Source organism: Onychomys torridus, chromosome 7, assembly GCF_903995425.1.
Source record: "Onychomys torridus chromosome 7, mOncTor1.1, whole genome shotgun sequence".
NCBI classification, from domain to species: domain Eukaryota; kingdom Metazoa; phylum Chordata; class Mammalia; order Rodentia; family Cricetidae; genus Onychomys; species Onychomys torridus.
The window spans coordinates 85,086,233-85,158,321 of NC_050449.1; the positions used below are offsets into that span (position 1 = coordinate 85,086,233).

The 72,089-nt window shown below is 39.1% G+C and overlaps 1 protein-coding gene across 2 annotated transcripts; it reads left to right on the plus strand.

Moving 5' to 3' along the window:
- Nucleotides 1-21,261: 21,261 nt before the first annotated feature.
- Nucleotides 21,262-58,036, plus strand: Plscr4 (phospholipid scramblase 4). Of its 2 annotated transcripts, none has more exons than XM_036193864.1 (9): nt 21,262-21,680; nt 35,581-35,608; nt 36,894-37,004; nt 42,450-42,673; nt 45,696-45,738; nt 47,015-47,241; nt 54,109-54,270; nt 55,467-55,625; nt 56,263-58,036. In XM_036193864.1, exons 2-9 carry the CDS (start codon nt 35,602-35,604, stop codon nt 56,308-56,310), a joined length of 981 nt encoding a protein of 326 aa, XP_036049757.1. In that variant the 5' UTR covers nt 21,262-21,680; nt 35,581-35,601; the 3' UTR covers nt 56,311-58,036. The 2 variants fall into 2 exon arrangements, with proteins under 2 accessions (XP_036049757.1, XP_036049758.1); XM_036193865.1 differs by having other exon boundaries at nt 21,671-21,723.
- Nucleotides 58,037-72,089: the final 14,053 nt, after the last annotated feature.

A 72,089-nucleotide genomic window follows, 5' to 3' on the forward strand; every position in this document is an offset into this window, starting at 1 on the left:
GGGTATTGATGTATCCCACTATCAGTGTGTGAGGGTCAATATCTGATTTAAGCTGCAGTAGCATTTCTTTTACAAATTTTGGTGCTCTTATATTTGGGGCATAGATGTTAAGGTTTGCAATATCCTCTTGGTGGATTTTTCCTTTGATGAGTATGTAGTGTCCTTCCTCATATCTTTCTATTTATTTTGTTTTGAAGTCTACTTTGTTAAATATTAAAATGGCTACACCATCTTACTTCTTAGGTCTATTTGCTTGGAATATCTTTTTCCAACCCTTTATCCTGAGGTAATATCTATCCTTGTTGTTGAGGTGTGTTTCTTGTATGAAGCAGAAGGATGAGTCCTATTTTTGTATCTATTCTGTTAATCTGTGTCTTTTTACTGGGAAATTGAAGCCAATGACATTGACATATATCAATTAATAATGACTGTTATTTCTTGTTATTTTGTTGCTGTTATTGGTTTTGGTGTTGGTTTTGGTGGTGGTGGTGGTGGTGGTGGTGTGTGTGTGTGTGCTTCCCTTTTTTAGTTTTTCTAATGTGAGATTATTATTTCCTGTGTTTTCACATATGTAGTTAATCTCCTTGGTTTGGATTTTTCCTTCCAATGCCTACTGTAGGGCTGCATTTGTAGACAGATGTTGTTTAAATTTGGCTTATTTTCTCTATCTATGGTGATTGAAAGTTTTACTTGTTATAGTAGTCTGGGCTGGCATCTGTGATGTCTTAGAGTCTGTAGCACATCTGTCTAGCCCCTTCTGGATTTTAGAGTGTCCACTGAGAAGTCTTACAATTCTTACAGGTCTGCCTTTATATATTACTTGGTCTTTTCCCCTGCCAGCTTTTAATGCTCTTTCTTTGTTCTGTATGTTTAGTGTTTTGATTATTATGTGTCAAGGGGACTTTGTTTTCTCATCCAATATAATTGGTTTCCCGTATGCTTCTTGTACCTTTCTAGGCATATCCTTCTTTAGGTTAGAAATTTTTTCCTCTAATAATTTTGTTTTGAAAAATATTTTCTGGGCGTTTGAGCTTGGTTTCTTCTCCTTCCTCCATTCCTTTTATCCTTAGGTTTGGTCTTTTCATGGTGTCCTAGATTTCTTGGATATTTTGGCTTAGGAGTTTTTTATATTTAACATTTTCTTTGACCAATGTATCCATATTTTTCTATTGTATCAACACTGGAGATTCTTTCTTTCATCTCTTATATTCTGTTGGTAAAGCATGACTCTGTTCAAATTCTTAATTTTTCCTTTTCAGAATTCCCTCAGTTTGTGTTTTCTTTATTGAGTCTATTTCCCTTTTCAGGTCTTGGACAGTTTTATTTCCTTCCACTCTTTGTTTATGTTTTTCTGCATTTCTTTAAGAGATGTATTCATTTCTTCTTTAAGGACCATTATTATCTTCATGCAGGTAGTTTTAAGATCTTTTTCTTGTGCTTCAGCTATATTGGAATACTCAGGGCCTGCTGTGATGGGTTAGCTGGGCTCTTGGAGTCATGTTTTCCTGGCTGTTATTGATTGTGTTTTTATGCTAGTTTTTAGGCATCTGGGATTGGATGATTTTAAGTCTAGGTGCTGATTTCTGGATTTGTCTTTGTTGGATGGGTGTTTTGTTCCTTAGCTTCTGTTTCTTCTTTGGATTTTCAGAGAGTGTTGGTGGCTGTGTGTTGCCTGGTATAAAATTTTCTTTTAACTTGATAGTTGTGGTCACTGGGGGTTCCATGTAAAATGTGTTCCTGTTATTGGGATTTGACACTTAAAAACGAGGATAGGATAGGGATCTAACGGGTTTCACTGGAGAGAGAAGAGCAGAGTGTTCAACCAGAATCTGCTCATTTCATCTCCTTGGAATGGGGTGGGCAGTGAAGAGAGGTCACACCAAGGCTGCCATGGGTGTTCTGCTGCAAAGCTGGGGAAGGGCTAGGGGATTGGACTGGGGAGAACAGAGGAAGAAGAGAAGATCTGCAGGCAGCCTACCTGGATTTCTGCAAGGTATAACCTATGGGTTAGCAGAGGGGACCTGCTGGAGCTGAGGTCTGGGATAAAGTGACTAGCACATGGAGGGAAGTTTGGAAGGGATGGTATGTGGGCTCCATGGGATATATGGGCGGGGGAAAGGAAGGCTGCAGCTGGTGTTCCATTGTAGAACTAAGGATAAGACTGAGGGGTTGGATTTGGAGGGAAGGAAAGTCTCAGTTTGATTTACCTGGTTCTCTGGCCTGCTCAGCTGGTGTGTTCCCAGTGAACGCCTGCTGGTGTTGGAGGCTGAGATAATGGGATGGGTTGGAGAAGGAAGGTTGGAGGAAAATATCTTTGTGATTTATTGAGTACCAGGTAAGAGAGGAAAGGGGGACTGCAGCAAGTTTCCTGATACAGAGCTGGGGGTGAGACTGGCAGATTTCTTACTTGACTTTTAACAGTGATTTTTTAACATGATATTGCTTAACAAACCGTAGTTTTATTTAGACAACCATAAAACTAAAACGCCAAAGTCCTGATATTATGACAAGCCTATACTTGAGCTCTTCATGGACCTCTCCTTAACTAGAATTACTTTTGCTTGAAACAAGCATCACTGATACAATAACAAATTATTTCCAGCACATTGTATTATGCTAAGTCCTTTGTATATCCAGTGTTCTTAACAGTCAAAACTCTCCATCAGTAAACACTACTGATTGACAATTTGCTTTTACAAAGGTAATATTCATAGGGTCAAGTGCATGTTAATAATGTCTGATCTTGTCTGACTGAACAACATGGTGTCTGTACCCTGTCCCCAAATGTTGGAAGAAATACAAAGCATTTTTTAAAGATGTAAATCTGTGTTACAAAACCCTCCTTTCTGGTTGACCTATTGGGCAATTCAAGACTTGCCCTAGTGAGCACCATTCAGCTTGAAACACAGAGTTGGGCAGAAACAGCTTTCTGTTCCCATCTCTGCCAGGATGACACAAGACAAGAATTATAAACATTAGCTCCAGGGCTCTCTCTCCCTTAAAAAGGCAGCTTTTATGTGTGGATATTAACTGAGTCTCTGTCTTTCATTCTGTCTTCTGATCACCAAAGGGTATTTTGCAACCATGGAATGTAGTATATACTAATTTGAATTACTCATAAATAATGGAAGAAAGATTAGGAGAACAAATGTACTCCATCTAACTTCTCAACTGTGAGGAAAAATGATTTTGCTATTTTATTATCACCATTTTGTCCCAGGCATCACTGCTATCATTTGAAGAGAAGCTCTTTCTATGATTAAAAAATCAGATATCATTTATTGAACTACAAAGGAAATGCCCTGACTCTATGAACGTGTTAAACTGTTGGAGGTTGAACAGGAACAATGCCTGTGTAGAGTGACCTTCATAGTAACCTTGTGGAGCTGTGTGGGAGGCAGCCCATTAAAGCTTCTGAATATTAGAAAGGTATATACTGAAAAGAACCTGGTTACTTTTCCCCTAGTAATTCGATTGCTTGTTTCTATCAGTAACTCACTGAGATTCAAAGTTGCTTCTAAATTCTTCTTCTGGGATTGGGGATTTAGCACTTGCCTAGCAAGCACAAGGCCCTGGGTTCGATTTTCAGCTCAAAAAAACCAAAAAAACAAAAACAAAAACAACTTCTACTATCTCATGGTACGTGACACACCAGTCTTCTTTCCTAAATTTTTATTTTTGTGGCTAGTATGTCTGCAGTGTAGCATTGTTAAAATAAAGCATTTGTAGATATCCTCTTCCTTCAGTACCCTTCTTTAGGACACTTTTCACTTTTCACAGTTTTGTTTACAGTGAGGCCATGGGAACTAAATGATGTTCCAAAAACACTCGCATCATTAGAGAGTGTATAACCAATTAGACTTTCTGTGCAAGGACAGCAGAGCTCTACTAATATAGTCGAAGTGTGCATCAATTTCTTTAGCAGTCATATGCCATTACAATGCCATTTGGAATATAGAGGCGAATAACTGGGTTTTGTTTATATACTGTTCATTTTCATCAATGAATGACTGTTACTTCTTAAATTATGGTTTCTGATGTTTTAATAGACATCATATGATGCAATAAAAGGGAAAGCCCACTGAAAATCAAGTTATTAGCTCACTTTTGCTATAACCATCTTGAATTAAGACAAGAGTCAATAAACTCAACTTTCTGACAGTTGTTACAGTTAAGTTTACTAATTTTTTCTTGAAAAAACTTAAGCATACCTTTGGCTTAATAAACTATTAGTAAGTCAAAACAAATATATCTGTGCAATCAGTAACTACTACTGATTGAAAACAGAAATGAAGCAGTTTTGTTAATCCCTTTAATCCCATGAATTCTTTGATGAAGGTTATGATTGCTCTTTTAATTTCTGCATCCTCGGTTCCATCTATGTAATTCTCATTGCAGAACATTGCTATAGAATGGGTAGGTTTTAGAGAAGACATACTCATCTTGGCATGTTCTTGGTAGTTTTTAGGTGGGACCAGGCCACGTGGATTTCTTTCATGGTTGTGTGTCTGATATATGATTCTCAGATACCTCTGTTGAGTTCCTTGTCTGAGCTTGGCTGATTTTAGATCATGGATGAGGAGTTGGTAGGTCAATCCTACAAATAGTGTAGATTTGGGGTAGGAGTAGCAGGAGTCATCGCATTTATTAATAAGCCAGAAAGTAGACAAATGAGTGGATGTGCATGAGCTAGTGTGTAGGCTGTGATACCATGCTTGACATGGGTATAGCAGAGCCCTAGGAAGAGGGTGAACGGGGTATGTAGCAAAGGTGGCTTAGAGATGGCATAGGCAGACAAGATTCCAGGGACTCATGATGCTGGACCTATTTGAGTCCCAAGTTGGGCTTGCAGGTTCAATATCGTACAGTCTGGCTAGTGTTTAGAGGATTCGCCTAAGTGATTCAGCACACAGTATATGTAACCAGGGCCAAGCATGGTATTTGAGAATAGTACAGGTAGGGCAGATCATTCTATCCTGTGCACAGGATGAGCAACTAGGTCCAAGCCCAGATGTTAGAAAACAAGCAGGAGGAATGGATCAGAATAGGTTAGTGCACAGGATGTGCTACCAGGGAAGGTCTGGAATAGGGAAGAGTGAAGATGAGCCAGAGTTCAAGGAATTCACTAGACTGGACTTGGCAAAGAACGAGGACCTGGGATAAAGCCTGGATCTTGATTGGATGTGGTGCCGACAGACTAAAGTTAGACAATTTCGCCGGACTGAACTGGTGCAGGGGATCCCAACATGAGAACGGTAGGGTCAAAGCAGAGCTATAGCAATCAAGTTACAAAAAGCCAGGAAGCTTTCACTATTCTAATGTCTTCCTGTGCTACATTTGGATCATACAGTCCAAAAAGAAATTAATAACAACTTTAGGAGTATTATTCTTTTGAATGGGATGGAGGAAGGAAAAAAAGATTAACAGAAAAAGGGAAGACTAAAGACATTTTTGTTCAACTATTAAAACACAGAAAATATCTGTTCATCAAAATACCACAGGAGACTATCTAGCATTGTAACACAGGTACAAAAATCTGAGAATGTTCAACTTGGTTATATGAAGGAGCAAAACAATTGTGTATCACTTTAAACACACTCACATATTTTAAAATCATTTTTGTATTACTTATAATACCAAGTACAATGTAATGCTGTGCAAATTGTTCTCCTACTATATGATTTAGGGAAGGATAGCAAAGGGATCATCTACACATATTCAAAAACACTTTTTTAAATTAATATTTCTCCTCTGTTTCTGTTCAGAAAGGGGTAGGCCTCCCATGGGTGTCAACAAAGCATGGCATATCAAGGTGTAATAAGACTAAACCTCCCCTTGCACTAAGGCTGAGCAAGGCAATTGGGGATGGGTGAAGGGAAAATGGGGGTAGGAACGGAGGAGAGGAGAAAGGGGATGAAAAAATAAGATGTCTGTTTATCTTTCTTTCATTAAAAATAGACTTTTTTCTTACAATATATCCTGATATGGATTCTTCTCCTGCTCCTCCCAGCTCTTCTCAACCTTCCCACTAATCCAGATCTATCCACTTCTGTCTCTCATTTGAAAACAAATCAGGCACCTAAGGAATAATAGTAAAATAAAGTAAGACAACATTAAAAAAAACAAAAACAAAAGCAGACACATTGGAATGAACAAACACAATGAAAAGACCTCAAGAAACAGAAATAGACACAGAGACTCTCTTGGTCTCTCACTGAGGAATTCCATAAAAGAAAAACAAAAAACCTGAAGCCATAATATGTATATAAAGGACCTATAGACTAAAATAAAATTAAAATTAAAAATTAAAAAGAAGAAAAGCCCTGACATGACATTATAAGAAAAGGAACCTCTAAAGATAACATTGAGTTTGTTTTCTGTTGGCCATCTACTGATGGCCATGTGGCCTACTCTTAAGAGTCATGTGTTTGTCTCTGGCTGTCATGATAGAACTCTCATCCAGTGTCTGATGGAAGCAAATGCAGAGATCCATGGCCAAGCCCCAGGTGGAGCTCTGGGAGTCCAGTCTGCAAGAGAGAGGAGGGACTGTATGAGCAAGGGATATGGAGACCATGATTGGGAAAAGCACAGGGACAAATAACCAAACTAGTGGAAATGCATGAACTGTGAACCAATTGCTGAGGGGCCCCAAGGGAACTGGAGCAGGCCCTCTGGATAAGTGAGACAGTTGATTACCTTGAACTGTTTGGGAGGCCCCCGGGCAGTGGAGCCTGGACCTGTCCTTGGTGAATGAGCTGTCTTTTTGGAGCCTGGGACCTATGCTGGGACACTTTGCTCAGCCTTGGTGTAGGGAGGAGGAGACTAGACCTGCCTCGGCTGAGTCTGGGCTGACTCCCCAGAGGAGACTTTGCCTTGGAAGAGGTGGGAATGGGGGGTGGATTGGGGGAGAGGACTGGAGGATGGGAGGAGGGAATATGGGGAAATCCATGGCTGATATGTGAAATTAAGTTAATTATAAAATAAAAATATTAAATAAAGGCTGGGTGGTGGTGGCGCATGCCTTTAATCCCAGCACTCGGGAGGCAGAGCCAGGCGGATCTCTGTGAGTTCGAGGCCAGCCTGGACTACCAAGTGAGTTCCCGGAAAACTCACAAAGCTACACAGAGAAACCCTGTCTTGAAAAACAATAAATAAATAAATATATAAACAAACAAACAAACAAATAAATAAATAAATGAGTCATGTGTTTCTCCATGAGACTTTCTTGGAGAAAACTAATTTTTCATTCACAAAGGTAGCTTCTGAGTTATGTGGTGATATATTATGTCCCCCAATATATTGTGTATACTAATAAATTTATATGGGATCAGAGGATAGAACAGCTGCTAGATAGATACAGAGGCCAGAAAATTGTGGCACACATGACTTTAATCCTGTCACTTGGGAGGCAGAGATCCATTTGGATCTCTGTGAGTTCAAAGCCACACTGGAAACAGCCAGGCATGGTGACTAATGCCTTGAATCCCAGGAAATGATGGCAGAAAGCAGAAAGGTATATAAGGTGTGAAAACCAGGAACTAGGGCTGCTTAAGCTTTTAGGCTTTTGAGTAACAGTTCAGCTGAGACTCATTCTGGATGAGGACTCAGAGGCTTCCAGTCTGAGGAAACAGGACCAGCTGAGGAATTGGCGAGGTGAGGTAGCTGTGGCTTGTTATGCATTTCTGATCTTCTAGCATTCACCTCAACACCTAGGTCCAGGTTTGTTTTTATGAATAAGACCTTTTAAGACTGGTGCTACAGAGTTAGGGATGGGGCAAGCATCTTCTGCTCCTTTCAGCTCTACGATCCCATCTGATACAGATCCATGCACGCCGTGTGCCTGCTGCTTTAGTGTCTGTGAGTTCACATATGTATCAGTGCTGTTGTGAGTTGTAACACAGTGTGAGAACCTTCAGCACTTCTTGGGATTTTTCTACAAGAGGCAGATGCCACCTATTCCTTTCCAGATGAAGTTCCACAGAGTCTCATGCAAGCAACATCTCTAGCATCTCCTCCCACGTTTTAGTAGGAGTCTTACAAGTCTTCTGTATTAGAAAGAATTTTCCAGGAATTTATCCCATTCTTCTCTTTTATTTTCCCATCAAAAATACAATATTCAAAGATTATTTGTTAGCTTTTCCTAGAAAATTCTTTGACACTTTTCTTTTTCACTCAAACCCTGGATGGATTTTATATGTGCTGTCTTCTGTGGTGACTTTTTAAATATATTTTTCTTTTAGCACTTGCTCCAGATTCTTGTGACCTCCTTGTATTCTTTCATCTACTACCAATGAAAAAATAAAGGCATCCTCACAGAAATGAAATTGGACCTGATGGGCATATTAATTTGCTGAGTCATAGACTAAACATTAACTATAATAAATTCAACTTCCTCCTTGACATCTAAAATTGTCACTATGTGTCCACCACGGGATGGGTTTGTCTGTGTTTCTTATGTTTCAGTGCATTCTGGGAACTTTATTTCCTCCCATGTCCCAATGCCTGTCCATTTGCATAACTCACCACAAATCCTGTTTCCACAGATCCTCAGACCGAAAGCCTCTGAGTCCTCACCCCTGAGGGTCTCAGTTGAAATGCTGCTTAGTTCCTGTCTCCTCACAACTTATATACCATTTTCCACCCAGATATGTCGCTTCCTGGGATTAAAGGCATGTGTGCTTTCCAAGCAAAGGCATGAGATCTCAAGTGCTGGGATTAAAGGCGTGGGCCACCACTGCCTGATTCTGTTCCCAGTGTGACCTTGAACTCACAGATCCAGACAGATCTCTGCCTCCCAAGTGATAGGATTAAGGGTGTGTACCACCACTATCTGGCCTCTGTGTCTAATCTAGTGGCTGATTCTGCCCTCTGATGCCCAGATAAGTTTTACTGGGGTGCACAATATATCACCACATTTAAAGTACACAATGTATCATCACAAAAGTCCCCCACTATATTCTCCACAGGATCCCTAGCACAGGACTTAGTTCAGAATACCAGAATGGAAACAAAGAGAGATGCCAAGGGTGTTGATTCCCTGAATGAGCCTGGAAGAAATAGAAGCTAGACTGAGAAGTGGGGAGGGGCAATGGCAACGTATTAGCAAGGTCGTGACTCTCACGAGAAGCATCTTGAACATAATGAGGCAATGGTATATGGCATGTGCACTAGTCAGAGAATGCACACAACATGGAGCAGGTGTGGAGAAATGGCAGGGACAATGCCAGATAAGTAGATGTAAGAAAATCAGGACTCTCCATTTTGGGATACATGTTGAATTCTTCTTGACAACAAGACTTTTCATAGATATTTGGCTTTAAAATGAACTTATTAAAGAAAATTTGGGAGAAAATATGAATATGTGTTAAAAACTAGGTTTTGTTTCTTTAATGACTTATTTATTTATAAAACATCAGTGACTTTTTTAAGTTCCTTATTTTAAAACTATAATTTATTATAAAAATTCACATTGCTGGATATATTTTAAGTGTTAGACTACTCTGATTAAGTCCCTGTATGAAACAAGACTCAGCTAAGTTAACTATTTGCCTGTATTTAATGATGAGCCAAACCCCTCCATATTACACTAATTTCATAGATTGGGAATCTGACATGGGTCAAAACAGAATTTGCAATTCTCTCCTAATCCATAAATATGAGTGATTTGCCAGTCTTGAAGAAATACTTCTTTTTCAGCAGTTTGCTTTGGGGAATGCTGACCTGTAACATTTCATAGTTCCTGAAATTTTTGTTGAATTGCATTAAACATTTTTGGAAACATTATTGCAAATGTATAAACAAATGCTGAACACATAGATAAGCTATTCCTAAATTAAGTGTAAATAAAAATATTTGATACATTTCATACATGTACAAACAAACCCCAAAGGAAATGAAGTTAATTTTTTTAAAAGTAAGAATAATAACCAAATATATTTAGATGGATAGATTGGAAAAATTATTCCATGTTTAATAAGTGAAAGAGTACCACAACCTATCTCCCAATTGTATGTAATAAGTAAACAGTATTTGTCACTCTATTAAGGCCATAAGTAAGAAGGAAATGTAACATAATTAAATTTTTGTTGAATTTGTTACCATAGTTGCAACTCAAGAAAAGCTTATGTAAATAGTGTAGATTTAATAAATACTCCATTTCAGATCTTTGACCCATTACAGTGTAGCTACACTACTTTATTCTCTCAAGCCACACTGTCCTTATTCCATGCCATGTCTTACCATTGCCTCATCCCTGATAGCCTATTCTATGAATTCATGCCTACCCTTTCTTCACAAGATCCCAGGGGGAAACCCAAGTATGATCCCACCCCAGGAAATAAGTGTATTTATTGGGCTTACTTACAGGACACAGGTGAGGGAGGTCACACTGGGATATCTTATCCAGAATGGATGATGGTTTCTCCATAAGAGCATAGATGGAGCCCTTTTCAGTTAACCTTCTCCAGCTATTTTCTCTATCATCTCCTGAGACCAGCCAACACTTTGTAATTAAAACATAGTTACATACAAATGGCTGGGAAGAGTAGCTGGAATCTCAGGAGAGAGTCCAGTGATCCTCTCCAACCTCTTCTTCTAGTGAAAGGATTTCAACAGTCGACAGTCTCCATGATGATGATGATCTTCCAGTCAGGCACAGCTGATCCACAGAAGATGGCAGCTCTTTTGCTCAGAGATCTGTGTTCTATAACATAGGTTGTATTTATGGAATACAGTTGTTTGACTCAAACTGTTTGGGGGGGGCACTCAGACAGGGGTGTTGGGATCTGTCCCTGGTGCATGGGCAGGCTTTTAGCAGCCCAGTGCTGGTGGTGTGACACCTTGTGCAGCCTTGGTGCAGTGGGGAGGGGCTGGGACCTGCCAAGGCCCAGTGTTCTGAGCTCTGCTGAGTCCCCATGGGAGACCTTGATTTGGGGGATGTAGGGATGTGGGGTGGCTTGAGAGGGAGGGCTGGGGGGTGGGAAGAGGGAGGACATGGGATCTGTGGGTGGTATGTAGAGGGAATAGAAAATTTCTTAACAAAGAAAAATGACAAAAAATAGGTTGTGTTTATAACAATGATTTATGCTTAAATTTTTCATGTTTATATAAGTACAACTACTGTGCTGTGTACTTATATGCATATTGAATAGACCTGTTTTAATGTTTTATTTATGTGAGTGAGAAAGTACAGCTGCATGTGTGGTATGTAGTTTCAGGAGTCAAGTCTCTCGTAACACAGGCTCATGGATTGTGGGGTACTGAACTGGTCACCAGACTTGCACTGAAAGCATTTTTTACCACTGAGCCATTTCATCATCCCCATGATCTATCTATCTGTCCACTTCTGCTACTTGCAAAAATTATCTTATATTGAATATGCTAAAAACATCAAGAAATTATGACTCCCAGCTCTGGAGACAAGGATGTACAAGATCATGGTGCCAGATGATTCTATCTCCATTATCTCCTTTCATCTCCTCCTAGTAACTCCTACTCTATCTTCCTCCCAACTTCATGTCCTCCAGTTTTTATTCTTAAAACCCATAAGTACAACTAATACTGCCATATGTTCATGGGTATGGGATCACTCACAAAGAAATGTACAACCTACTACAAGCCATGTCCCAAAAGAGAGTGATATTTAATCTCTCAGCAGCCACCCACTGTACATAACTACTCTATCAAGGGGGCACCTCTGGAGATCTTCTACCATTACTGTTGGAATTTGTTTGGCTTGAGGTTTGCTCAGGTCTCGTACAGGAAACCACAGTGGCTAGGAGTTCTATGTGCAGCAACCATGTCCTCTTCAGAAGTCAGCAATTCACAGCTCTCATCTTCCTCCATCATTTCTTACATTCTTTTTACCTATTTTTCTGAAACGTTCCATGAACAAAAGACAGAAGAGGAAGAGCTACATCCTGATATCTTAATCAAGGCCATAGCTGCAGCCACTTTTCCTCCAGTGGGCTTCGCTCCCTATAGATCCCACTGCCTTCCAATAGTGCCGTGGCTAGGAACCATTCATTAACAGGACCTCAAATGGAGGTGTTCGGAAGGACAAAGGTGAGCAGCACATTTTTGAGCAGGAAATAGAAAGCAGCGGATGAAAGGATTAGAAAGAGATTTCAAGTCATGTCCACTGCAAGGGAGACAGAATTTAGGATTTGAAAAAATGGCAAAGATAGGTAAGGTTGCTGTTACCTTCAGGCATTTTGTAGACATGACTTACCAAAGTATATACAAAGGGTTCCAGAAGTTAAGGATTAGCCTATAAGCACCTAAATAACTGACTCTTCAATGGAGTAAGACAGAAGTCAAAATCTTTTTATTTATTTATTTTTCATTAAGACATTTTTTGGTTATTTTACATACCAATCATAGATCCCCTTCTTCCCTCCTCCCACTCCTCCAGCCTAGAAGTCAGAATCTTTATTACCCACAATATCCTAAACACACACACACACACACACACACACACACACACACACACACACCACATTTGCAATGCATCCTAAGAAACAGGCACTTATGACTCAGTGTCAGTCCAAAGAAACAGAAGAAACAATATTGAAATACAGTAGAAAACAAATGGTAAAAAGATGTCCAAGAATTAAAAGAAAATGGTGGTTCTAGTTAATTATTGATCATGAATTTTCATCAAGAGATGTGAAAGTTCCAAGAAGGAATCGAAAGACTATACACTATGTTTTTTCCATTTAGCAATGTTTTGAGAGTTTCATATAGGAGTACTGTATTTACATTATTTCCATCCCTTCCCTTCCCCTCACTTCCTCCAACCCCACCCCTCACCTTCTCTCAAACTCATGACTTCATAACTTATTCTTCACTTATTGTGATGTGTGTGTGGTATACGAACATACATACTCACACAAACATATATGTCTATAAATACTGCTTGATAGGTCTATTTAGTCTTGCTTATATGTGTATGTATTTAAGGCTGACTACATGGGATTAGATAAATCATTGAGAACTAATCCCTGGGAAAGATTGATTCTCCTCTCAGGAGCCATTAATTGCCTGTAGCTCTTCATCTAGAGGTGGGGTTTTATGAGATTTCTTCTATCCATATTGACATGCTAATTCACAATGCTGTCTTTGTGAAGGTCTTGTTTGTGACCATAATGTTGAGATTTCATGGTTGTGATTTTCCTGTCATGCCTCATAAAAGATGCCCTGATACTCTGGCATATATATATTATTTCCTGCTAGTCTACCAGCCTTAGGTGTACAGAGTTTTATTGTAGATGTACCAACTGGGGATAGTCACTTCACAATCAATCAGTTGTTCTCTACTTTTTGATCAGCTGTAGCTTTCTGTGGTGGTCACCATCCGCTGCAAAATGAGCTTCTTTGACAAGGGGTGAGAGCCTCACTTATCTCTGTGTATAAGGACCAGCGTTTAGAATGCAGTCAGAAATTATAGTCATTTAAGAATGTGGGAGTTAGAGGTTATCTTCTGGGGAACATGATGACCTCATCAGCTAGGGGTAGTTAGCTAGGTGTACAGTATTAGGCATGAATTCCCTCATACTGAATGGATCTTACATGCAAATATACAGCTGTTGATTGCCTTCAAGTTATTCATTCCTAGACCTTACAGCTGAATGGGACTATTGATTTCACTATATCACCCCCACACATACCCTGTGACAGAACATAAGTAACTTTGCCTCTGAACATTATCAGAAATATATGTGAAGTTCATAAGAGTCTTTTACTCTTTGCAAATACTAAGATTGCTGTTTCCATCACTTCAGGAGGTTTCCTCATAAATAGAAATAGTAAACATAAGTCCAAATGAAGATAACACACCAACCCCCAAAAGTCATCCTCTGACTTCTACACACAATCCAAGGTAAGCACATGCCCTCCCCCTACATACACAATGAATGCAAAAAAGTAAAAAGCAAAAGTAGGATGGCAAATAAATAGTCTAATAGTGTACTTCAAGGTCCTAGGTAAACAAAAATAAGCCAAATCCCCAAATAGTAGATGGCAAGAAATAATAAAGATCAGGGCAGAAACTAACAAAATGGGTATGAAAAGACCAGCACATAGGATAAGTCAATGAAATGTTGGTTGTTTGGAGAAAAAAAAATGAGCTTGATTACCAAACCTCTCCCAAACTAGCAAAAAATAGAGGAAAGAGACAAATTAATAAAATTAGAGATGAAAGAGATCTGTTACAACAGATTTCAAAGAACTGTGAAGAATCATTAGAGTGTGGAATGACTCATCCCTAACAGCCTTGAGGGCCAGCCAGCCCAAACAAACCAGTAATAAGATATTTCCTGAGAGCCAACCCAGGTCTGCCTAAGGACCTTAGCAACAGCAGCTGAGACATGATCTGAGATGGCCTGGACCAATGAGAGGCAGTCATGTCACACCAGCAGATGCATATTCACCAGACTTTCCCCTGGGGTGGGGTGGAGGGTACATAAAGCATGCCTCTTCCTGAATAAACTGAGCTTGTTGCTTCAACATTCTCCAACAATCTGTGTCAGTTGACTCTGTGCCTACTCGCCCCCCCACCCCCACAAAGGGAACAGCACAGGACCCTGCCACATTAGAGAATATTTGAATATTTATAGTTTAAGAAATTGGAAAACCTAGAAGAAATGGAAAATTTTCAAGACACATGTGACTTTCCACAATTAAATCAGTTAAGACATAAACAACAAAAAAAGATTCATACAAGTAATAACTTTGAAACAGTAATAAAATTCCCCTAAAAAGAAGAGTCAATGATTGGGAAAATTTACTGCTCAACCTTTAAGGAAAAGACAATACTAATAGTTTTCTGTTTGTTCTATGAAATAGAAATGAAAGGAACACTATTAAATTCATTTTAAGAAACCAGCATTATACTTGCAACAAAGTTGGCTTGGAATACAAGAAAGAAAGAAACAACAACAAAACAAATTATGATCAATTGCCCTTATGAACATGGATGCAAATATTTTCAAAAGCATACATGCAAAACAAATTCAAGATCATATTAACAACATCATGTGCCATGACTAAGATGTCTTCATCCCATGGCAGGCTAGGTAAAACATACACAACCAATTCCTGTATTTAACACATAAAAAGACTTGACAAAAATGAGGTGATCTTCTCAACAGGTGCAGATAAGTTCTTTGACAAATTTCAGCATCCATTTGATATAGATATGATAGGATGAAAGGGTAGATTATTAAATCTACTTTTAAAGAGCAACTTACTTAAAATGTTTTACATTGCTATGGATTTTAGTTTATTGATACAAATTTAAAGTTAATTTTGTTGTAGTGTATGTGTATTTTTACTCTTGTTTAAGGTATTATGTTTATACAACTCATTTAAATTGTAATGGAACAATTAGTTTTCTATGGCAGTCAAACTTACAGTCATGTTAAGTTTTCTAGGTATACATAGATATATTTCAGATAGATAAGTAGTCTTCAAACTTCAAAGATCTACAGAAGGATATAATATTACTTATAATTTTCTTAGTTATGATAAAAGATAAGTTATATATAAAACTTTAGACACAAATATAAGATAGATATCTTCTTTAATATTGTAACTGTAATTCTTGCTTGACAATTGCTTTGTCACCTGTAATTTTACTATGTGAAAGTTAAAACCTTCCTTTTTGAAAAAAAAAAAAGAAAAGGGGAAGTGCTGTGGATATTGCTCTGTATAAATAAAATGCTGATTGGCCAGTAGCCAGGCAGGAAGTACAGAGAAGAGAATTCTGGAAAGTGGAAGTCTGAGGCAGAGAGATGCTGCCAGCCGTTGTGATGAAAAGCAACATGTTAAGATACTGGTAAGCCACAAGCCACGTGGCAACTTATAGACTAATAGATATGGGTTGATTTAAGATGTAAGAACTAGCTAGCTAGAAGCCTGAGCCACGACCATACAGTTTGTAAGCAATATAAGTCTCTGTATGTTTACTTGGTTGGGTCTGAGCAGCTGAGCGACTGGCAGGTGAGAGAGATTTGTCCTAACTGTGGGCCAGGCAGGGCTGGAGAAAACTCCAGCTACATCCATTCATGATAAAAGCCCCAGAAAAAACTAGAGAAATACGTCTCAACATAATAAAGGCTATAAATGGCAAACCAGAACCAACATTATACTCAATAAAGAAAAGCTAAAAGAAAGTTCTCTCTTTTATCACTCTTATTCAGTATAGTGCTCTAAGTCTTATTCACCAAGAAGACCAGAGGAAGAAATAAATGGGAAAAATAGGAAAGGAAGAAGTCAAAGTATCCCTTTTTTGGATGGAATGGTCATATACTTAAAAGACACGAACATTTCAGAACACTTCATGCTGGTTAGTTTTAACTGTCAAGACAACCTAGAATCAATTGGAAAGAAAACCTTAATAGGGAAATTCTCAGACCAAATAGGCCCATGGTTGTATCTATGTCTGTTGATTCTTAATCCATCTAAGAGGGCCTAACCAACTGTGGGCAGTACCATTCCCCAGGAAGGGGTTCTAAATAGTATAAGAGAAGAGAAGGCTAATTGAGAACAAGCAAGCAGAGATCCATGCTTTTTCTGTTCTTGGCTGTGAGTGTGATGCTTTAAGTTTCTGCCTGGACTTCCTACATCAATTGACTATATAACCCAGGATTGTAAGTCAAATAAACTCTTCCTTCCTTAAGTTGCTTTTTACTAGGTTATTTTCTCATAGCAACAGAAAATAAACTAGGACCATTTTAGAGTTGATAAACTCAGCAGAGAAGTAAATTACAAAATCAATAGACAAAAGTTGGTTCTTTTTCTGTGTAAACATAAGGGGGGATTTCTATCACAATAGTTTAAAAATATTTCTAAATACAAGAAAGAAGGAGTTAAGAAATAATTGGTAATAAAACTTTAAAGCACAAGAGTAAGAAGTTAAAAAATATACTAGAAGATGGAGTGATAGCCCATGGGGCATAGATGGGTAAAATTCATACTGTGAAAACAGCTATGTCACAGAAGTAAAAATACAGATTCAACATATTCCCCAACAAAATTTCAATGGCATTTTTCACAGAACAACAGCAACAACGAATTTAAAATTCATATTGGAAGCACAAAAAGACTCAAATGGACAAAGCAATTATGATGAAAGGTCAAGACTGGAATATCACACACAGTATCTAATCTCAGATTTTATAAGAACTATAATAATAAAAATAGCATGGCACTGCCCCCAAACAGACAAAGCATAGGAGAGACAATCTAGAAATAAGCCCAAAGAGCTATGTTCACTTAATTTTTTTTTCTTTTTACAAAATTTCCAAAAACTTACATTGGGAGAGACGGTAGGCTCTTTAGTAAATGTTGCTTGGATAACTAGATCCATATATCTCACCAATATAAATGTTAACTCAAAATTAATTAAAGACTTTAAAGTAAAACCTGACCTTAAAGTAGATAGACTTACATATAGGTAAGCTGTAACTTCAAGATACAGCTACAGGGCAAAGACTTTCTGAAAAGAAAATGTCACAGGAAATAATCCTCAGATTTGACAAATAGGACAAAGAGATGCTAAAAATTTTTGTGCAGCCAAGGAAACAGTCATCTGAGACAGCCTACAAAATGAGAAAAAAATATTTGCCAACAATATATCAGGCCAGGGGTTATTATTTAGAATATATAAGTAAGTGCCAAACCAAAAAATCTAATCAATAAATGGTCTAATGAATGGAAGAAATGTAAATGGCCAATGAATAGTTGAAGAAATGTTTGATAACTTTAGCCATTAGGAAAATGCAAATTAAAATTGCTTTAAAATTTCTACTTGTTGCTGGGTGGTTGTGGCACATGCCTTTAATTCCAGCACTTGGGAGGTAGAGGCAGGTGGATCTCTGTGAGTTTGAGGCCAGCCTGGTCTACAGAGTGAGTTCCAGGACAGCCAAAGCTACTCAGAAAAGCTCTGTCCCAGAAAAAAAAAATCCTGCTTGTCCCAGTCAGAATGCCTAACACCAAGAAAGCATTGGTGGTAAAGATGTGGGGAAGTGCCGGGTGGTGATGGCACACACCTTTAGTCCCAGCACTCTGGAGGCAGAGCCAGGCCTATCTCTGTGAGTTCAAAGCCAGCCTGGTCTACAGAGCAAGTTCTAGGACAGGCACCCAAACTACATAGAGAAACCCTGTTTCGGAAAAAAACCTAAATAAATAAGTAAGTAAGTAAGTAAGTAAGTAAATAAATAAATAATTAAATAAATAGATAGATAGACAGATAAATAAATAAATAAATAAATAAATAAAAAAAAAAAAAGATGTGGGGAAGTGAGAGCCCTATCTAAGACTAGTGGTTCTGTAAACTAGTGTAACCACTATGAAAATTATTATGGTGGCTCCCCCAAAAACTAAACTATCATATGACCCAACCTTACCACTCCTGGCTATATACCCGTAGGATTCTAACTGATAACTGTACAACCATGGTATTGCTTCACTTCCTAGTAGTTTAGATGTTCACCAAGAGGTGACTGGGTAAAGAAAAAGTGCAAACATTCCATTTTATTTTATTTAGCCATAAAAATAAATTGGGACATTTGTAGGAAAAAGGATAAAATGGGAGATAATTACATTTAGTGAAATAAACCAGTTTACTAAATACAAATATCACATGGAGTCCCCATTGTTGAAGACACCATTTGCTTTGGACACAGGAGCAGGAAGATCTGAGCTGGTTCTATGCCAAAAGCCTCCCTCCTGAGAATTGGCTTATGTAGTACCAAAAGTCGACATGGAAACTTCCAAGCAAGGAAGCAACCAACAGTCCTACCCATCTACGATTCCTATGAACCACAATAATGACCAGTGTGGGGAGATAACACCAGGGGTACAATAGAGGTACAAATACTTTGGTGATAACCAACAGCTCTCTGGTTGAATGTAACATCAGGGAAAACATGTCTGGTCCTGGCAACCTAGCCAACTACTTGTAGCTAGTAAGTCAGGAATCTTGGAAGTGAAGCTACAACTACCACTTTACTATAACAGGATAATTCCTATCTATATTCTAAATATTTATCCTTATATTCACAGATAAGTATAGGTCATACTATTTGTGAAATTTTAGATTTAGATATAGCTCTATCTCTTCTTCCCCCTCCTCCGCCCCCTCCTCCTTCTCCTCCTCCTCCTCCTCCTCCTCCTCCTCCTCCTTCTTCTTCTTCTTCTTCTTCTTCTTCTTCTTCTTCTCTCTCTCTCTCTCTCTCTCTCTCTCTCTCTCTCTCTCTCTCTCTCTCTCTCCCCTTCCTCTCTCTCAGTGGATCACGGGAGAAGGAAGGGGTCCATGTGATGGTTAATGCCATCAATTTATTAGAATTTAGAATTACATAGGAGAAAATCCTCTGGGAATATCAGTGAAGGATTTTTTGTGTTAGGTTAACTTCTGGGCATGCCTGTGGGAAATCATCTTAATAGGTTATTTGGACTCCAGTGGTACTATTTCCCTAGGTTGGGTTACATTAAAAAGGGTGAGCTATCTGACCATCACCATGAACTCTTGATTCTCTGCTTTCCAATTGTGTACATGGTATGACCCCCTGCTTCCAGCTCTTGCTGCCCTGACTCCATTGATGATGTACTTTATCTAGCCTTGAACTGTGAGCCAGAATGCATCCTTTCTCTCTTGAGTAGCTTTTGCCAGAGTACTTTATCGCAACAACAGGAAAAGAAACTAGTGAGAACAGAAGCTAATGGAAAGTAGGTAACATGAAACCAGAAAGGGGATTGGGATGGGGTGGGGTGAGGAAAAAGAGGACCTAACAAGAGGGTAGTGGAGAGAAGCATGAATAATAACAAAGTATGTTGACATATATGTAAGAAAATATCACAATGCAATTCATTACTTTGTGTGCTTATGCACAATTTTTAAAAGTCTACACAATATACAAAGTACAAAATTTTCAGATCTTACAAGAGCTATGGATTCACCTGTAATGGATGTGCCCTACAAAAAAAAAATCCATTTCCAGGTTTAAGAGTCCTGAAAACACACATATAAGCGAGCAAGCAAACAAAAGCAGTAAAGTAGGAGAAACCACATACATGGGAAAATTTACATGCTATCTTATTTTTTTTCTCCAAGTTTTGGCAAAAGACAAATGATTGACTGTTCACAAAAACCTCACAGTTTGCGCCCTGTATAAATTGTGTGCATGTTAACATCGCAACACAAACACAGGGCTAAGAAAATGCAAAGTGCCATTATGAAGACATTAATTTTACTGGACTACTCCAATAGTAATTGTCTTAGTCAGGGTTTCTATTGCTGTGAAGAGACACCATGATCACAGCAACTCTTCTAAAGGAAAACATTTCATTGGGACTGGCTTACAGTCCAGAGGTTCAGTCCATTATCACCATGGTGGGAAATGGGCAGTGTGCAGGCAGACATGGTGCTGGAGAGGTAGCCTAGAGTTCCACGTCTTGATATGCAGGCAGCAGGAAGTGGTCTGGGTGTCACACTTAGCAAAGCTTGAGCAAAGGAGACCTCCAAACCCACCTCCACAGTGACACTCCTATTTCAACAAACCCACACACCTCCTAAGAGTGCCACTCCCTATGAGACTGTTGTAAATCCAACAAACAAACAAAAATTCAAGAGACACAGGTAGAAAGCAGCAGAGAGTCAGACAGAAAGCAGGGTATCAGCCACCCTCTCCCCCCTTCGAAGGGTTCATGTTGGAGGATCATTCAATCTGAAAATGCAGAACCCCTTGATTTCTAGTGATTCTGCTTTTGCTCACAGGCTGTGAGGGGGTCTGTGGTTGCTCTCATGTATTCGTTTTGTCTCCCAAACAATGCTTCACAGACATGTTTTGATCTTGAATTTTAGTATCTCTCATGTGGCCACTGTAGATATTTACACTCACAAGCTCAAGTTCTTCATCCCTCCAACAATTTGTTAAAACAAAGCTAAACATTAAATTTTGCTAAGACTTTGATGCGAGCATCTCCGTTTTATTCTTTCAATACAATCCTATTTCTTCATTTGAGTTCTTGGCAATTATTACTGACAAGAACATTATTAATTGTTACATCTGTTCTGACAAATCATGCGCGAAGCTAAATGGAAAATTCCAGAACTTCACTCCCAAATGCCTGCCCCTTGTAAACTCCTCCCAAAGCACAACAAGGCCAAGTTCTCAGATCTGTTTATGTCTAGTTGTGGTTTTGTGAGAGGTCAAGGGACATTTGGGTTTGCCCACTTCTTTAATTTTCCTTCGCAGGGATGAAACACTTTAGTTTGATAGAGTACTTGTGCCCGACGGCCTTAATTAACCAATTGACAGATGTCCTCTTTTTAGAGTCAGAAACCAAGAGCTGGACTGTTCTTGCCTCCCGCAGCACTCCATTCCGGCTGTTTCTCTTCCTCCTAGATCAGAGCAGTGAGGCTGGGCAGCTAGGCCAGACCCAACGCGGAGGAGCCGATTCTGAGATTGGGGAGCGCTGCCCTAAGGGCTCTTTTGGCAACCACACTTGTTTTCCTCCAGCTTGGCTGGGGATCAGGACGATGGCGCCCCACCCTGCAGGAAGCCCTCCCCTGGAGGCTCGCCCTCTGCCTGCCCTGGATCGCCCCACCTCCTCTGCGCCTTCTTCCTTCCCGGGGCACCGTAGTGGAGAGCGGCCGGAGGCGCCTGCAGATGCGGGCGGTGAGCGGGGCCGTCGGGGAGAGGGGGTCCCGGGAAGTTTGCGGTATGCGGGAAGGCGCGGGGTCCTTGGCAGTGGTGGGGCGGGGCAGCGTCCCAGGCTGGAGTCAGCCGCAGGTGGTTGCGCAACTTTAGCATGGTGGTGTGGGCGGGGTTTCCCGCTTTGGGGTCCTCTCTGCACCCCGCGTCTGACAGGTCAATGGGGCACCTGGTGAAGGCTCCAAGGGAGAGTCACTCAGCCCTGGTGACAAGAAGGTGCAGACCCTAGTGGAGCTACTCTCTCCCAGCGTTTTCCTCTTGCACCAGTGGCAGCCAAGTACCCTCCTTGCAGCTCCAAGAGTCTCTCTCCTCAGGCCTCTGACAGGTTCAGATAACTTTGCAAAGTTTGATGGGCAGAGACTATGTTCTTTTCTATGGGATAGAGCCTGTTTCTCCTGTTATGCTACAGAGTGCAACGTTAGCTTTGCAGGACTTAGATTTTATATTTATGTGTGAATGTATATACTCTAGATCCGCAGTTTGCTTGTGGTTTTATTTGTATGAAGTATTTTATGTGGAGCCAGTAACAGACGTACAAATGAAGATATTATGCCGTAAGGTTGATTTCCAAGGTACTTCAGGGATCCAGATACTACTGCGGAAGTAAGCACGAAACATGGACCTTCCTGACCCTTGTCATAGGGAAATAAGGAATCGAAGGCATTATCACTAAATTAGTCACAGTGTGACATTGTATGGGCTAATGACTTCACCAGAACAGAGGACAGAAAACTGTCACATTGTGTACAATGTAAGTACAATCTTTAAATGCCCACGGGAAACAGCTGATTTAAGGGCAATAAGAAAGTTTAATAAACTTTCTAGTTCCATCACACTTTGTTAAAGTCACTTGAGGCTCAACTACAGGGAACCTGGAAAGTACAGTAAAAACGGACTTTAATTTAGTATAAAATAGCACAAAATTGAAAAAAAAAAAGTCTCTTAATTTTTAAAATTTTATTTTATGGTGCATCAGGGGATAGAAGATATATAGTCTAAAGCACTAGACATTGGGAAGGCCTAAATGTTCTAACATGGAAATATGGCAAAGTGCTAATTAAAACACAAACGTGAACGAAAGAGTGTGTAGCAGTGTCTAGGTACAGTTACAGCTTGTATGTATGCTGTAGCCTTTGAGGACTTGGAATACAGAATGAATTGTTACTTTTGATGCTCATGTCCTCTTATATATTTATGTATGCATGTTTATAAAGAAAATCTGATGTTAAAGTAAGAAAAACAATAAAGTTACAGAGGGTATCTGTGGTTTGTAATTCATGTATGTATTTCCTTTCTGGATAGAGTAGCTATTATTTCCTATAGAAAAATGTGTTGTCTTCCCTGAGGATTTCATCTTCTTTTCACTTTCTTTTCTTTTTCTTTTTCTTTTTCTTTTTTTTTTTTTTTTTTTAGCTGAGGACCGAACCCAGGGCCTTGTGCTTGCTAGGCAAGCGCTCTACCACTGAGCTAAATCACCAACCCGCCCACTTTCTTTTTTTAAAAACCCTTTTGAGATACTTCCTTGGGAAACCACATGTTCTCCTTCAAGAATATTGATGGTTATCATGTTTATTATAGGGACAAAGGCACACAATTTTTGTGTACTGAGTATCCTAATCATTAACGTTGTCTAAAGCAGAAAATAAAGGCAAGTTTATATTTCTTATATATTTCACCAGCATTGTGCTAAAACCCACCTTAATAGCACACATTCTTTTGGACGAAATACAAAAATATGCTGTTATTTAGGAAGGAAAACATATACCCTGAAAAACAAAAATCAAAGTATTGAATGAGAAAAATGAAAACTTTTGGAAGAGTCTTAACATAAAATAAAATTTTGATACGCTTGCTATACATGACAAAGAAATTAAAATTAATGAGCCACAAGTGAGCAAATGACAAACAAGACATTTCCTGTAGTGGAGATGAGAATGACTTCCAGATGCAGTTAAAGCTACTTACCCTCCTCCAGCACAAAGTATGTGGGAAATCAAGACAAATTTCCTTTTCCTGCAAGATAGACAATAGCAAACACTGTGAAAAACCACTATATTTTCCATTTTTTGTCCAGTGTGTGAATTGGTTTAAAGCCTTTGGATATCAATTTAACAATATTTAAAGTGCACAAATATTTTACCCAGTCAGTGGGCTATCAATTTAAGAGTGTTTAAAGTGCACAAATATTTTACCCACTGACTCTGCTTCTGGAATTTAAGACATTGATACACAGAGTTGTCTATATAAGTTTGTCTCACAGTTGTTTATGATAGCATAAATTGTGAGATAATTTAAGATTTCGCTGTTAAGCAACCAGTCAAATAAATTAAGCCATTAAATGAGAATAGTTCTACTAAAGGAGAATAGACATCTTAATAAGAGAAGATATGGAAGATACCCATCTCTACTAAAACGTAAACAACACACACAGTGATACATATTATGTACACAAGACTACACAGAAATATGTGCAGTTGGAATGCAAAATGTCCAATATAAAGATAAGAAATGGAGAGTAAATTCATTTTACATAACCACTTAACTGCTTGAGTAACTGTTTGCTTTAAGAAGTCTCCTTCATATGCATAGCTTTTCAAGGCTATTTAAAGTAAGCCACACGCCTTTCTGTGTATCTAGTCATAAGATAACACAGTCATGACTTGGCAGCATTCCTGATAGTGTACTTGGCTTGGTGACGATCCTTATATAAATAGTCCTAATATAATGTTCTATATAAATGTAGCAAGAATATTTTTGTACACTGTATAATGAAAGCATTTCCTTTTTGAAAGCTAAAAGGAAAAGAACGAGTCATCTTTTCAAACAGTTTTTACAGGTTTAATTTTAATAATTGTCTATGGATTTGCCACTCTGCTTCCATTTTAATACACTCTATATTTTGGAATGTATCCCCCCACCACCCATACAACCCACAAGATCCTTAACATTTGGTAAAGAGAAGGAAAGGGTTAACTGTACACTTTTCTTTGGGAGGATTCATGGTGTGATTAAAATATTTTAGGTTTTAAATGCCACACCAAAATTTGATTGTTTTTTTTTTCCAATTCCAATGTCTTCATTTGTTCAATGAGAACCAGCTTCTCCAGTTTTTGGTAGGATTGAGTTTATGCAGTGAGGTTTTATGAATATTGATTATGCATATAGTTCTGATGGATTGTCTGCATGATATTTTTTACTGTCACCTTTATTTTGACAATAAAAATCCCTGTCTACACTGCCTGCGTTGGGTACTTCCTCCATTCCAGCCCCCACACAAGCACCTCTTCCATTGCTGAACTGTGGAATATGGCTGACTGGGTCCTTCAGTGACTCCTAATCTACTCAATAGTCAGCCCCTTCGCCGCTAGTTCCCTTATCACAAAGAAACCCATAAAACGACCAACAAACACTTCATGTCACAGATGCCGAGAAGCGGGCTCAAGATCTCTGAAAAGAGTTCTAGGAGGGGTATGCTTTCAACGTTTATGTCTGGCAAACTCGAAGGACTATTTCATTATGGATTCACTGTGAATACACTGCCAGCTTTGTTTTCCATTTTTTAAAGTTCAGAATATAATATACCTATTATAGAAAATGTAAAGAATAAATAGAGGGTTTTTTTTTGACATACCTTCTCCTTTTTTTTTTTTTTTTGTATTTTGACAAACTCTTTTGTGATATTACAGATTGCACTTCATGGTTCTTATAAAACCATTTGCAAGGTGATTGGTTTACAGTGTTTCGCTGTGAGGTGCTTCAGCTTGCTATGCTAGCAAGCAGTTTACAGGTGCTGCTGCTTGCTTCCAGTCTGGATGCTTCTTCAGAAAATAAGAATGCCACTTAAAGCAAAACCATTATGAAATCTCTGGGATTGGAAATAGAGGAAAATTACTTAGGTTTAAAAAGAAATTTTAGAGAATATTACATCATTATTGTCTTGATAGTTGCTGTCTTCCCTCCCTTTTGTCCCCTCTTGTCCTCTCTCTCTGTCCCTCTGTCCCTCTCTTCTGTTTCCCTCCCTTTCTCTTTCTAATGCTTCTCTTCTGTCTGATCACATTACACAGCCTTTTCATGTTCTGAATAGTTATTAGTGACTTCCTCTGAAACCTTTCTATAGAGGAAATGTAGAAATGTCGCATTTTACTTTTTGTTTGTTTGTTTTGAGACAGGGTTTCTCTTTGTAGCCCTGGTTGTCCTAGCACTATGTAGACCAGGCTGGCTTAGAACCCAGAAATCTACCTGCCTCTGCCTCCTAAGTGCTGGGATTAAAGGTGTGCGCCACCACCACCCTGCTACCCATTTTTATTTTTAATCTACTTTTCTCATTTCTTTTTTCTAACATAATTGGCCTAGCAGGACCCTCCAGCACAACACTGAATGGAGCGGAGACTAAACACCCTTATGGTTTTGGTCTTTGAGGAAGCAGTCTTTTTCGGTTCTTTTGTTGCTGGTTATGGAATGTTCCATGAGCTCTTGGCCAGATTACTGAAGTTCCATTCTCTTTATACATTATTGAATGTTTGGCTTTATATTTTTAACCAAAAAAAGAAAATTGGATTCCTTAGAGGTTTTCTGGGGTCTATTGAGATTAAATGAAGTTTTGCTTTTCATTTTAGTAGTATGGTGATATTGGTTGATTTTTATATTAAAATTATATTGTTGGCTATGAAAGAATATATGTGAATAAAAATTCTTTAAAAAATGTAAGAAATACACTCAAGTAAATAAATTACTACACTGTTATTGAGATAAATTCCACTTGGTTGTAGTGTACATATAGTGATATGGCTAGTTTGTTCTGTAGTGTTTTGTTGATTTTAGGGGTCTAAGTTCTTAAGCAGTGTTACTACAGCTCTCCTTTCATAGTTTCTACGTCTGGTTATATTAGGGTCACGCTGAGCCAAAAAAGTTAATTGGATACATTCCCTCTTACATCTGGGAGATTTGCAAAAGCTTGGCATTCTTTTTTGTTTGTTTGTTTGTTTGTTTTTCGAGACAGGGTTTCTGTGTGTAGCTTTGCGCCTTTCTTGGAACTCACTCTGTAGACCAGGCTGGCCTCAAACTCAAAGAGATCCGACTGGCTCTGCCTCCCGAGTGCTGGGATTACAGGCGTGCGCCACCACCGCCCGGCTGGCATTCATTATTTTTAAGGGAATTTTGTAGCTTATCAGAGAAATACTGTGTTCTCAGTTTCCCTGTGTGGGAAGATTCAATACTGACTCATTGTCTCACTGTGATTCTGTTCAGGTTTTCTGTTTCTTACCAAGTCACCATTAGTGGTGCGCCTTTCTAGGAATGCCTGTGTCATGATGGGTGATCTAAAGTGTGTGTGTGTGTGTGTGTTCTATAATAAGTATATTATAATATAACATTTAAAAAAACAAACAGAGGCAAGGCTGACATGATACATGGCAGGGCTCAAACTCGGGACTTCATCCACGTTGAGAATCCATTCTACTATTGAGTTACAGCCTTGGTCATATTCTTTTCTTTTTCTATAATTCGTCTGTCTGTTTTTCTATTGTTTCTCTGTCTGACTGGACACTTTTTACTGATTAAGTTCGTAGCTTTTCACATAGTCTCCATTTGACTATTGATTTCATCCAGTGAAGTTCAGATTTCTTTTTCTTTGTATTATCTCAGTTCTAAAACGTATATCTACTCTTTTATATCTTTTATTTCTTCGCTAGGACGTTTAGTCTTTCCAGACTTTCTGGAACATTTTTAAATGTTTTATTTACTTTTAGTATCTGTGTACATGATGTGTAAGTGTGAGTTTCTGTGCCCAGCACACACATTAGGAGATCAATGGACAACCTTGTGGACTCAGTTTCTTCTTCCACCTTTGTGTGGGTTCTGGAGCTCAAACACAGGTCATCATGCTTGTGTGGCAAGATCCTTTACCCACTGAGCCATCTTTTGGCCCTGGAGAATTAATTAAATACCTATATTATATGTAAGTCAGCATTGGTATTACCTTAGCATTAACATGTTTTGATCTTATTTTCTAGAAGTTGATCTTTTTGTGACTCTTTTTGTGCTATGATTTTGTATTGTTTCCTGGACATTTTGAGTATTAGTTTGGAGAACCCAAGTCTAATTAATCTCCATGGAGAAAGTTGACAGTCACTGTTTTGCCAGGCAGTTCATACACTTGGTTTGAGGCCTTCCTCCCTGGCTAGCGTCTGAGTGGGTGACTTCAGTGCCAGCTTTATTTTCTGTGACATTCAGCTAGCTCTTGAGTGGACACAACCCAGCACTCAGGCTCACACAGGCCACTGTTTTATCTTGTTTAGTTCTCTAGGTCTTTGTTAGGCTCTGGGAAACATGATTGGGAAATCTTTAGAATTACCCTTGCCTGCCCAAGCCAGAAACATAAAGCATACATGTCCTGATACCATCAAGTGTCTCCCCCTGTATTTCAGGCTACTCTGAAATGGTATGAGGCCAGGAGTACCAGGAAGGCTCTAAAAACTTCTTTCCCCATGTTACTGATTCTATTCCTGTAACTAAAGTAGGCTAGTAACTTTTCAGTTATCTTGGTACATATTTCAATTTAGTGCTGACAGCTACCCAGAGTCGGTGCCGACTCTGCAGTTTCACAGCTGCCAACAAGACTTCCCTCAGAGCAGGCATTTGACACAAGTTTGAGGTTTCCAGGGCCCTTCTACTCTGACAATCTCATGAGTCCCCTCATCCCTTCAGGTGTGATCATTTTCTGTAACAACTCACAGGATAGGGCTCTACAGGTGAGTAAAGCTTCATTATAAGAAATACAAATCAAAATTAGACAAATAAAAATATACATCAGGGAAGGACTGGCCAAGTGGTTCAGTGAGTTGGGATACTTTCTGCTGAACCTGAGGATCTGAGTTCAGTTCCCAGCATACACACTGTAGAAGAAGACACTGACCTTTGAAAGTTGTTCTCTGACCTCCACACACCCACCATATCTCTTGCATAGCCTTCCCCTACACACATTGTGTAAAGCTTGGATTGTTGCCCTGAATAAAGATATCATACCTTCACCCGGTGGGATTGCAATGCTTGCTCTCCTGACCTGATAGCTCTGTGGTTACACGTTGGGAAGCTGACTTGAGCCTCAGTGCTCAGTTTATATTGGAGTGTCAGTTCATAGGCATTACTGCTAAAATCCTTGGCTATGAGGTTGGACTAAGTCTCTAGTCCCATACCTCCCTAGAGGTCAGGCAGATAGGAACATTCTAATTCTCTAAACATGTGATGTGTCTTTTTGACATGACCAGTCTACATCTTGAGTCAGCCCTCTGCATAACCTCAGGTGTGATCTGAGGGGTGTGCCATGTACAGTAAGAATAATCCTGTCACTGAGACAGGCTTTAGAACCCAGGGCAAGACCAGAGACACTGAGTTTGTTGTTATCTAGCACTTAATTACATTTTACATACATATAAATCACACACATAACAATAAAAGTTTAATAACTATCATTTCAATGGTGGTGGAAGAAAATAATGATTCAGACAGGAGCAAGACCTCATAAACTCTCCCTTTTTAAGACCTAGTAGGTATATCTTTTTAAAGGTCTAGTAAATATTCTTTATTTAAGGCCTAATAGAGTTGGCTTTATTAAACAAGGCATATGCATTTCCTGAGAACAATTACAATAACATATTCACCTGTTTTGGATCCTTGTGACATATGAGGCTAAATGTGAACATTTGAAAAGAACCACAGTATTTTACTTAAGTCTTTCATATTTACCAAATGTAATAGGACTCCCACACAAACACAGTATCACTCAGATGCCTACAAACACTTAAGCTTTCAACTGTGAAGACTATGCTAAGGCACATAGTTGGTTCTCTAGTGCATGAACATTGATGTTGAAAGTACAATGAGCTTGATATGGTGACTCAGGACTAAAAGAGTTGGAGACAACCCCTGTTCCCACTGTTAGGATTCCCACAAGGGGACCAAGCTACGCAACTGTAACATATATGCAGAGTGCCTAAGTCAGTCCCATATAGGCTCCCTGGTTGTGGGTTCAGTCACTGTGAGCACCTATGAGTCCAGATAAGTTGGTTCTGTAAGTTTTCTTGTGCTGTCCTCGACTCCTCTGGCTCCTACAATCCCTTCTCCTCCTCTTGTTCAGTTTTCCCCAAACTCTGCCTGATGTTTGGCTGTGGGTCTGCATATGTTTCCATCAGTTGCTGGATGATGCCCCTCTGATGACAATCAAGTTTGGTACCAACCTGGTTACAAGAGATGTCCAGATCAGCTACATACCTGATATTGCTAGGAATCTAAGCTGGGGTCTTCCTTTAGATTCCTGGGAGATTCTCTTGTGCCAGATTTTTACCTGACCCCAAAGTGCACCCCCTTTCCAGTAGTCTCTTTCAGTGCTCTGCCCTCATGTTCCCATTCCCAATGTGCCTTCAGTGCACTCATGAAATCTTCCATTTTACTTCCCAGGAAGATCTGGCTGTCCTCTGTGAACCCTCCTCATTACCTAGCCTTTCTAGGTCTATGGATTGTAGCATTGTTATCCTTTATTTAACAGCTAATATCCACTTGTGAATGAATACATTACCATGTTTGTCTTTCTAGGTCTGGGTTAACTCACTCAGGATGATTTTTCTTTCTAGTTCCATCCATTTGCTTCCCAAATTTCCTGGTGTCCTTGTTTTTAATAGCTGAGTAATACTCTATTGTGTAAATGTATCACATTTTCTTTATCCATTCCTTGGTTAAGGGATGTCTAGGTTGTTTCCAGGTTCCAGCTATTAGGAATAATGCTGCTTTGAACATAGTTGGGCAAGTATCTTTGTATGATTGAACATCCTTTGAGTATACACCCAAGATTGGTATAGATGGGTCTTTAGGTAGATGGATTCCCAATTTTCTGAGAAATTGCTATACTGATTTCCAAAGTAGCTGCACAAGTTTGCACTCCCTCCAGCAATGGAGGAGTGTTCCCCTTGTTCCACATCCTCTCGCGCATGAGTTGTCGCTTGTGGTTTTGATCTTAGCCATTCTGACAGGTGTAAGATGGAATCTCAGAGTCCTTTTGATTTATAGCTAACTTTTTGTGCTTTGTAAAATATACTGCTTGGTAAACAAATTCTGTTAGCCAATATTTGTTATTTGTTTGCCTAGGAAATGGGTTTTTTTTGTTTGTTTGTTTTTTGTATGTTTCTGCTGGAACTTCAGTCTCTGGGAGAGGGAAGTCTCTGCCCAAAACCCAGCATAGTCTGTCAGATGTTTAGCGGTACATGCTGAACAAGTGAGTGACAGAGCATTTTAAGCAGTGTTGATACCCATGCACAATTTACTAGTGAATCAACAATGATACAAATATCCATTTTTACAACAGTTCTTTGCAGTTGATCCAACTGTCACCCTTTCTGTGATACACAGGATAACCTGAAAAGGAGGCTGGTCATCATGGTCACCTCCATCTTGGATAGACCTGGGTATGTGCTGTCAGTCATGTGCTGGCATCCACTACTGGGTGACTTCCCAGTCTTCTTCTCAGCTCCAGGCATCTTTAAGTGAAGAATAAGATATAAAAAGAATATAGGCTATCATGGCTCAGAAATTACACATTAGATTCACTGAACAGACAGGAGGCATGAGTAGTTGGTATAGGTCTTTGCTGACTTAACAATTTTCCTGCACTGCTGAGAAGCAGGAGGAACTCTTTTTCTACATATGATTTCATTTCTTTTGTGTTCTCTTGGGAATGAAGGCTTCAGAGATAGGCAAATACCAGGGTTTTAGAACACATATTCCAGTTTCTAGTCCTCTGCCTCTGCCTGGAGATTCTCACCATGCCAAAACCTCCTTCCCAGAGATCAACAGATTCCATTCAGTGCTTTAGTGTGAATTTCTGACCACCTTGGGTCTTGTGACTAAATTTTCTCATCTGCATGTGTGTGCTAGAACTTCTGGTTTTATGGGACACCACATTATGTCAGGATTTTTAGAAGTGAAACTTAAGAACAAGCTACAGTGTCAGTGTCTCAGCCTGCTTGGCCATTGCTGAGTGACAGGGACATCTCTATTCATTCACTGACTATTCCAGGATTAAGACAGAATTCTTGCTTGTGCTAACTGGAAATTATAATCAGACTTTCCTTTGGACCTCTAGATCACAAATAACAACACGGAGACTTATTATTAATTTTGAAAGCTTGGCCTTATCTTAGGCTTGTCCCACTAGCTCTTATAATTAAAAAAAAAATTTAACGTGCTTTCATTAATCTACATTTTACCATGTGGCTTTTTACTTTTCTTGCATTCTGTATGTCCAACTCTATCCAAGTTTCCTGCTCTTCTTTCTTGCTGCAGAAATCCCATCAATACCTCCTGCCTAGCTATTAGTCGTTCAGTATTTTATTACATTGATCACAGCAATCCACCTTCACACTGTAGGAATATCTTCCAACAGGAAATTATCCTTCTTATACAATAGTTTGACAAAAATTATGGGTAAGAAAGACAGAGGCTGAGGAGATGGTTCAGTGGTTAAGAGCACTAACTGCTCTTCCAGAGGACCCAGGTTCAATTCCCAGCACCCACATGGCAGCTAAGAGTAGTGTGTAACTTTAGTTCCAGGAATTACGACATCCTCACTCATACTCGCAGGCAAAACATCAATGCACATAAAATAAAAACAAATAAATTACATTGAAAAAGAAAAGAAAGACAATGTAGGTAGGTTCTAGAACGTGTGACATTCAATAGGCATTCTGTTGCTGCTAGATGTCATTTGAAGTAGAAGCTTCTTTGCAAGGAAGCGAACCCTGCCCCACCAAGCTTTGTCCGTGCCATGACTCCTCTCTCTCTATGTTATGTTCCAGTCAGCTCTGGATACCTTGTGTGAATTATATGCCCCCAAATGCCAAGGCTTCAGCAGGACTTTCTGGACCTAGGCATACTAACCTGTGGAGATGTGACACAGTTTCCAGGATTAGCTTCCCGACACAATGAAGGCAGAAGTCGGTCTGGATATATGGCATGATTCTCTGCTGCTGACCGAAAGAACATCTGAAACAGTTTACTAACTGTTAAGGGAGGATTAAGATGAAAAAATTCTTGCTTGTACCAACTGGAAATTCTTCTGCTTACATAACATTTTGGCTAAAATGGTATTGTAAATCTTTATAAGAAAAGAAAGAGAATCTAGGTTGATGAGAAAAGGCCTTAGTGGCTAAAAGGGAAGGGAAAGGAAAGATACCTACAGCCTGGGGGGGGGGGGGGATAAGTGTGCATACTCTGCTTTCTCTCATTAGGATTAGTTTATTTCTAAAGTTTTATGGCCCGGGGAGGGATGAGAAAGGGGTTTATTTCATTGTAAAGTTTCACATCACAGCACATGGCTGAGGGAAGTCATGGCTGAAACCTGGAGGCAGGAACCATGAGGGAGACCATGAGGAGGCCATGAGGGAGACCATGAGGAGACCATGAGGGAGACCATGAGGGAGGCCATGAGGGAGGCCATGAGGGAGACCATGAGGGAGGCCATGAGGGAGGGCTACTTACTGGCTTGCTCCCAGGGTTTGCTCAGCCTGTCTGCTTCTTGGCTGGGCGTGGCACCACCTACAGTGATCTAGGCTCTTCCTTGTCAATTATTAATCAAAATACACTATAGGCCAATCTAGGGGAGGCATTTTCTCAGTTGAGTTTCCTCTTCCCAAATGACTTCAGCTTGTGCCAGTTTGATATAAAACTGGCTGGTACAATCAGCTTGAAGACCCAGACTTGGTTGAAGGAAGAGGAAGAAGATTCTTCCCGAGGAAGAACTCTATAAGAATAATACTAAAATTTGTACTGTTGACTTTTTTATCCCTTTCTTCAAAGGATCTTTTAAAAGTAACTTTTATTTCAGGATAGCTATATACTAAAGGAAGGAAATAACCATGCCATTCAGAAATTACTACACACTGACTCTGAATTGATATTATTCTAGATTGCTATCAATATCACTATGGCCAAGCAGAGTAGGGGGTGTATGTAAAACAACCAATAAGAGAGTTTGGGCTTATGAAACCCAACCACTGAGAGTAAATGCTTATGGAAACCAACCAATTAGAGTAGGGGCTTGTGGAAACCAATCAATCAGTATTTTCAGAAGTTTTATCAGGAAGGGACATTGAATTTTGTCAAAGAACTTTTCTTCATCTTATGAGATGACCATGTGTATTTTTTATATTTTAGTCTGTTTATATGGTGGATTATATTTATTGATTTATGTGTGTTGAACCACCCTGTATCTCTGGGCTCAAGCCAACTTGGAAAATGTGGTGATACTGTGTTCCCCGATATATTGTGCATCCTAATAAACTTATCTGGGGTCAGAGAACAGAACAGCCACTAGATATAGAAGCCAGAAAATGATGACACATACCTTTAATCCCAAGAAGTGATGTCAGGAAGCAAAAAGGTAAATAAGGTGTAAGGACCAGGAACTAGAGCCTGTTAAGCTTTTAGGCTTTTGAGCAGCACAGTTCAGCTGAGATCCATTTGGATGAGGACTCAGAGGCTTCCAGTTTGAGGAAACAGGATCAGCTGAGGAATTGGTGAGGTAAGGTGGCTGTGGCTTGTTATGCTTTTCTGATCTTCTAGCTTTAACCCCAATACCTGGCTCTGGGTTTGATTTTATTAATAAGAACTTTTAAGATTCATGCTACACATGGTGAATAATCTTGATGATGTATTCTTAAATTCTGTTTGCAAATATTTTACTAAGAATTTTTACATCTGTATTTATAAAGAATATTAGTCTATAATTTAATTTCTTTATTTTTTCAGGTCTTTGTGTGTTTTAATACCAAGATAGTAGTAGCTTTGTAAAAAAAAATTAGAAAGTGTTTCTTCAGTTTAAATTTTTTTTTGAATAATGTCTTCTTCTTTGAGAGTCTGGTAAAATTCTTCATTGAATCAGTTTTGTTTTGTTTTTCTTATTTGTTGGTTTTGGATTTGACTGAGAGATTTTTAATTACTGCTTCTATTTCACTAGAGATTATCGATCTGTTTAAAATTGTTATTTCATCTTGACTTAACTTTGGTAGGTTATATATATCAAAAATATTCACTCATTTTATTTAGGTATTCCAGTTTGAAGGAATACAGATTTTAAAAATGTATTTTTGTGATTCTTTGAATTTCCTCAGTTTCTGATGTAGTCCACCTTTTCATCTCTAGTTTTGTTAGTTTGGATCTTCTCTCTTTCTTTTAATTAATTAATTTGGCTACTGATTTCTGAATCTTGTTGATTTTCCTAAAAATCCAAATCTTCACTTCATTGATTCTTTGTATTTTTTTCTTTGTTTATTTCTAGTCATTGATTTCAGCTCTGGGTTTGATTATTTCTTACTTTCTACTCTTTGGGGGTACTAGTTCTTCTTGTTTTTTTCTAGAGCATGTAGGTGTGTCACTAAGTTATTAATATGCAATTTTCCAGGCTTGCTAGTCTGCCTGCCTGCTTTCTCTCTCTCTCTTTCTCTTTCTCTCCCTTCCTCATCCCCTCCCTCCCTCCCTCCCTCCCTTCCTTCCTTCTTCCCTTCCTTCCTTCTTCCCTTCCTTCCTTCCTTCCTTCCTTCCTTCCTTCCTTCCTTCCTCCCTTCCTTATGTAGTCATGGAATACTAACCTTGCTTCTTAGACCTGCCTTCGTTGTGTCCCATAGGTTTGGATATGCTGTGTCTTCATTTTCATTCAATTCTAAAAAGTTTTAATTTTCTTCTTGATTCCTCTCTTGACCCATTTTTCATTCATTAATGAGTTGTTTGGATTCTATGAGTTTGTAAACTTTCCATCTGTGTTGTTTTGTACATGTATTATATTTGTATACATAAATTCATTAAAATTTTATTTTTTTAGGTATAACTGGAATTCATAAAAATGTCAGGTACAGTTTTATTAATTTCCTAAGATTTACTTTGTTATTTTAAGGTGTGTGTGTGTGTGTGTGTGTGTGTGTGTGTGTGTGTGTGTGTTTGGGTTTGCACATGTGAGTTCTGATGCTCATGGAGGCAATATATGTCTGACCCCATGAAGCTGCTGCTACGGGCAGTTGTGAGTAACCTAGTGTGAGCGCTCGGATCTGAACCTGGGTCCTCTGCAGAAGCAATAACCACTCAACTGTTGAGCCCTCACTCCAGTCCCATTATTACTATTATTACTATTATTATTATTATTATTATTAAATGTTTTTCTCTCACATGTAAATTATATGATTGTTTTCTTTGAAGGGGTGTATTTTATTCTGCAATATTTGACTAGTTAGCATTTAGATATATTTATATGTAAGTTCATTTGTGCATATTAACCCTCTGTTAGAAAAAAAGAGTAAAAGTAGCTCGTGTTTACACATAGGCCTGAAAGGCCTCTAAATGTTAAGAAGAAATCAAATAAGGTAAAGGAAAGATAGGAGAGCAAATGCAGACAGAAAGAACTGTGTGGCCTTTGGCCTGGATGCGATAGACTAAAATGCTGACTCTTCCTCTTTAGGTAAATGGTATAAGAAGAGAAACATCACAGTTATGGTCTTTTGTTTCCTTTGATATAAAGTTCAATCATTTATTTATGAAATTGAGACCCCCTCCTTATAGTGAGTCAAGTAAGGATTTCCTTTGATCTCAATAAGAGAACAAGGTATAACACGCTGAAGGGGCTTCTGTACCACCCTTGCAGCAGCCACTGCGACACTGTGACTAGGTGGCTTTCAGGAAAAATGCAGTAAGGATGTGAGTCACTGCAAATGTGGGCTGAACCAGCTCTGACTGATGTGTTTATGACTATATTGCCTTTTTAGCTGGTGAGAATGTATTTATTTAATGTTTTGAATTTAGACACATTTCCAAAAGACTATGAAGAGTCAGCTTTATATTTCCAGTGTTTCTCACATAATAAGAGAAAGAATTACAGTTGTCTACATGCGATTAACTATGTAGGTGGGGGTCAGCAAGTGGTCAGCTGAAGCAGGACCAGGAAAGCTTAGACTGCAGCCATAAGCACAGTATGATGTTGTCTCATTTTCAAAACTATGCTCAGTCTAAACTTCACAAAATTTATTAGTAGGTATTTTTCATAAGAAATATGATTGTATTTTCTGATGCTTATATGAGGAAAAAAGTGCCTTTTGCAATCATGTTATCACTTACTGTGTGGGTCCTGTTCCTCCCTCTCTCAAGGTGTGGTCCCCACAGCCCCTGAGCAACCTACAGGAGATATGGAAAATCAGTTAAAATCACCAACTGCAGTGCCTGATGCCCCTCCTGACTACAATTCTCATTTTGTGCCAGGTAAGGTAAATGTTCAAGAAAAACCCTCCTCCAGAATACCATAACCATAGTTAAGGTGACTTTTTCAATCAACATTCAATTCAGCAAATAAATACCAAATGTGGAGAGAGTGCCAGTTTTAATATACTCCTGGGATCACAGCCTGTGCTCTGGAGGTGGTAAGGAAGGAAGCTGTAAAAGCAGGGGTAGCATTCTCTGTGTCCCAATGGGCAGATGGACACAGACGATGGTGCTGTCTGACCCCACCAGGTACTGGAAGGGAGCTGTGACTGAATAAAGCAGGCTTTGCTACCTAAGAATTTGATAGTTAAAGAAAAAAGGAAATATGTACAGCAGAAAAATTCCCTATGTCTTACCCAGTGTCTGTGAAGATCTGGTATGAGGTGAGCAAGGGGTCAATGGCAGGAGGGGACAGAGAAGTAGAAGGACATAGCTGTGAGCATGGTCTAAGGCACTGTGGCATGTATTTTTGTGTCTTAAGACTTGGTGGAGGCTCGGGAGGAGGGTTCTCACATGGCACTGGAGTAAAGTTTAGATCGTATAGTCAATTTTAGGAAATAACTACATCATTTCCAAGAAGTAAACATTGTTAAAATCAGGTTCCTTTCACTATGGGAAACACTTGTTTTTCTCTATATCAAAGAGAGGTGGGGTTTAGGAATTTAGCTTATGGGTGGAGTCTTGCCTAGCAAATGAAGACTCTGTTCAGTCCAAGGAGACAGCCTTTAAATTAAACAGGAAAGTTGAAAATGTATCCATTGTCAAATACACTGCTAATGAATTGTCACCACAATGAAAATCACCACGACTGACACCTAGTAGCTAGACAGTATCCTTGAAAACCGGTTGACAGTTTCACATATGCGAATCTGGTGAATTCTGGTGAATCTCAGTTGTTTTCATCTGTTACTGTCACCCCTCCCTGTTGAAACCTTTTAACCCTTTTCTTTCCTGGAAGTCCCCTCCTATTTGGATCTCTGTCTCTCTCTGTCTCTCTCTGTCTCTCTGTCTCTCTCTGTCTCTCTTTCTGTCTCTGTCTCTCTGTCTCTCTGTCTCTCTGTCTCTCTGTCTCTCTCTCTCTGTGTGTGTGTGTGTGTGTGTGTGTGCTTCTCTCTGACTGTCTCTCAGTCTCTCTATGGTGTCTGCACACGTGTGTGTGTGTGTGTGTGTGTGTGTGTGTGTGTGTGTGTGTGTGTGTGTCCTGGAGTTTGATTAGCATTGCTTGCATGAACATAGGAGGCAGGTTACTTACTGGAGTACAGACTACAAAAACATGATACCCTCTTTCCCAGCAACCAAATTAACTGCTAATCGTTCCTCAGGGAGATGCAAGGTCTCACGAGCAGGTAGCCACATATGTAGTCAGCTCATGAATGCAACAGCTGTGTTGTGTCCACAAGATGTCTTTTTACATCATGCCTCCTTATGCCTCATTATAATCATGCCTCTTCTATACCAGTGGTCACATTTTTCCTGGGAAGTCAATATCGTAGCTCACAGGGTGCATCGCTGGGTAAGATGATTGATGACTTTCGGCAGCTTGTATAGCACTTTCTGGCAGTGTGAAGACCAGCCGTCAAGAAAGAAGCTTCTAGTTCAGTTCCTGCTTGATTTCTGTGTCTATGTCTATATCCAAAGAGTATGGTTTGTGTTTTGAGCAACAAGATTGCACCATCAAGTTCAGTTCTGGGACCAAGAGCAATGTAATAACCTATCTTGTTTTGGGATCCTCTGGAACATCCATGACCCACAACTCAGGGAAGTGTCAGTTCTTATGACATGAATTGTGTTCTTATAATTCACAGAAACCAGAAATATTATACTTGCAAAATTTGGTTTAATGAAATTATTTAAATTCAAATTTAATTGTAATTTCCATTATAGTTCTGAATGTATTGTACAGCCAAAAATAATGTTGTCCAGTATTGTTTATTAAAAGAATACTTAATAAATAAAACATTGTTATATGGAACCTATTTGAAAAGAAAAATGGCATGATTTCTTGAAATAAAAAACAACAGTAATACTAAAGGTTATTAGGAATGAAAATCCCATAGGCAGTTTCTCACGTTGTCAGTAGGCAGCTTCATACTAGAGTTTTCTGTAGATTAACGTGTGCTCTTGTGGTTACACAAAGTTAAACATGGATTGGTTTGTTTTGGTTTGTTTTCCTGCAGAAACAGTCAAAACCCTTAAGGGCAATTTCCAACTCAGATGGAAGTACAGTATGTTAGTTTCTTACACATAATTTTACCATGTGTTTTTCTTCTTCATTTTTAACATGGATTAATATATCCTTATAACAAAATCACTCATTTATATAAATCAGTATATAGTTATAGAAATTTAAACATCATATTGAATAAGGGAAACAAATGAAATTAGGTATCTCTCACCCTGCACACACACACACACAAAATGGATCAGAGGCTTCAGTGAAACTACTGTAAAAAAAAAAAGACACGTAAAGGCACAGGCAACACATTTCTGAAAAACACTTTAGTAGTGCAGGAGACACTTCCAAGAATTGACAGATGATGGGATTGCATGAAATCAAAAAGCTTCTGCTCAGCAAAGGCAACAAGCAGCAGAATATGCCACCCTACACAGTGTACAAAATATTGCCAGCTACACATTAGACAGAGCATTAATAACTAGAATAATAAAAAAATCAACAAAAACCTCATCAATAAATGGACCTAATAAGTGAGGGCAAAGTTCAGAAGAGGAAATACAAACATCCAAAAACACTTTTAAAATTTCATTGTGGAGGGGGCAGTGGGTACAAGCATACAAGGGTCAGTGTGAGTGTGGAGGTCAAAGGCCATCTTTGGAAGTTGTTTCTCTCTTTTCATTGTGGGTTCTGTGGATTGAACTCAAGTTGTCAGAATTATACAGCAAGTTGTTTTAAGCACTTAGGCATCTGAGTAACCCCTAAACTTATTTGAAAGTGTTCAACATCCTTAGGTTTAGGGATATGCAAATTGAACTTCATTGGTATTCTGTCTTACTCTAGTCAGAATAGCCATTACTTTTTAAAAAACTTATTATTATTATTATTATTATTATTATTATTATTATTATTATATGTTTTAATTTTATACATCAGCCATGGGTTTTCCTGTCCTCCCCCATCCCGCCTCCACCCCCACCTTCCCCCCAGCCCCTCCCCTCCATTCTCACATCCTCCAGGACAAAGAAACCCCTGGGGATTCAGTTCAACCTGGTGGATTCAGTACAGGCAGGTCCTGTCCCCTCCTTCCAGGCTGAGCATGTGTCCCTGTGTAAGCCTAAGGTTCCAAACAGTCAGCTCATGCACTAAGGACAGGTCCTGGTCCCACAGCCTGGATGCCTCCCAAACAGATCAAGCTATTCAATTGTCTCACTTATCCAGAGAGCCTGATCTAGCTGGGGGCTCCACAGCCTATGGTTCCTAATTCATGTGCTTCCATTCAATTGGCTATTTGTCCCTGTGCTTTTTGCAATCTTGAATTCAACAATTCATGCTCTTACAGTCCCTCCTCTTTCTCGACAGTTGGACACCTGGAGCTCCACCTGGGGGCTGGCCGAGGATCTCTGCATCCATTTCCATCAGTTATTGGATGAGAGATCCAAGACAACTGTTAGGGTGTTTAGTCATCTGATCACCATACTAGTTCAGATCAGGCTTTCTCTCGACCATTGCCAGCAGTCTACAGAGGATGTATCATTGTGGATTTCTGGGGACCTCTCCAGCACTCTGCCTATTACTGTTCTCATGTGGTCTTCATTTATCATGGTCTGTTATCCCTTGTTCTCCCTTTCTGTTCTTGATCCAGCTGGGATCTCTTGCTCCCCTAAGCTTTCTTTCCCTCAAACCTTGCCCTTCATTACTCCCACTGTCGTCCAGGTTGTTCATGTAGATCTCATCCATTTCTCTGTCATTGGGTGATCCTTGGGTCTTTCCTAGGGTCCCGTTTTCTAGGTAGCCTCCCTGGAGTTGTGTAGCAGTCTAGTCATCTTTGTGTTACATCTAGTATCCAACTATGAGTGAGTACATACCATGTTTGTCTTTCTGAGTCTGGGTTACCTCACTCAGGATGATTTTTTCTAGATCCATCCATTTGCCTGCAAACCTCATGATGTCATTGTTTTTCTCTGCTGAGTAGTACTCCATTGTGTATAAGTACCATATTTTTTTATCCATTCTTCAGTTGAAGGGCATCTAGGTTGTTTCCAGGTTCTGGCTATTACAAACAATGCTGATATGAACATATGATTGAGCATTCCTTGGGTATATGCCCCAAGAGTGCTACAGTTGGGTCTTGGGGGAGATGGATTCCCAATTTTCTAAGGAAGCGCCATATTGATTTCCAAAGTGGCTGTTCAAGCTTGCATTCCCACCAGCAGTGGAAGAGAATTCCCCTTGCTCCACATTCTCTCCAGCGTAAGCTATCTTCTGTGTTTTTGATCTTAGCCACTCTGACAGGTGTAAGGTGGTATCTCAGAGTCGTTTTGATTTGCATTTCCTGGATAATTAGGGATATTGAGCAATTCCTAAAATGTCTTTCAGCCATTTGAACTTCCTCTATGGAGAATTCTCTGTTTAGTTCTGTAGCCCATTTCTTAATTGGACTATTGGGCATTTTGATGTCTAATTTCTTGAGTTCTTTATAGATTCTGGATATCAGCCCTCTGTCAGATGTGGGGTTGGTGAAGACCTTTTCCCATTCTGTAGGCTGTTGCTTTGTCTTGTTGACTGTGTCCTTTGCTCTACAAAAGCTTCTCAGTTTCAAAAGGTCCCATTGATTGATTGTTTCTCTCAGTGTCTGTGCTACTAGTGTTATATTTAGAAAGTGATCTCCAGTGCCAATGCGTTCAAGAGTACTTCCTACTTTCTCTTCTATCAGGTTCAGAGTAACTGGATTTATGTTGAGGTCTTTGATCCACTTGGACTTAAGTTTTATGCATGGTGACAGATATGGATCTATTTGCAGCCTTCTACACATTGACATCCAGTTATGCCAACACCATTTGTTGAAGATGCTTTCTTTTTTTTCCATTGTACATTTTTGGCTTCTTTGTCAAAAATTATATGTTCATAGGTGTGCGGGTTAATGTCAGGGTCTTCATGAGTGACCCCCCAAATTCAACCAAGGTACTGATACAGCTAATAAAAACCTTCAGCAACATAGCAGGATACAAGATCAACTAAAAAAAAAAATCAGTAGCCCTCCTATATACAATAGACAAACAGGCTGAGAAGGAAATCAGAGATACATCACCCTTTACAATAGCCACAAATGATATAAAATACCTTGGGGTTACTCTAACTAAGCATGTAGAGAACAGAGGACTTGTTTTCTTTAAGAACATGTTGCATGGTTATTTTCAAATGTAAAAATCATATAACTTTCAATACACTAAAGTGATAAGGACAATACTTTCATCTGTTTGAAAACACAGGCTCTGCTGGACCAGCTCTCCCTCCACCTTCAGGCTTACCTATGGGATATAACGTTCCACAGCATCCCGGTGCCATCCCCTTGTACCACCCTATTGGTGGTACCCATCCTATCCAGTACCAGCCTGGCAGATATCCTATGAGGAATCAGTCTGCTCCAGTAATGTGGATGCCAGGGCCAACTCCTATGTCCAGCTGCCCTCCTGGTCTGGAATACTTAGCTCAGGTACTCTAATATATCTAAAGCATTTTCCTATGAAGTATGACCATGGGCTCTAAACAGAGGAAACAAGACGCTGGCTAGACTGAATAGGGAGATGGATCACTGATGACAGAGGCTGGCTTGCTGAAACCATGATAGTAGATTTACAGGTAAACAGTGAGTATAAGGATGCATTCATAGGACACATAAGTTATTTTTGTAGCAATAAAGTTGACTTTCAAATTGTTCAATATGTCTTTCTTAAGGAATTTAGAAAAATAAGAAAGAGAATAACTAACCTGATGCTGTGCTGTGCCATTTACTTAGAAGTAAAGTATTCACATCAAGAAAAACAGAATATATATTAATCAACACACTTTTCAATCCAGATAGGGTAACAATAACAAACTTAACTCTCTGTCTCTGTCTCTCTCTGTCTCTCTGTCTCTCTCTCTGTCTCTGTCTCTCTCTCTATCTATCTATATCTATCTATATCTATATCTATATCTATCTATCTATCTATCTATCTATCTATCTATATATATATATATATATACATACATTTTAAGCCATGATACTTCAGTATAATTTTTGTTAATTCAGTAGTATAAACTATTTTCTGTTTGTTTTATGGCTACAAGTGTGAAGTGTCCTACTACATTTATACCTCCCATATTCTGGCATACAAACAGTACTTAATCGAATTTGAGCCCCAAACTAGATGTTTTTAGATTTGGCACTTGAGAGAGAACTTCCTCATGTCTACAGCCTGAAATCATAGACTAGTCACACCTCTAGACTTTGCAATGACTCATCATGTTAAACTGTGAGAAACAGGTGAATCCAAAATTTTAATTACAATTCATATATACAAGTTAGATAACATAGCTCAGTGAGACTTAGCGATCCATCCTAAGGGTAACATACACATTCTCCACTAAGTTAGACAAGTCTTAAGTTTTTTCTTCCAAATAATGTGCAAATTTAGAAGTAGCTGGTAAAACACACACACACACACACACACACACACACACACACACACACACACACACCCTATAATAACCCAAACCAGACATCCATGTAACTACAGTTGCAAAACGCAAACATTCTGGAAAGAACATTGTATCATAGTTCATTCACTTGCAGTGGATTTTTGCTCCTTTTCCCTGTGGTAATTTTAGAAACGAGTGTCAAGTTTGAAATTAGATCTGCTAAGTTGGGGATTTGCTGCTTGAATGCTGCACTGGATCCTCAAACAAACTGATGTGAATGTAGTTTTTCCTCCTGTGTGAAGGAGCAGCCACACCCCTACAGAATAGGAGGAAAAATCTAGAACTATTTCAAGTTTTATCTTTTTGTATATGAAAATAAGTAAGAATAAAGAAAGAAAAAAGAAAAAATATAATAAGGAAGAAGAGAGCACTAGACAAGGAGAGATGGGAGTCACAAAATGTACAACCTATGGCTTCTTTTCAACATCCCAGACTCTTTAACACTCCTGAATCCCCAAACACATAATCTAAGTAAATGTAAGAGGTTGCTTCAAGCCAAAATCCATGTCCCCTTCACACAGCACAGTGACTCCCTAATTTCTTATACGTGTAAATTACAGAGCCAGAATAAGAGCTAGTGTGATACACAGTTTTTGTACAAATGATATATAAAACCTGCAAAAGAAAACTTGTTGGTGAAAATAAGACAAAGCTAACTGTGAAAATGTCGTCTGAACTTATAAATCTTGTTTTGCTTTTGAAAAAGAATTTAGATGCATTACTTTGTAGGAGCATCCCAATTTAATGTGTTCTGATGTAGTCAACCGAACATTCCTGGAGTTGACATGCGTCAGTTTTCAGTTCTCTGTGTAGGAGGGACCTGCTAGGCCTGTGTATTGAAAATCATAGATACACCGCTGCATTGCTGATATATGAAAGTCAACAGGGTTAGGTAAGAAAATATTTGAATTTTACATGAATAAAATGTCTTGTTAAAATTGTTTGAGCAAACCTTTGATGAAATATAAAATCCATTCATAGAAAGTGGTAGAATAGATGCATTTGTTCTTCTAAAAAGCTTTCAGACAGTACTGCAGTGAATCACATTTAGGTATCTCCATTTCTATACCCAATGAAACTGCCTTTGGAGATCTGAAATGTTTTGAAAAGGGCATCTCAATTTCGGCTGTTACTCTGAGAATAAATCAGTGTACTTTTAAAAATGAATTATATTTTCCCATTCAGGAGTTATTGAGTTTAAAATAAATTAAAATGTAAATTAAAGAGATTTGGAGCCAGACAAACCTGGTCTTTCTCCTCTCTGTCCTCTGCTAACACTAACCTTGCAGTCTTCAAAAATGGTTTAATCAAGGGCAGACTATATCACTGTTGTGAGAAGTTTTAGTGGACAAACTTGTAATAACTGTCATGTTTTTGGCACACAGAGGTATGCCCTACAGATGCTGGCTGTGGACAGTGTTACACACTCTTGTGTCATTTCCCTGTTAGGTCATTTGAGGTGACACATACAGATTATGTGATACTTTGTTAAGACTACCAAGAGCCCTTTTCCATCCACCAAAACTTTAGAGTATTTCCAGAGCCTTGTGTTTGCCAGTGACTTCACCTGTTTGTCTAGTCACTGCTGGTACAGCACCTCACTAGGAAACTTCTGCACCAGCAATAATCAGAACAGTTTGCCCTATGGTAAATGCTTTTTACCACATAATAATATTTTTTATTTTATTTCATGCACATGGGTATTTTGCATGCATATGTATCTGTGCACCACTTGCATGCCTGGTACCCATGGAGGCCAGAAGTGGGTGTCTGATTCCCTAGAACAGGAGTTACAGATGGTTGTGAGCAATGTTGTGGGTTCTGGAAGCCAAATTCACATCCTCTGGAAATGTAGCCCGTGCTCTTCAGATTGAACCAACTCTCCAGCCTCTGATGGATACATTTTAATACTGCATCATCCCATTCTTTTCTCTTGCTAATTAAAACTAGTTCTGACTGTCTGTCTTCTAATTGCTGTTGTTCTGTCCCCACAGTTGGACAACATACACGTTCTTCAGCACTTTGAGCCTCTGGAGGGTAGGTATAATTGTGTTTTGATTAACATGTATTTTAATCAGATGGAGACTTGTATTGCTTCATACCTAGTGCCTTATTTTATGTCCTTGAGCTTTTAGTGACTCAAACTCTCTACAGTTCTCTGTTTCTTTATCTTCACAAAAGAAATGAAGTGAATTTTCCATATGGTTTTATCGATCAATTCTTCATACACTGTTGGTTTCTTAGACTCAGAAAAGACTTACATCTAATCTGGTTAGTCCCTTGTACCATTTGTCCATGTTTTTCCCTCTGAATTCACCTTATTTAGATGAGTACAAGAAGGTGAGAGGTGGACTGAGCTAGCTAGAGCCCCACACTCCACTACAGTCAGTGAGTGACAAAGAGAAAACAGAGTCTAGGGCTATTGAGTTCTAGTCTGTGGTTATTGCTATGGAAGTCTGGATACATGATCCCAGTCAGGTGATGCTGGGCTGTTCTCAGTTCTCTGCATGATTACTCACTCTCTGGTAGGAGCTGGGCATGCCCCTCTATGCACCACACAGGATGTTGTTTTTCTGGATTTTTTTTTTTTAATCTGTAAGAAGCATGTCCCTAATCATTTCCTCAATTTCATGTCCTGGTTAATTCATGGTCTGATGTGTGATTCATTAACATGGTTTTATTATGAAAATTTTCTGAATTCTTGTATTTCAGGAACATTGTATTAACCATAACTTTTATGTGGGAAAACTTTTAAAATAATATCATGTTAAACTTTGCAATTGTTTTGAACTTTTAAAACACTTAAGCCTCATGAGTCACATGGTTGTATTTCACCTGAAATTAAAAAAACAAACAAAAAAAACCCACTATTTGGCTTTCAGTCTTAACCATACTTCTTTCTGTTTTCTTCCTTCCTTCCTTCTTTCCTTCTTTCCTTCCTTCCTTCCTTCCTTCTTCCCTTCCTTCCTTCCTTCCTTCCTTCTTCCCTTCCTTCCTTCCTTCCTTCTTTCCTTCCTTCCTTTTTTCTTTCCTTCCTTCCTTCCTTCCTTCCTTCCTTCTTTCCTTCCTTCCTTTTTTCTTTCCTTCTTTCCTTCCTTCTTTCCTTCCTTCCTTCCTTCCTTCCTTCTTTCCTTCCTTCCTTCCTTCCTTCTTTCCTTCCTTCCTTCTTTCCTTCCTTCCTTCCTTCCTTCCTTCCTTCCTTCCTTCCTTCCTTCTTTCCTTCCTTCCTTTCATTATTTTTTATGGCAAAGGCTGCTTGAGGCTTATCTTGACTGGTTCTAATTTAAAATTCTTTTTTCATTCTAATTTTTAGTGATGACAGGTTATGAAACTAATAATAGGTATGACATCAAAAACAACGCAGACCAGATGGTTTACATCGTAACTGAAGACACAGATGACTATACCAGGAATGCCTATCGGAACCTACGACCCTTTGTGCTCCGGGTCACTGACTGCCTGGGCCGAGAGATCATGACCATGCAGAGGCCTTTCCGATGCACCTGCTGTTGCTTCTGTTGCTCCTGTGCAAGGCAAGAGGTCAGAGAACAGAAGTGGAATCGATACTTGCTTCCTGATCTGCCCTTTACAGTGTGGTTGGCCTTCTCCTTCCTGCACTACCTGGGATGGAGATTTCTGCCCTGACAATCCAGAATGAATTTGAAACTGAGTAGTGGGGAGGGAAAAAGCTGACTTCTATCAAGGGACAGAATTTCAGTTTTCCTTTATCTCTTCAACTGAGAGATAGGGGTCAAGTACAACTTGAGTCTGTTTTGTGAATAGCTGCTTTATGATGGATTATAGGGATGGACAGTAGTCATATGGTATGTAATGGTACCAACATATCCACCAGATGACAAATTGGGAAGGGCTTTTGACTGACTGCATTACCCACCACAGTCTATACCTTTGTGAAAAAAGTCTTTAAAGTATGGAATGCCAGACTGCAGCGCCCTGCCAATAGCAGAGCTAGATCTACAATACAAATGCCTTGTATTGTGGTTTGGTCCCTCCCCTGTGACATACACAGGCTCAGAAACAAAAATTACTGAAAAAAAGACTGCATGTCTATGTGAGTTCACGGGCATTAGTCCTGTTGTGCCTGGAAGATGCTGTTACGTTGGAGTCATTCATCACCTCTGCTTCTTAGAATTTTCCCACCTTCATTTCAGAACAGATCCTAAGGCTTGAGGTCTGGATGTTGATGGAGACATTCCATTTATAGTTGAATACTCCAAAGTCTCTTACTCTCTGCCCATTGGCCAGTTGTGAGTCTCTATGTTAATTCATATCTAATATAAGAAGCTTCTCTGATGAGGGTCCAGTGATGCTCTGAACTATGGGCATAATAATATGGTCTTTTAGCACAATAATACTAGATTTTCCTTTATGCCCATGACCAATCTAGTCTCATGTTTTTGACCACTAGCATCCTTCATATATAGATCACGAACTATAATCATGGGTCATGAAGTGTTCTTAATGTGTGCTTGAATTCACTTCCAATATTTTACTGATAGCTTTCTGTCTGTTGAGCAGGAGAGTTGCTCTGTAGTTTCCCTTTTTGTTCTACCTTTATCTAGTTTTGGTACCGGGGTAATATTACCTTTGCTCAATTAATTTGCTGGTTTCCCTTTCCTTCCATTTTGAAAAACAGTTTAAGACATTACCTCATCCTTGAAAGTTTAGTAGAATTTGGCTCTAGATCCATCCAGTCCTAGACTTTTCTTTAGTAAAGAGATACAGTAATGACTGCTTTAATCTCATTGCTTATTATTTGATTAAGTTATGTATATCTTCCTGATTTAATTTTGACAGGTCATATGTGTTTAGCTATTTGGAAAGTTTTCATAGCATCTCTTAATGGTACTTCTGGATTACATTATATTTTGTTTTAATTCATCTCTCTTGTTTCCAATTTTATTAATTTGTGCCCTCCTTTTATTTTGGTTCATGTGGCTAGGGATTTTTCAAACTCGTTTATCTTTTAAAAAATCAAATATTTTGGTTGATTCTGTGTGTCCTTTTAGTCTGTATTTCATAAATTTCTACCCTAGTCTTTATAATTACTTGCTATTTACTGCAGTTGGCTTTGGCTTGCTTTTGATTCTCTAGAGTCTTTGAGTGGATCACTTGAGACCTTGATTTCCCTTAGAATTGCCCTGTCTGTGTCCTGGTGGTTCGAGAAGCTTTGTTGCTAATTTAGTTTGTATCTATCATGGTTTCAAATTCCTCCTTGACTTTTTTCACTGATTCAGTATTCATTGAAAGTGTGTAAATATTTGTTTAACTTCTACAGTTTTCCTTGATGTTGATTCTAGTTTTATTCTGTTGTGATCTGACAGAATATAAGGAATTGTTCCAATTCTCTTGTCTTTCTTGAGGCTGGCTTCATGGCTTACAGTGTCACTAATTTTAAAAAAAAGTTTCCATGAGCCCCTGAAAGAATGATGTACGGCATAGTTTAGCTGTAAAGTTTTGTGTTTTTCATTGTAGTTTTTAGTCCAAAAGACATCTTGAAGACGGTAATGGGGTACTGAAGCCTCCCACTATTATTGTATCAGGACCTGTCTGACCTTTCGCTGCCTTTAAGTATTTGCTTTATGAAATTGGGAAACTCAACTTTGTTTTACATCTAGTATCCTACTATGAGTAAGTACATACCATGTTTGTCCTTCTGAATCTGGGGTATGTCACTCAGGATGATTTTTCTAGATCCATCCATTTGCCTGCAAACCTCAAGATGTCATTGTTTTTCTCTGCTGAGTAGTACTCCATTGTGTATAAGTACCATATTTTCTTTATCCATTCTTCAGTTGAAGGGTATCTAGGTTATTTACAGGTTCTGGCTATTACAAACAATGCTGATATGAACATAGCTGAGCAAATGCCCTTGTGGTATGATTGAGCATTCCTTGGGTATATGCCCAAGAGTGCTACAGCTGGGTCTTGGGGGAGATGGATTCCCAATTTTCTAAGGAAGCGCCATATTGATTTCCAAAGTGGCTGTTCAAGCTTGCATTCCCACCAGCAGTGGAGGAGAGTTCCCCTTGCTCCACATCCTCTCTGTCTTCTGTGTTTTTGATCTTAGCCATTCTGACAGGTGTAAGGCAAAGATGACTAGACTGCTACACAACTCCAGGGAGACTACCTAGAAAATGATAACCAAGGAAAGACACAGGGATCGCCCAATGACAGAGAAATGGATGAGATCTACATGAACAACCTGTATGACAGTGGGAGTAATGAAGGGCCAGGTTTGAGGGAAAGAAAGCTTAGGGGAGCAGGAGATCCCAGCTGGATCAAGAACAGGAAGAGAGAACAAGGAATAACAGACCATGATAAATGATGACTACATGAGAACAGGAATAGGCAGAGTGCTGGAGAGGTTCCCAAAAATCCACAATGATATATCCTCTGTAGACTGCTAGCAATGGTCAAGAGAAAGCCTGATCTGACCTAGTCTGGTGATTAGATGGCCAAACATCCTAACAGTTGTGCTGGAACTCTCATCCAATAACTGATGGAAGTGGATACAGAGATCCTTGGCCAAGCCCCAGGTAGAGCTCCAGGAGTCCAATTGTCGAGAAAGAGGAAGGACTGTAAGAATGTGAATTGTTGAGACCAAGATTGGAAAAGCACAGGGACAAATAGCCAAACGAATGGAAGCACATGAATTAGGAACCAACGGCTGTGGAGCCCCCAGCTGGATCAGGCCCTCTGGATAAGTGAGACAATTGAATAGCTTGAACTGTTTGGGAGGCATCCAGGCTGTGGGACCAGGACCTGTCCTTAGTGCATGAGCTGACTCTTTGGAACCTTGGGCTTACACAGGGACACTTTGCTCAGCCTGGAAGGGGGGGACTGGACCGGCCTGTACTGAATCCACCAGGTTTAAATGAATTCCCAGGGGAGTCTTGGCCCTGGAGGAGATGGGAATGGAGGGGAGGGGGAGGACAGGGGAACCCAAGGCTGATGTGTAAAATTAAAACACAAATATAATAAATAACAACAACAAAAAAAGAAATTAGGAAACTCAATATTTGATTTTAAAATGTTTACTATTATTTTATAGTTGTGCTGGCTAGTGTTTTTGTTGACTTCACAAGCTAGAATCATTTGAAAAAAGGGAATCTCAATTAAGAAAAGAGTACTTTCTTCTATTCTAGAGAACCCAAGTTTGGATCCCAGCACCCATGTTGGGCAGCTCATAAACTTTAAGTATTTTCTTTTAAGTAATTTTGCAGTGATGCCTTGATTGTCATTTAATGTCTTAGTCTGTGCTTTTGTGAAATGTCTTACTTCTCAGCTTTAAAATAGAGCGTGGCTGCGTGTTTCAGTCTTAACTTAGAGTCTTTAGCTCTTGTTTATTTTCATTCCATGATTTCTTGGTTTGGGAGTTGATGGCAGTAGGTCTGATTCTCATGTCTTTTCCTTTGTGTGTGACTCGGTGTTTTTCCCTTCTAGCTTTAGTACTGTTCCATATTTTTGCATTTTCATATCTTCTTTATGAATTGTCATAGAGAGGTTCTCTTCTGCTCATTCCTGTCATGGTTCTGAATGTCTCTTAGGTTTGGTTTCTATGACTTTCTCCAGATTTGCCATAATTTCTAGAATTTAGACCTTATCACGTCCCTTTCTTCTACTCCAGAGTCTCAGACCTGGTTTCTTGAATGTACCCCAGAAATCTTGGAAGCTTTGCTCATATGTGTTCATTTATATATACGTACGATAAATATGTATTATATATACATGTACATATGCATAGGTATATCTCTCTCTATATCGATATATGTGTACTTTTGCCTTGTCATTGTCCCGAATCCCTCAAACTCATGATGCTTTCCACTGCAGGTTTTGTTTACTTGACTGATTGCTGTTTTCATGTCCATCTTTTCTCTTTCACTGTTTTTCAGAGTCTCAATTTCCTTGCTTAATTTTTTCTCCTCCATCTTTTATGATTTCTTCTCCACTTTAATAACTTTCTTATCTAGGCCCTGAATTAGAATACTTAGGGGTTTTAAATGGTATGTTATGTATCATTCTTTTCTAAATATTAATCTGTTTATCAGAATCTCTGTTTACCAATTTTACTGTAAAACTGAGATTATAATTAATAGTTCTTCTCTGACAAGATGGTTGCTTTGCGGATTGAAGATTTCTCAGTACACACCAGTCTCTAAACTCAGTTCCTGATAGATACTATTGTCCTGGCCTATCAGTGTTTCTGTTGTCTCCATACTTTTCTACAGTTGTTATCTTTGCAACAGGAGCTCTATATTTGAGGTGAATCTCTTCAGTCCTTGTTCTTTTTTCCCAGTACGGCAGGCATTTATATTCATAGATGATATTTGGTTTTCAGATCAAAGCCTTTAAATTCCTATAAAGGGGGCCAGAAATAGATTAAGACAAACCAGAACTACAAACTTATAAACTTACTTTTTGTCTAATATCATAATTGAGACATTTTTTCCTTTTTTGTATTCATGTGACTATTTTCCTTACACAGCTTTCTCACCTGTGTAGACTCCTTACCTAGCACCACAGAACAAAGTCCCAATAATTTTCATAACTATAAAAATAGTCTTCATTACCTCCCTGCTTCTTCTCTCTCATTTTCAACATTAATTCTTGGGAACCACTAATTTGTTCTGCTTCTCTGAAACTTGTTATTCAAGGATGTTATAAAAAGCAAGGCATACATTAGTCACTTGGTTATCACATAAATCTTCACTAAAAGTCAGTGTTTTATGTTTCTGTGCATTATTTAAAATAAAATTAGCTTTTTTTTTTTTTTTTTTTTTGGTTTTTCGAGACAGGGTCTCTCTGTGTAGCTTGGTGCCTTTCCTGGAGCTCGCTTTGGAGACCAGGCTAGCCTCGAACTCACAGAGATCCGCCTGCCTCTGCCTCCCAAGTGCTGGGATTAAGGGTGTGTGCCACCACCGCCCAGCTAAAATTAGCTTTTTAAAAGTTTTTAAAGTAATTTATTTTTACACAGTTCTGACATTTTCAAAAACTTTTATGAAGTTTTAGTTCTAGGGGATGATCAAGTTTAATGTTTTGTATAGGTACAAATGTTTGTATGAACAATGGCTCCAGTAACACAACCCCTGACAGCTCTTACAAAATGTTAATGCACAGGTAATTAAATACAACAGCATAGTGGACACTATTTTAAACATCTTTAATAAAATACTGTTGTCTACCTCTACATGCAGGCTTTTAACTGTTACACCACAGCAGCTCCTCCACTTCCTTCAACAGCTTTTCTTTTTGTGGTTTTAGTTACTACAGACAAATGTAGTCTGAAATACTAATGTCAAGTTCCAGAAATAAACAATTCATAGGCTGAACAGTATGGTAAATTCTGCATCATGAATTATTCTTTTGTGCAGATTATCCAAGGTGTACCTGCTATAGACAAGCTGGCAGTTGAAAGACTATGGTCACATAATTTCTATTATAGGCAGGATTTTGTAACTGTTCTGTAGTTAATGGTTCCTGTTAGTCCTGTACTATGACTAATTGATAAATTACACTTTGCTTTAGGAATGTGTTTAATGGCTATAGACATGTGTTTACTGTAAAGTGTGGTATGTATTGGGTTCAGAACTATCTCTATTTAAAACATTCACTAATGTCTTGGAACACATTCCCATCAAATGGGGGTGGGGAGCACTTTCATATAGGTTTCACAGTCTTGTCTTTCATTCTCTTTTGTTTTTTGTTGTCGTCATGTGGGAGAGTTAGTTTTGCTGGTTGTGGTTTATTAAGTTAACTAGTCACACTTCATGTATCTATTTAGAAGACATGAAAGTCCTAGATGAAACCATGGCCATTATAATGTTTTTGGTTTTGGTTTTTCAAGTCAAGGTTTCTCTTTGTAGCCCTGGCTGTGCTGGAACTTACTCTAGACCAAACTGGCCTCAAATTCACAGAAATCCACCTGCCTTTGTCTCCCAAGAGCTGGGATTAAAGGCATGTGCTGCCATCACCTGCTCAAAGGCATTTATTATGGCACAGCAACATGAACACCAGTAGATTCATGTAGGATCCTCTTTGCCTCAGGTCCTTCAAGAGTGACTGGGAAAGGCTGTAAATTTAGCCAGACAATGCTGTATGCCTGTTAAGAATACGGGGTTTAGATAACTGGAACACATTATCAAGCAGTTTAGCAGTAGTTAAACTTGTTCTTTGACCCACAGTAAAGCATGACCTCATTTCTTTAGAGTGCTTTTGGAAACAACCCTGCAAATGGCCTCAGGAAAACACCAGTCTTTCCCTCCCAAAATTAATCCCCCTTGCCCTAGAATGACCAAGAACATGTCCAGGTATGTGCACCTGAGTGACATAGGTGTGCATTGTGCACCTACAACATCCCAACTCCTGTTATTATTTCATATCCAGATGGAAGTTCAATGCCCTCCCGGGGTCACCATTGGATTTGTGGCAGAACACTGGAACTTGTGCAGGGCCTCTTACAGCATCCAAAATGAGAAGAAAGAGAATATGATGAGAGTGCGTGGTCCATGTGCAACCTACGGCTGTGGCTCAGATTCTGTTTTTGAGGTAAATATGTGTAAAAAATATTGCTTCTACATTTTCCATTATGACCTCAAAATGTTCTTATCTTAGCCAGTTTTCCATGTGAACGAGTCAAAGGTTCTGAAGAGTTAATTACAAGTTGACAGCAAATGCTTTTCACATGGTTTCTCATGGTTACTTGACATTTTCCAAAATGTGAGTGGCATTGCCTTTTTTTAAAAGTATTTTTTCCCATTTATAACATTAAAATGTTTAGGAGTAAATAGCCTGATTGTATCAATAATTGTTCTTGATATATATCATCTTTTCTTTTCTAATGATTTCTAGGATGGGAATATAGGTTTTAAGTGCAAATATCTAGCAATTCACAGCACTTAGAGAATTCATAAGGGCATGGGTATGATGAATGACAGGGTTATATTACAACATTTTCTCAAAAAAAAGAGCGATCTTTTGTTTTGTGCTTTTTAAGGGACTGTCAAATAAATTGTTAGAAAAAAAAAAAAAGCCATGAGGTTTGGGAGGATTTCTCAAAGCCTCTTAACAGGATGAGGCTTAACACAAACTAAACTTATTCCTTCTCCTACTACCTATGATGAAAAAGGCTTTCTAGTTTTTATTTTATGTCCCAAGTAATAAAACATCACTCACTTATTAAGAGAATTGTACAAAATGTCAACAAACCAGATTTCTGGTGCAGGTTGTATGTGATCATTCCATTATGAGTAACAGTAGAAGCTGTGTATGAAGTATTTTTAATGTCAGGGTCCCTCTTTTAAAGCTGAAGCCCATTCTTATAACTAAATCTGCTAAGACAGGGTGGGTTTGTCCACCAGGGCCTTGCAGTGTATAGTACAGGCCCCTTTATTTTGTTTAGAGGTTCCCTTGATTGGAAGTGATGTCCTGCTCCCAAATTCTCACCTTCTGCTACAGAAAAGAATTTAATCATCAATTCAAACCATACCTTCTGAGAAAACCCTCCAAAAGATATATTTAAGGATGAGGCAAAGTCATCAAACCGAGGATTTTAAGATATATCCCAGCTCTGTTAATAACAGTTTCAGGACATTTAATCCTAGGATTCCTCATTTGAAATAATGTCAATAATGTTTATTCCTGCCTTATGTATTATCACAGCACAAACTGCTTCTAAGAAGAGGGCAGAGCCATGTCCCTTGATGCTGTTCAGCCATCCTAAAGTCTCACTGCTGCCTTTGCAGGTCCACTCTCTAGACGGAAACTCTAACATCGGCAGCATTATCAGGAAGTGGAGCGGCTTTTTAGCAACCATGGCAAACGCTGATCACTTCGAGATTCGCTTCCCTTTGGACCTGGATGTGAAGATGAAAGCCATGATTTTTGGTGCTTGCTTCCTCATTGTAAGCCCCCTGCTGTGGACTTGAGAGCATCCTTCTTATGATAAGAAGCAATATTCTATAGTGGAAAACTCATTTTGAAACTTGGCCAGCTTCTGTCTGTACCACTTCTAGGCACTGGGCAACTGGGTTTACTCCTTTGTAGAAGAGAGAAAAATAGTGCCATTACAGAGGGATGAGCTGAGCTGAGTCAAGGCTGCTGGGACACACCTGGAAGGTGTCAGGCAGACAGTGGGTGCAATAATCATCATTTCCTATGAATTACTTTTCTCACTACTTCAAAACAGCTGCCCTGTGATAATTAATGTGATAACATAACTGCAAAGCAGCTGCCCTTCTCCTCTCGCATGTCACCTGCAATCATGGTCACCAGTGTTGCATCTTCCTTAGGTTTACTGAGTTTTTCCTTCAGTTAATGAGAAAAAAAAATCAATCGGTGCTGAATATGGAAAGCTTATTACCCATCTGCATTCTCGCACATTAGCCATGCTCATAAACATTTTATTAGATTTATTTACTTTTCCTGGAATAGAATGTTTCTGTGATAAATTACAAAGGCGATTATATGCATTAATATAATTATTTCTATCTATCTGCCTTCCATTTCTCAATCTAAATGTGATTCCCCTTCCAATTTCAGGACTTCATGTACTTTGAAAGGACTCCTCCACGACGTTCAAACAGATAGAGGGATCAACAGAACATCAGTGGAAGACAAATGTGCATTGGGCTCACAGCCAGACTTCAGTTATTTGCAAGTATATTTCTCTGGCATGAACATTGTTTTCACTGGTATAAGTTCAAGAATACAGTCAGGACACATGTCCCCAGTCGAGTATTTGGCTTCTTGGGACACTAGCTTATTCTGAAATATCTGCTCTATTAGCCAAGTAAACATATACAATGCAAGCAATAAAAAAATAGGCGTGTGAGCCACGGGAAAAGGAAGCTCATAATTGTCAACTTAACGGGTGGTAACACACCTTCTGTGTCTGTCCCTCTTCTCTTTGTCAAGAGGGCAAACTTGATTTCAGGAGAAAGGACTCCTACTCTGATTCTTCATCTATAGGACCCGAAAAGGCACACAGAAATAACACAGAGATGATGTGCTTTAATGAACAAAGAAAATGTTTCTTGTGAGCATGTAGCAGAACCTTGTTCTGCAACATTCATAAAAGCCCATAAAGTTCTCAGTGGGGAATTTGATTTTATTACAAAATAAAATGTGTTCTCTTTATAGTACAGTTTATATTGCCCATAAGTATTTGTTTATTTCTTCAGCTGGACAATTTGGAACTACCTATTTTTTATGAAGGCAGGATAAGGCTATTAGGAAAAGTTGACCAGGGCCACAGCCAAATAAGATCTTTGCATCTTAGGGCTTTGGCGCTTGAGTACAAACCCTGGACATTTACTTACTTGGCACACTTAGCATTACACACACCTTATATCTGAATGTTTATCTTGGTGTCTAGGATTGCCTATTGTATCTTTGTATCTCATTTGACATTTTTTTCAAAATCAATCTAATGACCAGGTTATTCTAATGACAAGCAGTTTATAAAAACTGAATGTATAAATCTTATCGTTGTTTAAAAACTGCTTAACTGCTTTATATGTTAAACAACTCTTTTTATATAAACAATAGGAAAACACAGTACATATGTTGCCTCCAGATTATTGATGAGGACTATGGAGGACCAGCAGAGTGCTTGTTTGTACTGAGGATGTTGTCTGTATGAATACATCAATTAGTGAGTCTCCCACTTGGGCTTCCTACCTGCTCGTGGACTGTATTCTTTCATGGGTGTATTCTTTTAGAGTTTTTAAAATGAAGATTGAATGCTCTTAGGTTGGGTTATCCTGAGAGAAGAGGCTTAGCCATAGCTCTTTCTGAAACAAAAGACAGGTGCTTCACTTTTAATTATACTAATTGTTTTATGATAAAGTTCGCTTTACTCCATTATTTGTAACACATCTTTACTTATTGCCATTCATTTTTTTATAAAAAAATGTGATATCTGAATTGTTTTCTAAAAGCAAATTACCTTATATTTTAAAATGCAACTCTAATCATAACTAGACATACCTGTTTTCTGTAGTGCTATGTTATAGTCTGCATATAAACCAGACAAACAGAACTCATGTATGAATTTGTCAGTCTACCCACCTACACCCCTGTATTGCCACCCTAGCCTTACATTGATAATGTAGGTCAGGATACTTTACATCTCATTGAATCATATTTTAGTGGTTTTGATACTAATACTTCTCTAACAGAAAAATTTCTTAAGCATAATAAGGTGTCACATTTTAATATAATTCATGCAATTTCTGTATCACCTAATGGAATTTTATTGTATCATATTGGCCAACTTAACTAAAAAATAAACAGAACTGTTCTTTTTTTTTAAGTTGAGTGCTTTCTTGTCCCCTCAAGTTTCTTGGACTTTTAAATAAATATGTAATAGAACTAATAGTAAGATGGTATTTTATTTCCGGAGTTGTTACTGAGTCTGAATGCTTTACAGCAAGATTTTTTTAAAGTAATTTCTTTTTAATTACTAAGTTCTTTTCATTCTTGTATAGATTTACTAACTAATTTCCGAGGCACTGAACAGTAATAACTAGCATTCCTTTTAATATTTTTGTTAATTATTTGATAATTTAACAAATGTATTTTTATCACACCCACCTTAACCTCTCCCATTAACTCCTCCTACATCCACTCCCACCTCCCTACACCCACTTCAGATCCTTATTTTGAGATTTTGTATGAGTACTCTATTATATCCCTTCCACCCCAACTACCCCTCTAAATTCCTAGTTCCTTCCTCTCCCTCTCAAACTTAAAACCTCTTCTTTAGATAAGAAACACACAAGCACACAACAACAACACTTGCGCACAAGCAAGCATGCACACAGCCTGATGTATCCGAGTTTAGGATTGACCACTAGGAATTGGGTAATGTATGAGGGGCTAATCCCTGAAGAAGACTGATTATCCCTATATTAGCTGCTATTAATTGCCTGTAGCTCTTCTTCTATGAGTGAGGCCCCTTGAGATTTCCCCTCTCCATTAAGAATGTCAACTAGTATTGTTATTGTTCAGGTATTGTTTAGACCACCATATTGTTGTAATATCTTGAGTGCAGCTTCCCTGTCCTATGTAGAAAGCATTATTTCACTTCAAACCTTGCTGTTCTGTGCTTTTTCCCATCTTTCTGCCCTGCTTCAGAGATGTTCCCTGAGCCTCAGGTATAGGAGTTGTGTTGTAGATGTATCAGTTGGGAATGGGCACCCTGTGGTCAGATCTTCTTTTCTCTTCATTCTGTTCTCTGAAGAATTGTGGATTTTTGTGACTGTCTCCATGTGCTGCAAAAAGAAGTTTCTTTGGCTAGTGTTTATACTAGTTTGTGTTTCCTTAAAATTCCACTCCCACCCCTCATTGAAGAAGCTTCTCTTTGCAACAGACAGAGACTGTTACACAAATCCACAGTGGTCAAAATACAGAGAACAACTGAGTGTCCTATGTCCAACCCCAATTAATATTTGACATTTATTTTATCAAAATTTCACGTATTGGTACTCCATTTACATAATTTCTACCATATACTCCTCCTCTAATTTCCTTGTCCCTCCCACACCACTTATACAACACAACTCCTATACCTAAAACTTTGAGAACATCACAGAAGAGGAGACAAAGGATAGTAAGAGCCAACAGACCAAAACATCTGCTGTTATATAATCTCTTCCGAAAGAAAAAATAAAGATAAGAACATGAAATGTGGTGGTTAGTGACAAGGGCTAAGATGACTTGAGGGAAGAGTAGGAAGTGAATATGATTAAAACATGAATATTATAAAAATTATCAATTGATTAAAACACCATTTTTGGATACTCTGCTTTGAGAGGTGAGAGTTATAACTATCTGTCTATCATCTATCTATCTATCTATCTATCTTTCTTTCTTTCTATCTGGCTATCATCTATCTATCTATCTATCTATCTATCTATCTATCTATCTATGAAGATCCTTAGGATGCAAATGGGAATTATACTATTTAAGAAAGTGTCAGTCACAGGTCCTCCTTTAGAGTCCACAAAATCACCATCCATGTGTAGTTGGCTAAGTTTACAGTCCTGGGCCTGAATTCCCTCCTAGTAAGCAGGCCTTAAGTTCAGTTAGACAGCTGTTGGTTACTACAGGGATGTAAATACCACTATAGCACCCTTAGGTATATTATGGCATTCTGGTCTTTCTTATGGTTTGTAAGCATTACAGCTGTGTCTTAGGGTTTCTATTGCTGTGATAAAGCATTACAACCAAAAGCTACTTGGGAAAGAAAGAGTTTCTTTATCGTATACTTAAACTTCATAGTCCAGGGAAGTCAGGGAGAAACTAAGGCAAGAAACAAGAGGCAGGGACTGAAGCAGAGGCCATGGAAGAGTACTGCTTACTGGCTTGCTCCTTATGGCTTCCTCAGCCTGCTTTCTTAGAGTACCCAGGACCATAATCCCAGGGGTGGCACTGCTCCCAGTGAGTTGGACCCTTTCACATCAATCATTAATGAAGAGAATGCTCTACAAACTTGCTTGCAGGTCAATCTTATGGTGGCATTTTCTCTTTGAAAGTTCTTCTTCCCAAATGACTCTATCTTATGTCAAGTTACTAAGTATCTATCCAGCACATGGTAGGTAGGAATATTGATTACTTTTCTTCCTTGGCAGCTTGTATAGTACCTTTCAATACTTTGAAAGCTAGTCCTCAGGAAGGTGGCCTCCAGGTCAGTTCCAGATCAGTTCCTCCAAGTCTTTTGTCTTAAGTATCTTCAGCAATAGGGTTTTACCTTCTTTTTCAAGGAGGCTCCAAAGGACAACAGTGTCCTTGTTGGTTGATACAAGCTAGACTGTCTGAGAAGGGAGCGCAATTGAGAAAATGTCTCCATCAGATGGGCCTGGTGGCAAGCTTCTTGATTAATTATTGATGTAGAAGGACACAGGCCATTTTGAGTGATACCACCACTGAGCAGTTTTACTTTTAGCTTTTTGAGAATTTTCTGCTTGGATTTCCAGAGGTGCTACACCACTTAACAGTTTCATCAACAGTGAATGAGGGTTCCCCTTTTCCCCACATCCTTACTAGTATTTGCTCTTAGTGCTTTTATTAATATTAGCCATCCTGATTGGGGTATGACAAAATCTCAAAGTAGCTTTAGTTTTCATTAATTGCTGAAGATATTGAACACTTTTGACATATTTATTAGCCATTTTTATTTCTTCTTTTGAGAACTCTTTGCTCAGATCCCTAGCCAATTTTTTTACTTTTATTAAAAATAGATTTTTTTTCACAAAAATATATCCTAGTTATGTTTTTCCCTCCCTCTACTCTTCTTAATGACCGCTCTCCTCTATCCCATCAGGATACACTCTCTTTCTCTCTCTCAGTAGAAAATAAGGAGATTTTTAAACAGAATAACGTACTATAATATTACAGTGTAATATAGTATAATATGATAAGAGAAAACAAAAACTAACACAATAGAGTTGGATAAAACAAACAGAAGGAAAAGAGCCCAAGAGAAGTCACAAGAATTAGAGGCCCACTCATTTGCACACCCTGAAATCTCAGAAAAACACTAAACTGGAAGCCATAGCATATATGTAGAGGACTGGTGCAGTCCCTTATAGACTCTGTGCATTCTACCTCAGTCTATGTGAGTCCATATGAGCTGTGATTAAGTTGATTTAGAAGCCCTTGTTTTCTTGGTGTCTTCCATCCTCTCTGGTTCTTACACTCTTTCTGCCTCCTTTTCCACAGGGTTCCTGAATGCTGAGGGGAGGGATTTGATGGAGACATCCCCTTTAGGGCTGAGTGTTCCAAGGTCTTTCATCTGCTGCATAATATCTGGCTGTGGGTTTATATATCATTAGGAGTCATTTTTTTTAAAGTTTGTTTATTTTGTACACAGAAGAGGGCGCCAGGTCTCATCACAGATGGTTGTGAGCCACCATGTGGGTGCTGGGAAATGGACTCAGGACCTCTGGAAGAATAACCTGTGCTCTTAACCTCTGAGCCATCTCTCCAGCCCCATTAGGAGTCATTTTATTGCTACTTTTCTTTTTCATTTTTCTTTATTAAGAAATTTTCTACATACTGTCCACAGATCCCCCCTCCTCCCTCTTCTCACCACCCAGCCCTCTTTCCCAAGCCACCACACATCCCCACATCCCCCAAATCGAGGTCTCCTATGGGGAGTCAGCAGAGCCCAGCACACTGAGCCTAGGCAGGTCCAAGTCCCTTCCCACTGCACCAAGGCTGTACAAGGTGTCACATCACAGGCACTGGATTCCAGAAGCCTGCTCATAGACCAGGGACAGATCCTGATGCCCCTGCCTGGGTGCCTCCAAACAGTTCCAACAGTCTTCCATATCCAGAGGGCCTAGTCCAGTCCTATGGGGTCTCCACAGTCACCAGTCCACAGTTCATGGGCTTCCATTAGTATGGTCTGTCTTCTCTGCACATCCTCCCGTCATGATCTCAACGTCCCTCGCCTGCACTATCTCCCCTCTCTCTCATCAATTGGATTCCTGGAGCTCAGCCTAGTGCTTGGGAGAACAGTAGTATTTGGTTTTCCCCTAGGTCCCTGTACTATCTAGTCTTAGATTCTTGGTCACCTAAGCAGTGTCAGATGTGGGTTCCATCTTGTGGAGTGAGCCTTAAACCAAATCAGAGATTGGTTGGTCACTCCCATAAGTATTGTGCCACCATTGTACTAATTTATCTTGTGGGCAGCACACCATTGTGGGTCAAAAAATTTGTTCCTAGACAATTTTTTAATTGGATCACTTTTTTCCTTGACTTTTAAAAAAATCCTCTATTACATGTATTGTTAGAAAATATTCTTTCCCACTCTATGGGCTTCCTATCTATTCTACTAATTGTTTTAATCTGGCTTCTCCTCCCAGAGATTTCCACCCCACCCACCCAATCTCAACTTCATATCCACCTTTTTGTTTACTTTTAAAGTGACCTATTGTCTCTAATTTGTGTTGCCTGGGTGTGGGGCCATTCACCCCAGTATGGTTGACCTACTAGAGACCATACCCTTAAAGAAAACTGACTCTCTTTTTCCCCTGGTGAGTGACCAATTGTCAATAGCAACTCAGGTGATCTTTTTGGGATTTGGGGACTCATGGACTTCTTTCTACACCAGGATAGAATGTTAACTGGATTGGTCTTGTGTGGGGGTTGTACAGTCAATCACTACTATTGTGAGTTTATCAGTGTGGTAGTCTTGTCAAATCTAGAAGACATGGGTTGAGTCCATCAATCCTGAGCTCCCAATCCTCTACTCTTTCTGCCCCTTGTTCATGGTGGTCCCTAAGCCAATGATGACCATGAGGGGTGTCTCATTTGTGGCTGAGCACTCCACTAACATTTACTTTCCTTTGAATCTTTACCCAGAACTCACAATGCATTTCCCATGTGCATCTAGGTATGTCTTTAATGTAAATCTCAGAAAAGACAGAAGCAAAATGATACATTCATGAAGTCAAAGTGAGAGTGGGTAATATATTACTTGGCAGTACATAGCATGACTAAGAAGAGCATGTGGTAGACATTCTCTCAGTATTCACAAAAAGAAGAAAAATATGGTAAGTTTGTGAAATATTATTATAATAGCCAATAAGCTTGGGCCAATCTTTCCACTATTTTAGTCCATCAGTAATAATAATGATAATAATGATAATGATAATAATAATAATAATAATAATAATAATAATAATAATAAATATATAAGTACTGCTCATAAAGGCTTGTAGCCAAGACCGGTCCTTAGAACACACATCTATGATGGCTGCCATAGACATTGACCCTTTGTAGTACTGGTATATTCACAAGGGGCTACTAGCACTGTACTATATGATTTACTGCTGTCACAATCAAAATATCAAGGCTGACCATATAGTACTTCATAGAAAGTGCCTGGAAGTTCTAGAGATAAGGTAAATTTTACAGCCATGTCTGCAAGCAGATTCCATCATGAATATACTTTTAAAAGTCAATCTAGAAATTTTCATGAAGGAAATTAATGACTGGCTGTTTATTATACTGCTATACAAGCCCCAGACATTGTCCAGTCTATTTAATATGGTTTATTAGGAGGATACTGCTATATAGCTGTGACCCCTATGTAGCATGAATCTTAAATGGTCTTATTAATAAAGAAAATTGAGAGCCAGATATTTGGGTGAAAGCTGGAAGATCAGAGAGACAGAACAAACCACAGCCAACCTCACCTGTAAGTTCACTTCTAAGCTGATCTTGTTTCCTCAAACTGAAAGCCTCTGAGTCCTCATCTGAATGGATCTCAGATGCTTATGTCTAAAAGCTTAAAAAGCCTAAAAAGCCTCTAGTTTCTGGTCCTAATGCCTTATATACCTTTCTGCTTCCTGCCATCACTTCCTGGGATTAAAGGTGTGTGTCTTTACCAAGCAAGACAGAGATCTCAAGTACTGGGAATAAAGGTGTATGCCACTACTGTCTGGCCTCTATATCTAATCTGGTGGCTGGTTCTGTTCTCTGACCCCAGATAAATTTTATTAGGGTACACAATATCACCACACCCCTCTCATCCCTATGGCAGGCCCTATGATAGGCACTATAAGATTTACATTGTAGGGTGGAGGAAACCAAGTTGGAAACTTTGTATATGTTCACAGTGTTACTGTCCACAAAAGGACCAGAAGTTACATCTTAACCACATGCTGTGATATTCCTCTAGGTAGTGTTTGGTTAATTTTCATTTTGATGGTGTATATGAAAACAGAACAGAATGGCAGCATGTTTTCTTGCGGTTTGATATTCTGGAATACAATTGAGAAGGACTTGAGGTAGGAAGGAGGGCTTATATAAGGTGTACTCTTTTTAGAGTTCAATTTCATTCCTGCTAGTGCCACAGTGGTACCAACTAAATGTATTTCTTGTGATCATATATGTTTTTAAATATAAAATCCTGAACAATGAGGACAATACTTGGTTTTTAAATTCTTCACAAGTAATTTAATTTTTGCCTGTAGTACAAGTAATAATATATTATATAATTAACACAGTATTAAAGTATAATGTGTACACACATAATTCTCTTCATGTCCACTTAGCAGTGGTTTGATTTTTCTAGTCTACTCTTTGTGTCGTGTGTACCTATAGGGCTTGGAGAGTCTCTATTCTAAAACGACACCTTGTTAAACTCAAGGCTGACTAGCAGCCTCATCCTGAATGATGAAATTGAAGCTGCTGTTCACAAGGACAGTGGACTCCCATCCAGCCTCTCTTCATAGTCAAGCATTCAGGTGGCTTCTCATTTTTAATCTCTACCAAATTCTTACTCTTCTAGAAGCAAGCTATACTTTGCCATCAAAATCTTTGGTTTATATTTCAGCCACACTTTCTAGGTTTCCTACAGAAAGAGAATTCTGTGATCATTTACTTTGCAGTCATAGCAGCAATCGAAGGGAACTATTAAAAACAACAAACAAGCCAGCATGAAGTCTGGTACTAGATAAGTATGAGAAGTTCCATAATAGACACATAAAGCGGTTACATCGTGCTTGCGGATCACTGCAGTGTGTTACGCCTCTGTTTTCTATTTGAAATGACATCAACTTTCAGTTATCCCATTGTTAAATTCCAGATTGTCTTTAAATGCTTAATATTCCTAAGACTGTTGTTAGGAAAAAGACAGTTGATGCTGAAACACAACACTCACCTCAAAGAGAACAAGGAAGGGCTTGTTCTGGAGCCAAATATTTGTGACCATGAACACAGATTTGGTAAACCCAGATTCTGTGTTTAATGCAAAAGCAGTTTCATGAAGCTTCCATAGTCACAGGACATTGGAAGTTATAAACTGTGACCCCTTCCAGATACGCTGGTGGGGACATCAAAGAAGCAGGCTACATACAGCAGAGAACTCGGCCACGACCTCAGGGGCTCTCTGTGGACTCTGTGCTTTGGATTTGGGGGAAACTGGTGTTTTGATGATTTTGATATGTTCCAAAGGCTTTTATTTGTCACAGGACACTAGGTCCGACACTGAGGTGGGTGAGCTCTCGCTATTTAGGGGAGAGAGCTAGCTCAAGATAAATTGTAATTGAACTCTAAAACCACATTTCAGCTTCTCCACAATCGTAGAAGTTCTATGCAGCCTTGAAGAAAGTTTGGTTTGAAGGTGCAGTTCCTAGGAACTTTTGTCCCGACCACATTCATTACCCCAGACTCAAATAAAGTTCATTTGTCAGCTTCACCGAACAACTTTTTCAAGTTTGTCCAAATTGTCTTCACTAACAGCCATTAAGAATAATTAGAGTTTCAACTCTTGCATTATAACATATAACAACAGAATTAAAATTTTTCTGTCTTTCATGCTTTTTGATTTTGTAGAAATACACAAATGGAGGGTACTAGGGAGAAACAAAGTCAGTACAAGACCAGAGTGTTAACTGGTCTTGCAGCCTCCCCACCATGGGAGCCAGAAAAACTGAACATGATGGCGTGCGATAGGGGGCAGCAGAGGCTTACGGATTTCATTGGTAAACCACAGTCATTTTCTCCGCCAGACTCCATCTGTTTTAATCTATGAGATGTAAGTATTTGAGCCCGGAAGGGACATGTAGGAACTCTCACTCTACATTCTGGTCTATAAATGAAGGAACTGACACAGAGGGAGAGAGGTCGGACATCCCACGTGCCCTGGGAATTCACAGAGAACGAAGATTGAAAGCACAGTTCTGTTTTTGTTTTTTTCTTTTCTTTTCCATCTCCTTGCCATAAACCCAAGACTTTTGCAGAGTCTTGAAAACATTTAATGTAACTTGTTTTACAACATGGATAGTTTGAATTATTCGCAGTTTGCAGAGTTGTTTTTCAGCCCAAATGAGGTCAGTCTGCATAAATCGCCTAGCACCTGTAGAGCTACACTCTCACTGCTGTGGCGGGCCAATCTGTGCAGGGTACACATCACAGACATCAGCAATGGCTATGTTCTTCCTTCACGCCACTTTGGAGGTCAATATATCACAGGGTGGTGAGAAACGCCAGACATCAGAGTTGTCCATCTCAGTCATTTGGTGGAAAACCACACAGTTTTTCCAGTGATTCAGTAGACCGAGCCTTTAATCCTAAGAAGTTCTAAGGAACACCTTGTTCCTTCTGAGAAAGAAGCCATCGGGTTTGGCTTCTCTTGGCTTCGTACCAGCCCTGCTGTAATGAGCCCTGTAATAATGGGGGCTCTGTGGGTGACACAGACGACTCAAGGCTTTGCGGACAGACCTGCTGCATGAGGAGAAATAACCTTGGTTTTGTAAGGAAGTAAACACTTTTGCAACTTTGTGATTTTTTTAAATTATTTTGCTTATTTTATGTGTATATGTGCATGTCTGAGTGTATGTATAAGGTTTAAGAGGGCATTAGATCCCTTGAAACTGGAATTACAGGTGGCTGTGAGCCACCATGTGGGTACTGAGTCATCTCTCCAGCCCCTGTAATGATTTTTGATAATGAAAATGATCCCTCTTTTCCAGGTAACTGTTGGGCAAATGATAACTTTCCTGCATAAAAACACAAAATTTAAATATTTAAAAAGGGTATCTTTCGTGTGTGTGTATGTGTGTGTGTGTGTGTGTGTGTGTGTGTGTGTGTGTGTGTGAAGGCAGTTTCAAAGCAGGAAAAACTATGATTTCAAGCAAATAAATAGATATTATTCCCAGATCCCTATCCTGCTGTGGGATGTCTTTCTGTATGCTGTGAATATGTGTGGCTCTGATTGGTTGATAAATAAAGCTATTTGGCCTATGACAAGGCAGCTTAAAGGCAGTCAGGAAATCCAGGAGAGAGTCAGGTGGAGGAGATGCCATCCCGCCATCCAGGGGGCAGCATGTAATGGCACACAGGTAAAGCCATGGAACACATGGTGACATATAGATTAATAGAAATGGGTTAATTTAAGATATAAGAGCTAGCTAGCAAGAAGCTTGAGCCATAGGCCATGCAATTCCTTATAATTGATATAAGCCTCCCTGTGTTTATTTGGATCTAAGGGATTGCTGGACACTGGGCTGGGCAGGACCGGAGAAAACTTCTAGCTACACTAGCCATGTCCTCCAGCTGTCTAAAAAGAAGTAACAGACAAGTAAAAATAAGAATTTTTAAAATTTTTTATTTATTTGTTTTATGTTTTTATTATTTTATTATTTTAATAATAAATTAAGGGGTTTCCCTGAATTTAGTAGATAAAGGAAATACGGCCAATGGCATCACTAATTCTTTCTAGATGTGGCCTGACCTGCCTGTTGGATCAGCAAATACCTTGAAATAGACAACATGGCTGGAGTGTGAGAATATTTTATACAAAAGTTTGGCAAGTCAGATCTGAAGACTCATCAGCTGTAAAGATGGGTGGCTATTTGATCTACTTAATTTCCTTATTTATTGTCTGTTTCCTCTGCTTTGGCTATCTTCTTCATTCCATTTGGCTTTCCTGTGGTTTTGTTTATAAAGTGTTCTTGCTATTTACTTGAAATATGGACAAAAGAAATCATGTTCAGATGGCACTGTTTTCTTCCCTTTATCATGTCTTTGGGAAAAATGTTTTTATTGCCAGTGTTTTGTGAGTTTCCTGTGTGAATACAATCAGTTGAGACAGATGTAGGAAGGAAACAAACATCACTTTGATCCTGGTGAGGCTATTTTAAAGAACTTGCCTAATGATGCTACAACAGCATGAGTTCCTTCCCCATCTCAGGCAACCAGAGGCCCCATAGACTCTTTTCTATAAAATGTACCCCATGAGTGTGCTAAGAATATGCATTCTCTTAGGCAGACTATGTCCCCAAAGATACACAAAAATGGACAGAGCTGCACATGCCTACTCTCACCTTTCACATTGGCTCCTTGAGAAAGTCCTCAAAGTTCAAAGCAAGTACATGAGGGCTGAGAAATGGTCAGGTGTCTCTTCCAACACCTTCTCTCTGCACAGGGATGCTACAGATTGTGAATGACCAAGGTGAAGTTGTGCTCATTCATTCAAGCCAGTTTCCCTTCCCTTTTTTAAAACCCAACACTGCAGTTTCTAACTTGCTATGAAGACTGGGACACAAAGTGTTTCTGCACAGCTAGATGGAGACCCAGTGACAGTCCATTCCTATGCAATGGTAACTGGCTTGGGTCTTTTTGCCAATGATCCTTTCTGTCTTTTTTTCCCCCTGAGGACTCCAGTGCCAATGTCATGGTTGATGTAGAGAGTTCCTTATACTGTGTGTAGCTGAAAGTTTTCCTGTGTCCCACCCAATCCACAGCTGCTCAGACTCAAGTAAACACACAGAGGCTTATATTAATTAAAACTGCTCAGTCGTTAGCTACCGACTAGCTCTTAGACTTAAACTCAGCCCATTTCTGTTAATCTATATGTCACCATGTGTTCCGTGGCTTTACCAGTGTGTCATTAAATACTGTGCCCTAAATGGCAGGCTCACATCTCCTGACTCAGCCTTCCTCTTCCCAGAATTCTCCTTGTCTGCTTATCCCACCCATACTTCCTGCCTGGCTACTGGCAAATCAGCATTTTATTAAACCACTGTACAAAGGCATTATCCCATAGCAACTGTGTGCAGATCTCAAGAAGAGAAAGAGAATGATAGAACAAGACAACAGAAATATGGTCTTCTATCCAGAGCTTCTTAAATAAAGTAATGCTACCCTATAGCTGTTAGAAAACCAAGTGGCGGGCTGGAGAGATGGCTCAGCTGTTAAAGGCTAGGCTCACAACCAAAAATATAAGAAAATCCAGTGGCAAACTTGCATGTAAAAAAATGAAGAATATATTTTGTTTATTCTGAAGGACATTTAAGCACAACAACAAAGATTGACCTCTGAACAAAAATACTTAAAAAAAAAAAAATCTGTGTATGTGTGTGCATGTAGCTACCTCTAAAGGCCAGAAGAGAATGTGGAATTCTCTGGAGCTGGAAGTACAGTCATACTCCAGTTTACTAGAAGGTTCCTTGGAATATGAATAAGCATCCTGTCCTTAGATATTGGTTTTATTATCTGAAGGTAGATTCCATGCAGTATTTTAAAGGCTACTGTGGGTTTTGTGTTGGTCAGATCAAGAGCCATTGAGCATCAGTCTCCAGTTCCTTGTTATTACACCTAGAAGTCACCTGGATGTTGTGGGAAATCCTACACCCTCACCAAATTCCATAGCAATAACAGCATCACCAGAGTTCGTCAGGAGACTCTATCCTGCCTTCAAATTTGAGAATGTCTGCCTCCAGGAAACTTTCACCCAATTTGCATGTAAGTCAATAAAATACACTCTCTTGCTTTCATTAATTTTAATGAAATTGCTATATGGAATACAAGATGCCTAGTTCAATGAAAATTCCAAAATAAATGTGGAAGCCCAAGCCTGTAATCTCAGCCCTGTGGAAGGTAAGATAGGAGCATCTTGAGTTCAAGCACAGTCTGGGCTATGTAATTAGACCCTGTCTCTAAACAGTACATGCATAAATGTCAATTTCAGAAATCAATATTTTTAACTGTTTAGTATTTTCAATCATGAATGTGGGGGGCATAGATCTATATGGGAGCAGGTGTCCTAGGAGTCTAGAAACACAGGATCCTAGAGTTGCAGTTACAGATAGTTGTGAGCCACCCAAATGGGAGCTGGGGAGCTAACTGGATCCTTTTGAAGGAGTAGTACATGCTTTTAAACTTAGCCATCTCTCCAGGCCCCAAACACCAGGTTTTTTGTTGTTGTTGTTGTTGTTGTTGTTTTTGTTTTTATTGCAAACATGTTCCAGAAAATACTTGAGACTTACTTACACTCATAATAAAATAGTCAGCTTTACTGAATATCCTTGAGGAAAATCCAATCTAATTGGAGAGCATCCTGTAGTAGCTCCTTAGGATTTTATCTGTGAAATCTTGCAACCCTACAAACACAGCATTACTATAAATGTCACTGAAGAGGAATTCTCTCTAAAAAGGAGAAAGGAGATGAATTTGGGGGAAGAAAGCAGAGAAGAATCTTTTAGCTAATGTTTGTTGACAATGTCCATTCTCTATCCTTCTCCTCAAGCCCTGAACATTGAAACAAGCTCCCCTCACTCAACACAGTAAATAGGCAGATGATTCCCAAATCCCACTCATTTCTCTTCCACTCCAACTTTAGGCCATCCTCCTCTCAACCAACTGAATTTGCTTTAGTTTTTGTTAATCTTGATTTTTTTTCTTTTTTTCTGACACGTGCAAATGGTTCTAAATCAACACAGTACTCTGTGTGTGTGTGTGTGTGTGTGTGTGTGTGTGCGCGCGCACAGAAACAGAAACTCAGGTCTCTTTTCCTGCTGGAAATGAACTTCAGGGCACAGGTGTGTCTGCTCAACTACAAATTCAGGTAAATATATCTCCTAACAGATGATTTCAGTGTCATTTTCCAATATAAACTATGCAATCTCCTCCTGAAGGAAAGACTATAATCACTGCCAACATAGGAACTCTGTTTTCCAGAACTTTCCATTAATCACACAACAGGAACATGATGAAAAACAATAACAAATGCTTATACTGTATCCAAATGATTTTCAACTGTGGGTGTCTTGCACATACCTCTCAGGTGCTGAGTATTTTCTAGAGTCACCAGGAGTCATGCAGGTGTTCACTGGACTCTGGCCTGGAACCTACAGCCACCCTTGCTAAAATGCCTGCATTCTAGGCAGGAAATTCTGTACTCTGCATGTCTGTGACTAGAGAACTAACTCCACAGTGACCTAATTGCTTTGGTGACAGTGTTATTGTCAGAATTTCCGAATAGAAGTGAATCTTTTAAACTTTGATGTAGCAGTGATGTAATAATGTAGAAGAAGGTTTTGCTTTGCTCTATGCAAGGTAGGTTAGCCAGGCTTTTGTAGAGTCTCAAAGCAAACTGACCCAGAAATAGCTGAAGAGATTTTTTTTTTTTAAATCTGGTTAACAGGCTAACTCTAAGTACTGATTTTCTGAAGGAAAGAAAAAAGAAAGATGACAGCCAAGCCACAAGATTAGCTTCTCTGAGGCTGCTTCCATCCTAACTGGGGATCATGGACTGAGTAAATAGTCATGTTCCCCTCCTGGGTAAGTGGAAGCATTAAGTCATTGGAACCTACTGCTGAGTCACAGACAAACTTACAGGAAGATCTTCAAGTCTGAAGAGGCAAAAGGAAATTTGGAAAACTTCATTCCCTTAAGTCTTGGTTAGCTCCTTCAAAACTCTCATAAGCACCAGAGTCCATTTCTGTTTTTAGAGCTCAGGGAAATCATAATCCTTTGGGATCCTCTTAAGTGATATTCAATCATTCCAAGCTCAAGAACTGTTTTACAGTATTCATGAACTAAACAAAACACAACAACCCATCCATTCA

What these genes read in the sequence shown, in the direction of transcription:
- Plscr4 (XM_036193864.1), top strand. An exon ending in CAATTCTCATTTTGTGCCAG is followed by an intron (nt 37,005 to 42,449) that starts GTAAGGTAAATG and finishes TTGAAAACACAG; the next exon opens with GCTCTGCTGGACCAGCTCTC. An exon ending in TTGGTGCTTGCTTCCTCATT is followed by an intron (nt 55,626 to 56,262) that starts GTAAGCCCCCTG and finishes TTCCAATTTCAG; the next exon opens with GACTTCATGTACTTTGAAAG.